The sequence below is a fragment of the Stegostoma tigrinum genome, chromosome 12, assembly GCF_030684315.1.
Source record: "Stegostoma tigrinum isolate sSteTig4 chromosome 12, sSteTig4.hap1, whole genome shotgun sequence".
NCBI lineage: Eukaryota > Metazoa > Chordata > Chondrichthyes > Orectolobiformes > Stegostomatidae > Stegostoma > Stegostoma tigrinum.
This window is the reverse complement of record NC_081365.1, coordinates 39,812,085-39,884,173: the sequence shown is the minus strand read 5'-3', so window position 1 is coordinate 39,884,173 and position 72,089 is coordinate 39,812,085. Positions and strand designations below refer to the sequence as shown.

At 40.9% G+C, this 72,089-nt stretch overlaps 1 long non-coding RNA gene across 1 annotated transcript; it reads left to right on the top strand.

Annotated features, from left to right (window-relative positions):
- Positions 1 to 25,188: 25,188 nt before the first annotated feature.
- LOC125457063 (uncharacterized) lies at positions 25,189 to 50,066 on the top strand. The gene is made up of 3 exons (XR_009446527.1): positions 25,189 to 25,284; positions 43,117 to 43,533; positions 49,765 to 50,066. It is a non-coding gene; the product is annotated as an uncharacterized LOC125457063 (long non-coding RNA).
- Positions 50,067 to 72,089: the final 22,023 nt, after the last annotated feature.

Genomic DNA, 72,089 nt, shown 5'->3' with positions numbered 1-72,089 from the left:
GTAGGGGGATCGTGACAGGGGAAACTTACAACAGTTCATAGATGAACTATGAATTTGCTAATAAAAACTGACTATACTTCAGAACATTTGTGTCCCCGATTTCTTTATTTTCCTTCCTTCTGATCTGCTGACTGTCCCCGAACTGAAAATTGTGTCTCTGCCACTACAAATTCTCCCAGCTTTACTGTTATCAGTTCGCCTCTTGCTGCTATTTCCTTTCCCATATACAGTGGACTACTGAACAATCTGTTCCTTTCTTGTCTCTGAGGCCGTTTCTCATGTTCCTCCCAACTTTTGAACATGGAAAGGAACATTTTATGTTTTAACTGTGTTATGTTTTTACACATTATGAAGTGTGTATTACACTGTGTTTATAGAATGAAGTATGACAAAATGAAGTGTAAGAAATTAAAATTGCTGGGTAAATATGTCCCAAGAGCTCTGTTAAAAAGGAAATATTTTGCATGATGTTTTGTATAATTACTTCTTAATATATCGTTATATCACTGGAAAGAAGATAAACACATCTTATATTGAAAGAAATAAAGAAAAAAATTTTTATATCGCCTTTTTCATTAATTTGTGACTTTACAGCTTCAAAAACAGTTGAAGTACTAACCTTTAAAGTACTTTGAAAGTCCTCCTTGATACCAGTCATTATGATTAAGTATGACTTGCTTGCGTTCCATTTCAATATATTCTGATATGGAGGTGCCAGTGTTGGACTGGAGTGGGCAAAGTCAGAAGCCAGGTGACAGCAGGTTATAGTCCGACAGTTTTTTTTGAAATCACAAACTTTTGGAGTGCTGCTTCTTCATCAGCTTCAGCTGATGAAGGAGCAGTGCTGTGAAAGCTTGGATTTCAGATAAACCTGTTGGACTATAACCTGGTCCTGCGTGACTTCTGACAATGAATTCTGAAATGATGATAAACCCAGTGTGTAATCTGTATACTCTTACTCATGCTCAACAAGTGATGCTTGAAGAGTCAGTAGGTGGGCTGTTTGGAGTTGCTATAACCAGGCCAGACCCTGTCGAAATATTTTAAGTAGGTAGCATAGAACCTAACTTTTTCTTATTTTATATGCAGATGTGAAGTGGGTGTTCCAGGTGTGATGCAACTCGTCAAACCACTCAGCTTTAAGTAAAACGAAATTTATTTAAACACTACAGCTGAAACAAGAACAAAAGAAAGTAGAATTTAGAGTAACTTAAGTATTGGAAAACCTAACTGACCCAATGCAGCAACTTAACTAATTAACTGTTCCAATATAATAACATCCCATAAACACGTCCCTTGGCAAAAAGGCAAATTCAAACACAAATTCTTACAGGCAGAAGGGAACAACATCAAGAGAGAGATTTCAGAGCAAGTCAGGTGAATCCTTTACTGAAGCTTGCGACACTTCTGGTGCCCAAAACATCTTGTGATTGCTACAGCTTAAAAAAAAACTATAAAAAACCTAAACTGGGAGAAATGGTCATTTCCCCTTCCATTGTTAAACTGTTACTCCCTAGTCTCTTCGGTACTGCTGTCCTTGCAACTGTCTTTAAAAAAAATCCCCATCTACATCACAGGAACTGTGGTTGAGACAATGAAGAGCATCAAGTTCCCTGGAATGATGATAACCAATAACCTATCATGGACTTCCGTGTAAATGCAACAGTCAAGAAGGCACTTTGCCTTCAACAATGCCAACATTGCCTCTTTTTCCTCAGGTAGTGCAGGAAATTTGTCAAGTCCATAAGGTCCCTCGCCAACTTCTACAGAGGTACCATTGAAAGCGTTGTGTTTGGATGCACAACGGCCTGATATGGCAACGGCTCTGCCCAGGGCTATAAGAAACTACAGAAGGTGGTGTGCACAGCCCAGAGCATCACGGAAGCCAACTTTCATCCATGGACACTACTTACACAGCTCACTGCGGCCAACATCATCAAAAACCCATTGCACCCCAGTAATGATCACTTACTATTTCTTCTGTCAGGCAGATAATACAGAAGAGTGGACACATGCACGAGCAGGTTCAATGGGCTGTAGCCTTAAAGAATGTAACCTGCAATGGAACCTGTATGCCTCCAAGTCTTTTGTACACCCTTTGCTTGCTGTGATCTGCCTGTACCGCTCATAAACAAAACTTTTCACTGTATTTTGGTACACACGACAATAAATCTATCTATCAATCAATTAATCAAGGACAAAATAACCTTCTCAAAGTGACAGCATTGTCACAGAGTATAGCTGCTGGTGCAATTACTCTGTCAGAACCACAAACACAATGGGATAAAGAACACTCGACCCATTAAGTGATATTGGGTATTGGATAAATTTTGAACTTAAAACTGAATTCTCCTTTGAACTGTGTTGTGGAAGCTGTTTATGACCAGCTGAGAGGGGCAGATAAAGTCTCTGTTAGTCTCATCTGAAAGAAGGTGCCTCTGACACTGTACTATTTCTTCAGTGCTGCATTTCAATGTCAGTCTAGCCTCGACTCAGAGGTGAGAAGACAGCAACTGTTGTCGCTAATCTTCCTAAAACCTCTTTAAAAGTCAATTTATACGTTAGTCCATTTTCCAGTGCTCCAGAGAAGAGCTTTAAAAATCTCCTGAGGAAACAAGCATGATAGACCGCCAGCACTTGAAATGAACCGCCTGATGCCATCTTAAGGCTCTCAGGTTTCAGTCTCCAATCTCCAGCTGGTACTAAATTGCTGATTGTTGGCAAGACAGTTTTGATCTTCTGAGCTGGAGTTCTCAACAAGCATGGCTTTCTGCTGGTGATCAACAGAAAATGATAACTCTTCGGATGTTGCTCATGAGGGATTCAGTGATGGTAACACTGTTGAATGCTAAGGGGCGGTGGTTAGGTTGTCTTTTATTGGTGACAGTTATGGATTGGCATTTGTGTGGTGCAAATGTTACTTGCTGCTTGATCTCCCAAGCCTGGATATTGCCCAGATCTTGTTACATTTGGACATGGGCTGCTTCAGTATCTGTGGAATCACAATATTGCAAAGATTATCTGGAAGAATTCTAAATATGAAACAAAACAAATGTCTGATAAGAATTCTCCCTGACTGTGTCAAACCTGTACTTTAAACTTGACTACCGACTTCACTGAATGGTTGGGACAATGGCATTCAATAATTTGTCTTAACCAAAGACCCCAAACCTTCAGGGAAGAATCTTATCCCCTTTCCTGTGGGATGTTCAGTTGCAGAGTTTTCACCATGATCTCCTGAACAGCACTGAACTTTGCAAATTTCATACCTTATGAGTTATAACTCTTCTTCAACTCGCCTTGCTTTTCCTTTACTTTGATGTTGACATCACGTTTATAAGCAGAAAAAGACAGTTAAAGAAAACAGTTAAACTTGGAGTTGGCATATATTGGTCATGATGAGGGTGCATTTTGAGCTTTACAAGATAAACTAGTCCTTTGTAACATGTCAGAACACAACTTGTAAAGTGAGCAGCATGTTGTAGACTACTGTGTGACTCTGTAAGAAAATAGAAAATTATCTAGTTATGTGTCAGAGGGAAGATGAAATTGACTGCCTGGCTTGACAGCTAGCAATGTCCCCTTGCTTCACAATCTCTACCCATCTTTCTACCGCCTGCTTCAACGCTGAGTGATACGATCATGTAAAAGATATGTTTGACTTGATTCTTTCTCAGCAATCTCTTTGGACGGATACTATGGACTGCTGTTTGAATCATCATCCAGCTACACATAAGTTGAAAAGACTTCAACAATAGTATTTGTTGTGGTGTTGGACACTTGCCACAGCTAGCAATCAAAACAAGATACTCGTTTCCTTCCACTTCATTGTGATTCTTGTGTTTGACTGTGTAACCAAGAAACATTGGTTGGATCAATTCTCATTCTGAGTTCACCAACTCTCATAACTTTACCTATGTTCCGGTACAAAAAAATAGCTTCTTACTTAGGGTTTCAATCCATTTGAATTACTGTCACCACACTACTGTTCCTCTCCATGCCACACTTCATACGTACTGGCTAAGAAGTGGCACAAAACTCTGGCTGACATCCATATCGCCACTAGAAGCAGTGTTAGACAATGGATTGCTGTGTTAATCCTGACGTCAGCACAGAATGGGATTCCTAGATAACATGTTCCATATATACACTTTGTTAGGTGTCCAAACACTGCTCAGGTGTTTAACGTTGCTCATTGCCAATATACATTCAAAGTGATATGCAGATCCATGCATGTTGTGATGAACGTGTCTTGTCTTCATCCACATTTGATCACATACCATTAGAGCAGAGAAGATTTGATAGGCGTGTACAAAGCTCTAAGGGGCTTGGACAGGGTAGATGGGGAGAACCATCTCCTTTTAGTAGAAGGGTCAATAACCAGGGGCACAGTTTTAAGGCACGGGGTAGGAGGTTTAGAGGAGATTTGAGAAAGAGAAATCACCCAGAAGTTTGTGGGTCTATGGAACTCGCTGATTGAAAGGGTAGTTGAGGCAGGAATCCTTTAAAAAAATTTAAAACTATTTAGATTCACGCTTGAAATGCCACACAATCCAAGACTACAGGCCAAGTGCTGGAAATATGATTAGACTACATAAATGTTTGATGAATGGTGTGAACGCAATGGGTCAACGGTCTTCTTTCTGTGCTGCAAAAACTCTATGACTCTATGTTCGGTCCTTGTCTGACCCACCAACACTAATAAACATGCCCTTGTCTGACCGCTCATTATGATTGAGCATGTCCTAGCCTGACTCAGACAGGTGAAAGAAACATGTCCCAGTATAACCTACATGCAAGTCACACATGCTGAACTCATGTCGCTGTTTAAGTTTCTTGTATCTGATGATAATGCTGCAATTGACAAAATAAGAAAAGTAATCTAATGCCCCCTTCTGTCGAGGTCTTTTATTACAGCACAGCCTCCTATTAGTATTCCAAAATCTTTAACATTAAAAATGAAATGTTTTTTCTTATATATAAGGAGAAAAAAACAAATACTGAGCAGAGGTTGGGAGACTATTTCTGGAAACAGACTGAAGCATTGGAGGAAGATTTTGAGGAGGTGGGAATAAGTATAGAAAACATATTCAGATACATAATGGTAGAAGGCTACACGTCATGGAACAGCAGAACTTGACAACTTCAAGCAAAGCAGTGACAGGCAAATAACAATAGCACAACTGAAATACAGAACTAGGGGAATCTGGCAATGCAGTAAGTTCATGATGGGATTTATATATGAAATGCTAGTTTTTTAAATCAATGTGGTATGATACCAGGGAGCCACTGCTACTTGTTGAAGATAGCAACTAAAGCTGAGGGAGTTTTAAAATGTGACCTTGTAACACATTGTGTTTTGTATAGAGTGGAGCACAGAAGGGTTATGAGAAGAACTTTTGGAGCAATTGAACCTGGAAGTGAAAAAGGCTGAATCAGGATTACAGCAGAAGATAGAATGAATACAAATGGTACTTTGAAGATGTTAATAGATTGTTTCAGTGCAGAACACACATCTTTGAGAGACCTATCTGTTTAATTCACCCCAAAACAGTCTGCACCTGAAGCATTAATCTGCTGAGGCTGAGGAAGGAAGTGATGTGAGAAAGCTGTCACAGAAACAAATTAAAGATTCAGGAAGCTTTAGTCCAGTTAAATGAAAAATCTTTGGAGTGCATTAAGTCAAGATCAAATTAATGATTGGGGATTGGTTTTGAAATGTCCTGATTTTTGTATTGAGCTCTCATTTATTAACAACTGGCAGCCTCTAGTTGGGAGTATAGTGCAACCAGCAATCCTTGGTACTACTCTTTCTAAGTAAACGTTAAACAAGTTAGACAGCCCCTGATATGGCACTGTAACAAAAACAAAAATTAAACAAAACCAGAAATTTGTAAAAACTTAGCAGACCTGGCAGCATCTGAGGAGAGAAATCAGAGTTAATAACTGTTCCAGCAATTTCTGTCTTTTTTTTCTGACTTCTAGCACCCACAGTTCTTTCAGCTTTTACAAGCAAAAATGAAACAGTCAATGGACATCCTCCTTTCTAGTCTTTTAAATGAATAATAACGCCTAGGAAGCTCATAATGTAGCACTGAACCCAAAACCTTCCTACATCAGAGACCAACAAGTTACCCACTGAAACACCGCTGACACATTAATGAGTTAGAACATACTTCTGGAGCAAGTGAATGGTGAACCCAGTCCTCCTGCCTCAGAAGCAAAAAAATAGCTTGTGACTAACACAAGTGCCACAATCTTCCTTGCTATGCTGGGTTCAGGGGCTAAAGTTGAATGTAAAAGATATGGTATGGCAAGGATAATGACATACACCACAACTAGCTTTCCTGCACTACCCAGAAGAAAAGATGGTTTAACTGGAATGGTTGAAACAACTGCCAACCAATAGGTCAGTCCAATTGGAAACAACTGATCTCAGTTGCCAACCAACTATGACTTTTTGATTAGAAATAGTTCACACTGCATGTAAAGCCAGGGTTTTCATAGAATCCCTAGCGTGTAGAAACAGGACCTTTGGCCCAACAAATCGGCACTGACCCTCAGAACATCCCACACATCCCCATCCCGTATAACCCACCTAGTTTTCCGGACTCGTTGATTCCATTTGTCACCCTAATGGGAACATGTTGTCCCTGAAGTCTTGCCGTTACATTTTGAATGACTCCCACTGCTCTGATGCAGATTATCTTGCAAGTAACTGCTCCCAGTCCCCTTTGAACAGTTGTTATGTTATAATGAAATCATCCTTCATCCCAGTCATAAACTTTACTTCTAGTTCAGCTTTGTCCTTTTCCATAACATCCTTATATCTTACTGAGTTATGGCCATTGTCACTGAAAGGAACCCCCACTTGACAATTCTACCACGTGCCTGGCTTTGTTTCCTAAAATTAGGCACAGCTTTTCTCTCCCCCCCACCCCCCCAATTTGTTGGACTTTCCATATGCTAGCTTAAAATACTCTCCTGGATACATTTTAAGAATCCTGTCTCTTCTAAGTCTTTGTCATGTCTCTATCCCAGTTAAAATTGGGGAAGTTGAAATCCCAACTGTTTTTACCTTTTATTTTACATTTTTCCCTATATTTTCCTAATATCTGCTTTCTAACTCCCCCTGACTGTTTAACATTCCATATTACACTCCTAGCAAAGTGACTACCCCCTTTTTGTTTTTAAGTTCTAACTATATGACCTGATTTGAAGTCCTCTAAGAGATTATCTTTCCCTGCTGCAGTAATTGACTCTTTTATCGATACTGTGACACCACCATCTAGTTTACACTCCTAACCCTAACCCCAAACTCTGTCTCATCTGAAGATTGTATACCCAGGAATATTGAGCCATCAGTCCTGCCCTCTTTCAACCATGTCTCTGTGATAGCAAAATATCTCATCTCCATATGTTAATCAAAACCCTTAACTCATGTGCATTACCTGCAAGGCTCTAGCATGAAAAGCAATGCCATCCAGCCTTGCCATGCTTCCTTGTGATTTAACATGACTATATTAGCAGTGCCATCTAGACTCACTTTGTTTTTCCTATACTTGCTTGCCCGACTGTACTCCATTCCACACTTCTGCAAAATTGGTTTTAACCCCCCAGTGAGGATGTTGATCATGTTCCAATTCAAATGCAACATGTTGGATGTGTCCTGAACATTCAACGCAGTGATCCAGAATCTAAAGCCCTCCCGCCCACACCATACTCTTGCACCACACATTTGTTTGTTCTCTCCACCTATTCTTATGCTCACTAGCATGTGGCAAAGAGTGTAATCAAGGAATTACAATCTTTGTGGTTCTGCTCTTCCATCTACTCCTTAGCTCCATAAATCCTTGTTGCAGGATCTCATCCTCTTTCTGCCTATATCGTTGATCCTAATGTGAACCATGAGTCCTCACTATTCACCTTTCCTCATCAGAATGCCCTGCAGCTCTCAGTGGCATCCTTCACCCTGGCTCCAGTGAGGCAATACGTCTCTGATCATATAATTGCCTCTCTGTACTCATCACTGTTGATTCTCTTACGAGTATTGCTCTTTCTCTCTTAATTTACCTAATTTGTGCAGCTAGGCTCTGGCTGCACACCTCAGAGGATATGTCATTGTTTTCCAACACAGAAAACATGCTTTTGAGTGAGGTGTGTTCTGAGTTTTCCTGAACTGTTTCCATAAGATCACCCCTCATTCTTCTAAACGCTAAAGGTTAAGGGTCTAAAAACACCATTCAGTCAATACGGATCCGAACTCCTGATCTGTTGCTCTTTTTCCCACTGGTATTATGGTCTCAAATCTCTCCCAAATAGCAAGCAGTGGGCACGATTAGTCCCTTTTCTTCTGATACCAATCAAAAGCAATATTGGTAATTGCTTTACCGACACTCACAGTAACGTATCATTCAATATCTGCATCATTGGTGTAATATTTTGTTTATCTTCAAACTTAATGAAGGATCAAAACATCAAATAAACAAGTTAAAAAAAAGACTTTCCGGGAACACTAAATATGAAAAATACCTCCAGCATGTAACTAAAGCATTATTATAGCAAACGTGCTGGTGAAAACCTTTGAACTTACACTTCTGAGTTCTCAAAACTCCTGTTTTCACTCACTGAAGGAAGTGTTTTTTTAGCTGAAATAGTACCAGGTAGAGAACTAGGTGAATCATTGGAAAAAGAAGGTTCTAAAAACAGCTTTGATAAATCAAGACTGATACTGTACATAATTGTTAACAAAAATATGGAAGTTTAAAAAAAAACAAGATTTGACATTTGTAGAAGTGCAATCTACTGAAAAAGGAAAGTAGCTTGTGATTTTTTTTTCTCACATCTTCTCCAGAAGCTTCTGCCTACTCCACACTATTTTCATCAGTTTCGAATCAGACTGGAAGGACTCTGAACCGAGTGGACAATTCTGATAGACTTCAAAAGGATACAAACAATCTGGTGTAATTGATGGACTCATGTTGAATTAAACTTAACACAGTGCAATGTCATATAATGCATGTCAGTTGGAAGGCCAAAGAAAAGCAATTTTAAAGGAAGGGTATGATTGTAAAGAGGAGCATTCAGGTTCATGATTACTCATTTTTGGCAGGACCAGAAGGTAGGTATGTACTAGTTAATGGTGGATATGTTATCTTATATGGAGATCAAGAGTTTATTTTTTAAAAGTTATGTCCAAGGGCTTCAGATTTTAATAGAAGTGATGAATGACTGGTTTAACAATTGCCTACAACATCTGGCTGGATCACATAATGACCGACTACTAACAGAGATAATGGGAACTGCAGATGCTGGAGAATCCGGTCTAGGCCCGAAACATCAGCTTTTGTGCTCTTAAGATGATGCTTGGCCTGCTGTGTTCATCCAGCTCTACACTTTGTTAACCCACTATTAACATCCCGCGACACATCCCTCACACCCCGTCCCAGCCACAACCGCCCCAAGAGGATCCCCCTCGTTCTCACACACCACCCTACCAACGTCCGGATACAACGCATTATCCTCCGACACTTCCGCCATTTACAATCCGACCCCACCACCCAAGACATTTTTCCATCCCCACCCCTGTCTGCTTTCCGGAGAGACCACTCTCTCCGTGACTCCCTTGTTCGCTCCACACTGCCCTCCAACCCCACCACACCCGGCACCTTCCCCTGCAACCGCAGGAAATGCTACACTTGTCCCCACACCTCCTCCCTCACCCCCATCCCAGGCCCCAAGATGACATTCCACATTAAGCAGAGGTTCACCTGCACATCTGCCAATGTGGTATACTGCATCCACTGTACCCGGTGCGGCTTTCTCTACATTGGGGAAACCAAGCGGAGGCTTGGGGACCGCTTTGCAGAACACCTCCGCTCAGTTCGCAACAAACAACTGCACCTCCCAGTCGCGAACCATTTCCACTCCCCCTCCCATTCTCTTGATGACATGTCCATCATGGGCCTCCTGCACTGCCACAATGATGCCACCCGAAGGTTGCAGGAACAGCAACTCATATTCCGCCTGGGAACCCTGCAGCCATATGGTATCAATGTGGACTTCACCAGTTTCAAAATCTCCCCTTCCCCCACTGCATCCCTAAACCAGCCCAGTTCATCCCCTCCCCCCACTGCACCACACAACCAGCCCAGCTCTTCCCCCCCACCCACTGCATCCCAAAACCAGTCCAACCTGTCTCTGCCTCCCTAACCGGTTCTTCCTCTCACCCATCCCTTCCTCCCACCCCAAGCCGCACCCCCAGCTACCTACTAACCTCATCCCACCTCCTTGACCTGTCCGTCTTCCCTGGACTGACCTATCCCCTCCCTACCTCCCCACCTACACCCTCTCCACCTATCTTCTTTACTCTCCATCTTCGGTCCGCCTCCCCCTCTCTCCCTATTTATTCCAGTTCCCTCCCCCCATCCCCCTCTCTGATGAAGGGTCTAGGCCCGAAACGTCAGCTTTTGTGCTCCTGAGATGCTGCTTGGCCTGCTGTGTTCATCCAGCCTCACATTTTATTATCTTGGAATCTCCAGCATCTGCAGTTCCCATTATCTCATTAACATCCTGTTACTACCATTGACCAGAAACTGAACTGGACCAGCCATATAAGTACTGCAACAGCAAGAGCAGAGACAGGGGAATACTGTGATGAGTAACTCACCTCCTGACTCACCATTGCCTGCCCACTACTGAAAAGGCACAAGTCAGGAGTGTGATGGCATACTGTCCAACTGGCTGGACAGCTTCAGCCAAAAACAGTCAAGAGGTTCAACAATATACAAGACAAAGCAGTCTGCTTGATTGGCAGCTCATCCACTACTTCAACGTTCACTCCTTTCACCACCAACACACAGTGGCAGCACTCAGTGCTATCCCAAAGATGTAGTAAGTCAATTCAGGAGGACTTTTTCAACTTCCAAACCTACAGCCACTGTCACCAAAGAGGAGAAGAGTAGCAGGTGAATGGAGGCATCACTGCCTGCAAGTTCCCCTTTAAGCCACTCACCGTCCTCACTTGTAAGTATATGTCTGTTCCTTTTCTGCAGCTGGTTCAAAATCCCAAAACTCCCTTCAAAACAGTACTGTGGCTGTACTTCATGGGCTGCAGCAGCTCACCATCACCTTTGCTGAGGTGATTGGGGAGATACAACTAATGTCAGTCTAGCCGGTGATGCCCACATCCATGAACAAATACAAAATGTAAAGATTAGATCTTTTCATTCTTCTGTGTTTTTGATTGTGGACTGAAATGGGAAAGGGGCTGGTTTAAAAAACAAGGATTGTTCTACTTCTAGTAAGTAAGTGGCTTGACATTCATTGTGAGTGTTGCTTAGACAGCTGTTAATTCAAGCTATGGGCAAAACCTAGTTAGGGATGAGCTGGAGCAAGATAGTTATGTTTGAATGGAAATTTAGCCTAAAACAAGTAGCTGACTGGTCTGCGTGTAATGGTGACCAGAGTTGGATGACAAAGGCCTCCTGCTCAGCAATAACAATACAACTAGCTCAAAGGTAGTACAGCTCTTGTGGGGGCGGGGTCTGAATGTTCAGGGTGGAAGCCGCTAGACCTCTGGAAGTGAAGGAGCTGTTTCTGCTCTGCTGTAAGAAGCATCTCAAGCTTAAGCTGCTAGCTTATTTTCCTTTATTAGTTGGTATAAGCTGTAAATTTTAATTGTAAGTCATAGACCTCTACAAGTATCAACCAGTGCCTCCTGCAACAAATGAAAGCACCTGATGGAGGTAAAATGAGAAAGAGTGTTCTGATCAGTTAAGGGATCATCTTGGCTAAGCCAGTGAATGGGCTTCACTGACCTGCCTTCCCAGTCCTTAACTCTGTCCATAACACCCTTTTGTTGTGTGTGTGGAGGGGGTAGTTTATACATCGAATACAGATTTAACTAGTAGAGTTGTGCGTTGACAGATTATACAATTGTATTATTATATTATTATTATATAATTATATATCTATAGATAGAGTCAATTCATTTGGAATAAATAATAATTTCTACCAAGTACAGAATCTTGGTCTAAGTATTCTGTCAGCCTTGGTTGTGAATTTGGTGTACTTTTTAAAATATTTAACTTTTGTGAAAATTCCAGGAATAGCAAGGCTGGATTTCCAGCACATTGTTACACTGAGGCATGACAAAAAGTCCCTGGAAGGCTCTAGTCTTGCCTGCTAAGACTACATACTATGCCGGTTTACATCAAAGGCAAAGATAACCTATAGCTTTGATCCTTTACTGCAAAGTATCCTTTTAAACATCTATTCTCTGTCTCCATTACCTCCAGTTCTACAGCCAAAGCATATTTATTTCATAATTAAGTTTCTTCCTAAGAATACTTATTAAATAACTTACTTACCACGGTGCATTCTACGTTTCAGTCTTTTGGACTCCCCTGCCGTTCCCTATTCTCTAAGTTAAAGAGTTCTGTAAATTCCAATTACTAACATTTCTGAATAATTCACTCAGCTACCTGTCAATTGACAGTATATTATATATTTAGCATTTGGAATCACTTGCGCACCATATATTATTAAACAAAAGCAAATTCACATCTCCTATGCAGTACTTTGCAGAATAACTCTGGATTGTGTATTCACTATCTATTTGCAAAGCTCCGGTGCTTTTGGGATAAACAATCAAGGGAAGCTAATAAAACACAAATGCTATAACCAGTTGACAAACAAGGTCAAAACACAGCCAACTCTCTAATAATTATGCATTCCAGGAATTTGGCCCAGTTACAGTGAAGGAACGGCAATATAAATCCAGGTCAGCGTGGTGAGTGGCTTGGAGCTTCTGCCCTTGTCCTTCTAGGTGGTAAAGCTCATGGGTTTGGAAGTTGCTGCCTATGGAGACTTTCGGTCTTTTCTAACTGGTACACACTGCTGTGACTAAGCATTGGGCTGCGTGGAATGGGTCTTTGTGGATATGATGTCAATCAAGCAGGATGCTTTGTCCTGGATGGGATGAAGTGTCTTGAGTGTTGTTCCAGCTGCACTCATCCAGGCAAGTGGGAAGCCTTCTATCATACTCCTGACCTTTGTCTTGTAGATGTTGGACAGGATTTGGGGAGTCAGGATCTAAATAACATGTTGCAGCACTCCTATCCTCTGACCTGCCTTTGTAGCTACAGTATTAATGTGGCTAGTCCAGTTCAGATTCTGGTCAATTGGTGCTGACAGTGGGGGTTTGATTGATGATAACACCAATGAATGTCAATGGGAAATGATTAGATTCTCTACATTTGGAGATGGTTATTGCCTGGCATTTATGCAATGTGGGTGTGTAGGTCACACTCTATTGAAATGAGTCAAGCCATTTAAGACTGAGATGAGGAGGAACTTGTTCACTCAGAGCCTGATGAGCCTGGTAAGCCTGAGGAATTCTCTGCCACTGAAATTGATGAAAGTTTTCAAGAAGGAGTAAACTATAATTCTTTTAGACAAAAGGGATGAAAGGGTATCAGGAAAAAGCAGGAACTGGACATGAAGTAGGACGATTACTCCATTTTCTACATTTCTATGACTGTTACCTTCCACTTGTCTGTCCAATACTGGATATTTTCCAAGTCTTGCTGCATTTGAACATGGATTGTGTTAGTGTCTGAGGAGTTACTAATCATATTGAACATTGTGCAAGCATCAGTATTTCCATCTTCTCACCTTATGAAGGACGGAAAGTGAATGATGAAGCAGCTGAAGATGGTTTGGCCAAGGACACTTCGCTGCGAAACTCTGTTAGAGATGTCCTGACGCTGAGATGACTGACTTCCAACAGCCATAATCATCTTCCAATGTGCCAGGTATGACTCCAATCAGCAGAGATATTGCCCTCTGTTTCCCATTGATTCCCAGTTTTGCTTGGGCTCCCAGATGCCACACTCAGTCAAATGTGGCCTTGATTTCAAAGACTGTCACTCTCACCTCACCTCTAGAATTAACCTCTTTTGTCCATGTTTGAACCAAGGCTGTAATGAGATCAGGAGCTGAGTGGCCCTGGTGGAATGCAAACTGGATGTCACTGAGCAGGTTGTTGCTGAGCAGGTGCTGCTTGGTAGCGCTGTTATTGACACCTTCCATCACTTTACTGATGATCAAGAGTAGGCTGTTGGGGCAGTAATTGTCTATATTGAAGTTGTCCTGTTTTTTTGTGTACATGACATACCTGGGGAATTTTTCATATTATCAGGTAGATGCCAGTGTTGTAGTTGAATGGGAAGAGCTGGCTAGGGCAGTGGCACATTCTTGAGCACAAGCCTTCAGTATTATTGCTGAAATGATGTCTGGGCCCGTATGTGCAATCCAAATGTTTCTTGATATCACATGGAGTGAATCAAATCAGCCAAAGACTGGGATCTATGATTCTGGGGACTACTAGAGGACACTGAGATGGATCACTTACATGGCATTTCTATCAGAAGGTCATAGAAAGTTCTCAGCTTAACGTTTTGTATTGATTCTTGAAGGCTCCCCAGACAGTGAACATTGGGATATTTGTAGAGCTTCCCTCTCCACTAATTGTCAATAAACTCAACAATTTGCACAAACTCTGTTAGATAGTCATTGGCCACCAAATCTTCACCTGTCAGCCATTTCAGGCAGACAATGGAATTTCAAAGGAGGTCCTTGGTGATAAAATAGCGAAGTAAATACTATCAGAGATAGTAGGAACTGCAAATGCTGGAGAATCTGAGATAATAAGGTGTAGAGCTGGATGAACACAGCAGGCCAAGCAGCATCAGAGGAGCAGGAAAACTGATGTTTTGGGCCTAGACCATTTCTGAACCAAGGATCTAGGCCCGAAACATCAGCCTTCCTGCTCCCCTGATGCTGCTTGACCTGCTGGGCTCATCTAGCTCTACACCTTGTTATCTAAGTAAATACTATCAGTGGGTGCTGGTGGTGTGGGCCGGGGATGGGTCATGGTTCACTTGTTGTAGTTTAATCCTCAGTCCTGCCATATCCTTCTGGTGAAACCCCTTCTTCCCTACACTTCCCAGTTGTATTTCAACCTCAGAAATTATAGCCAACTAAATTCTAGTTCTGTGCAAATCCATACAAGTAGTGATCCTAGGCTCATTATTGCATTTCATCTTGGACTTGACATTGTTCAAATTAAATCTTTTATGCCAGACATTTGACCTAGAATGCAATACCTAAGCTAGTTGAAACAGATCCAATCTCAGCTTTCAAAAGGGAAATTGGAATTATACTCACAGGGCTATAGAGAAAGGTAGAGGAATGGTACAATTTGGTTATCTCCTTGAATGAACTGACACAGCTTTGAAAGGCTCAATGACCTTCTTCTGTAGCGTTCTATGATTCGCTCTCTGGTTTGACACAGACTGACCGGACTATGCATAAAATCTACTGAAATATTATCCACAATAAAAGCCATTAGAAAGAAGTCATTTCCTTGCATTACCGCAAAGAGAGAAGTTATAGGGAAGAACTTCACTTTTTCTCCACTTCCCCCACCCCCTCCCACAAGATGTGTGAAGAAGATCCACAGGCTTCCTGGGATAAACCACATGAAGTGTAATTTTATGATCATTTACATTTTGCTGCATGCTGATTGGCAATGTTCTCAAGGTATGAATCCAAGAAGTTCACAAAGACCACACAGTTTCATTGCGACTGGAACTCTATAACAGAGAGTTACTGTGTTAAGAAAGACTCAACTCTAATGATTAAGCAATCAAATCCATCACGTCTCTTTAGTCAGTTACAAACCTGCTGCCATGCCAAACCCTGCCACTGCAATGCAATGTCAAATCAATAACTTTTCTTATATTATTAAAGGCAACAGCTCAGGAGATTGCCTGTATTTTAATACAATTTTTCATCATCCATAACTAATAGGAAGAACAAACTTTCATTTGCATGATACCTTCAATGCATTCTAACTAATGAAAGATTTTTGAAAGGTTATTGTTGATGAAATGTAGAAAAAATGAAATAATTTGTGACCAAGATTGGTTCAAATTGATACCAATAATGCATGATTAAATATTGAGTTCTACATTCTGAGGTTTTGTAGAATATTTAAACAAAAGTATTTTTCAATTGATCTATTCTTACATCATTGTGTTTATGTGAGTATTCAGAGATCTGTGGAGTTCAATTTGGATAGATCTTTGCAATAGGTGTAGGTGACAAGGAAGAGGAGATGGAATGCTTCTATTAACACAATGTAATTAGCCGGACACTTTGAAATAGGAATTGCAGATGCTGGAAAGAAAAACAGAAATTACTGGAGAAACTCAGCAGGTCTGTCAGCATCTGTGGAGAGAAAAAGTGAATTAATATCACTGGACCTAAGACATCACCTCTACTTTCTGCCCACAGATGCTGCCAGAATTGTTGAGTTTATTCAGCAATTTCTGTCTTTGTAATTAGCCAGATAGTTGTCTTCCTACATTTCTTAACAACTATGGGAGATGGAGTGAGTGGATAATTCAATACAATCTTAGGCACAACTTAGATGAGTGCTTCCCAAATTTTCCCACTATGATCTTGATTGAATGTTTGGAAGTTGACAGAGTCCAGAGTCAGAGAGGGGTGTCAGTTAATGAGTTTTTACAGGGTCAGGAATCAAGGGGAAGGCTGTAGGTAAGGTTGACGAAAGAGTTGTCGGAGGGGGGAGGTTTGTGAGGAGAGTTACCAAGGCATCTGAGGAGATAGGCTGCCATCATCTTCTCAATTTTTTCAGCTTTAATGGTGACACAGATGCCACTGCTTTAGGACATTATCCAAATGAGCATAGTTATGTAAAACTGAGCATCCATAGAAGAGTCTTGGACTTCAACACGAGACTGTTCCCGATGAACATCCACTCTACAGTCACTACTATTACCTTAGAATTTATGACCCTACTTGCTAAGCCCAGGACTCCACTGGGAGTTATAACCCACCAGTTGGGAATTCTTAGATTAGACAAAACTTGTCTAAGCAGATTTTGCATATTCCATTGAACACTCACTAAACCAACTCAATGCAGGTGACACATTCATTGTCCACGAAATAGTGAACAGTAAAAATGTGAACTTGGATTTTGCTGAAGTGCTTTATTGAAGTAGCCAATTATTTTTGTGGCTTTGACTTCTGAATCTTTAAATTGCATCTCAATTCTGATTCCGGTTTTGAGAAACTTCAAAAATTTCTTGTTACGGAGCTTACCAAGTTCTCTAAAACTAGCTTGCCTATGAAGGTCCCACAAACTAAACAATATTGCTGCAAGATCAGTCTTTGGAAACACGGTAATGAAGAGCAATTCTAAACTGCTTAACATGCTTCAACTCGCTTGGATTCTTCAGTGTGGAGTTTTTACACTATTCTGTGGTAGGTAGATTCCCATTTGCTCATCTGTCTTTAATAATATTTTAGCTGCCATTTCCATCATAATTCAATGGATATAAACAAATAGATTTGAATGAGCTCACTCCAGATTTTATTAATCTATAATTCTGTTTTAAACATCATGTTACATCTTTCTGAAATTCAGGGAAAAAAACACATACCTAACAAACAGTTCAAAAGGAAGTCACGGTTTTTAGATACAAATCTGAAAAAAATCACAGCACAGAGAAAATTTCAACTTTTATGGTGTAATGAGTGCTTGTGGACGTGCACTCTGGCTGGTAAAAGAAGGGTGAATGTCTTTGGAGCCACCACCAAAGTTAAATATATCTGTATGTTCTTCACCAAATATGCAAAAGTGAAATAGTACTGGTGTGATATTCACCGTGAATCTTAAAGTCTAAGGCAAATATCAGGATATATCTTAAGAACATTTGACTCGAGGTTTACAGAATTCAATGTTGATTTTTAAGGCTATAAAGTGCCTAATTGGAAAAGGAGGTGCTGTTCCTGCAGCTTGCATAGAGTTTTGTTGGAACACCACAGCAAGCCCAGGATGAAAATCAAGGGAACAAGATGGTTTATTGAAATGGGAAGCAATTGGAAGTTTGGGCCATTCTAATGGACAGAATGGAGGTTTTCTGCAAGCAAGCACCCAATCTGCATTTCATGTGACCAATATGAAAGGAGTAAACCCTTTCTTTTGCAAGAAGTATTCAAGTGAGATGAGACCAATTATAAGACAACAAACTCATTTATTTTCACATGATATGTATGAATGAATAGATCACAATGTTGAATGACGTTTAACAATTTCTGTGTTTCTTCTTATAAGGACAAGTTAGTAACAGTGCATCCTTTGTCATCTTGATATGTCACTTTGCTTCAGGTTGTAGTATGAGGGAAAATTAAGACTGAAAGATCCTCTTGCCTTTATCTGATTTCTAACCCCTGAACGTCTATCATTTTTATCACTACTTAAACTTTCAACTCAGATTTATTTCTTTACATTGGTCCTTTATTTAAAATAAAACAACATTTAGTGAACATTTTTTGAAATTGTATGTTTTGATTTCAATGGTGTAATATACTTGTTAGCATGAAATTTTGTTTAGGCTGAAGAAAGTGGGAGATTGAGATTCCTGACTTATTTTCCTTATTGGCCATATCATTGCTTTTTGATTTATACATTTCCTTTGCATTATTTTCACTTTACTTCACCCCAGACCTTGATCTTTTAGCAGGTATTTCACTTTGCTAATGTTCAACCAGCCATTTGGACAATCACAATTTGATTTTCCAATCGATTTTATTTCCTTTCTTATAGGGGCACATTCAAAATTATTTGCAACCTATTTCAAACAGTGTGATAATGATATGAAACTTCCTTTATGGATACTGTGAGTATAAACCAGGGTGCATCATATCAAAGAACACTGAATTAGCACACAGGTAGTCTACAACAACCTATCGTGGCCCTACCTTAGTTTCACAAGCAACCTAACGCTGCTCACTCAAAGGAATTGAGTTTTCTGCAACTTATTTTTCCATTCTTATGAGGTACATATAATGCAGGAAATGTTCAGACACAAAATAAAGTGTTTGTTCATATTTTGCAGATCCACGTGTTGCTCAGAGACAGGTGAAAGTACAGGGAGATTTGCTTGTCCGAGCTGAAGGGCACCATGTATTTATCCAATGTGATATGAGCGGGTATCAGGGATCACCAGTGCAGAACTTTGAGTGGTCCGTCTTTCGTCCAGATAAGCCGAAGCTGAAAATCCAGATTATCAGCACAAAAGATCCTGAGTTCCCTTATGCCGTGTTTGTGGAAAGAGTGCAGAAGAAGGAGATCTACATTGAGAGGATTAAAAGAGACTCCGTGCTATTACACTTTACAAAGCTGCAGAAAAGTGATGAAGGGATGTATGAGTGTGCCACTCCCAGCACAGACAATGTATACTGGGGATCCTACAGTGCCATGATGAACTTGACAGGCAAGTATATTTCATCAATAAAGCTATCTTATGCTTTTTATACACATTCAAATTCCCTCAACCCTTAGCAATCCCTAAGATAACCTAAAATTCACTGATATTTGTATCAATTACCACCTGGTATGTCAACCAACTGACAAGGAGAAAAAAAAATCAATTACTTACATAATGACAAATGACAGGATAAAAATCACTTCATTACTTTGTTACTATAGCAGATTTAGAACTAAAAGTACTTCCATGTCATACAGGAATTACTATGTTGGTAAAGGTAAAGATAAAGTCGACATTGTCCGACTGGACCACAGGACTGCTCTCTCAGAGAGAGAGAGAGAATGAGAAAGATAGAGAGAGAGAGATCCACATCTGGTTGTGATTTTATCCCATACCTCAGGTGATGGGAGGAATGAACATAACATGTGGAACTCTCCCAGACAATAAATGATGTAAGCATTGGCAGGAAAATCGCAAGATTGTTCTCAACATCAAGAGCAAAAATCCCCATTTTCCAACTAAGTGTTGAATGGCGAGATGAGATTGTCTCTAGTGAGCAGCGTGAGGCCTATTTGCATTCATTATCACACATAAACATCTCTTTATTCATTCATCTTACCTCATTTATGTGCAGTTTTCCATTCTCCCACTCACCTGATAGAAATTAGATTAGAAATTCCCAACTTAAAAGTCAGAGTGGTACCTGGTGACTCCAGCTCACCACTGGCTCCCTGAGCCTCCATCATGGTCACCAGGCACCAATATCTCAGGGGACATTCCTTAGGCAACAGCCACATCACTGTCCTGTTCACAAACATTGGCACCCAGCACTTGCCAGCTTCACTGCCCCCTCATGACACATCTCTAATTCACTTCTAAGATGGTTCTGTAGTTCTATGCTGCACCTTGGAGCACATCAGCTCCTTTCACTACAAAGCTGCTGTAAGGACATTGTGCACACAAGCATAATCATCTGTCTCATGGATTGGATGAGGTCGTAAATCAGGGATCCTTTCTTGTTAACCACTTGCATGAGGGAAGCGAACATACCCTGGCCAAAGTTTGTGGATGACATACAAATAGGTGGGGAGGAAAGTGGTGAGGATATTACAAAACGTCTACAGAGGGATATCAACAGGTTAAGTGAGTGGGAAAAAGCTTAGCAGATGGAATATAATATGGGAAAATGTCTCCGGGCTTCGTCGGAGGCTCACTGATGATGTTACCTAGAATGGTGATGAAACGTCTGAAAACTAACCTTCCAGCTCAGCGAGCAAACTCACATCCAGAACCTCAACCTGAGCTACAAATCTTCTCCAAACTCGCTAGGGAAAATGTCAGTTTATGCACGATGTCAGGACAATTAGTGGTGCTGACTATTATTTAAATGGAGAATTTGTGCAGACAGCCAAGACACAAAAAGCTAGCTAAAACACAAAAAGCCAGCATATATGTTCAGCAGCTAATAGAAAATACTAATGGTATATTGGCCTTTATTTCAAAGGGAATGGAGGCTAGAAGTAGGGAAGTCTTGCTAAAGCTATGAAAGTATACTCAAGGCTGAGATAAATTCATTTTTAGTCTGTAAGGGAATCAATGTTTATGGCAGAAAGGAGGCAAAATAGAGTTGAAGCTGCTTCATTATCTCATTGCATGTGAAACAGATTCGATAGGTTGAATAGTATCAGAGACAATGGGAACTGCAAATGCTGGAGAATTCCAAGATAATAAAATGTGAGGCTGGATGAACACAGCAGGCCAAGCAGCATCTCAGGAGCACAAAAGCTGACGTTTCGGGCCCGAAACGTCAGCTTTTGTGCTCCTGAGATGCTGCTTGGCCTGCTGTGTTCATCCAACCTCACATTTTATTATCTTCGATAGGTTGAATAGCCTACTCTGCCCCATGCCTTTTACTCTAATGGCTGTATGCACTATTATACCCCTCCATTTTTCATTTGTTTTGATAATCACCGCATCCCTACAATTGTTTTCCTTGCCTCATCTTATTATTTAGCTCCCTCAGCCAGAGAAGGTAAAATGTCAAGTTTTGCCTTCTAGCTCAAACACAAACCATCAGGTAAGGGGGTTGGCATGTTGCTGTATGGCACCCTATGACATCAATCTCAGCTTATGCACAAACACATTGCATGTGGAAAGGGTAGTTGTATGTGGTTCCTCCTTTGGCTGGGTGCTCACTGGCACCACTCTGTCTCCTTGTGAGGAAAAGGCACCTGAAGTGAGGTTCAAGTCCCTCACTCTCCCTTTCAGGGGTAGACTGACAGCATCCGATCTGGTGTGAACTGTGTTGTAAGTACATGCAGGTTCTGGAAAGGCCACAAGGTCTTGCACTGGCTAACATTTCTGTCTGCGGTGGCTGGGAGTAATGAGCAGGCTGCCAGCGGGGAACGGTGATAAGTAATGAGGCAAGATTTGGAGGACAATGGCCTCAAGGAGAGAAACCCTCCATGAAACTTGCCAAAATTGACATTACTGACGTCTACTAAAATTCAGCCTGTAATGTGTAATTTTTAATGGCAAATGATACTTAGTGAAGAACAAAACCACACTGATTCTTAGAAGATAATGAATAACAATTTTGGGGCGGTCCCTTTGGTAAGTCCAAAGTGCATTTGTGTAAAAGAAGGGGCAGCGATTAGAACATAGAACATAGAACAGTACAGCACAGAACAGGCCCTTCAGCCCACAATGTTGTGCCGACCATTGATCCTCATGGATGCACCCTCAAATTTCTGTGACCATATGCATGTCCAGCAGTCTCTTAAATGACCCCAATGACCTTGCTTCCACAACTGCTGCTGGCAACGCATTCCATGCTCTCACAACTCTCTGCGTAAAGAACCTGCCTCTGACATCCCCTCTATACTTTCCACCAACCAGCTTAAAACTATGACCCCTCGTGCTAGCCATTTCTGCCCTGGGAAATAGTCTCTGGCTATCGACTCTATCTATGCCTCTCATTATCTTGTATACCTCAATTAGGTCCCCTCTCCTCCTCCTTTTCTCCAATGAAAAGAGACCGAGCTCAGTCAACCTCTCTTCATAAGATAAGCCCTCCAGTCCAGGCAGCATCCTGGTAAACCTCCTCTGAACCCTCTCCAAAGCATCCACATCTTTCCTATAATAGGGCGCCCAGAACTGGACGCAGTATTCCAAGTGCGGTCTAACCAAAGTTTTATAGAGCTGCAACAAGATCTCACGACTCTTAAACTCAATCCCCCTGTTAATGAAAGCCAAAACACCATATGCTTTCTTAACAACCCTGTCCACTTGGGTGGCCATTTTAAGGGATCTATGTATCTGCACACCAAGATCCCTCTGTTCCTCCACGCTGCCAAGAATCCTATCCTTAATCCTGTACTCAGCTTTCAAATTCGACCTTCCAAAATGCATCACCTCGCATTTATCCAGGTTGAACTCCATCTGCCACCTCTCAGCCCATCTCTGCATCCTGTCAATGTCCCGCTGCAGCCTACAACAGCCCTCTACACTGTCAACGACACCTCCGACCTTTGTGTCGTCTGCAAACTTGCTGACCCATCCTTCAATTCCCTCATCCAAGTCATTAATAAAAATTACAAACAGTAGAGGCCCAAGGACAGAGCCCTGTGGAACCCCACTCACCACTGACTTCCAGGCAGAATATTTTCCTTCTACTACCACTCGCTGTCTTCTGTTGGCCAGCCAATTCTGTATCCAAGCAGCTAAGTTCCCCTGTATCCCATTCCTCCTGACCTTCTGAATGAGCCTTCCATGGGGAACCTTATCAAATGCCTTACTGAAGTCCATATACACCACATCCACAGCTTGACCCTCATCAACCTTACTAGTCACATCCTCAAAAAACTCGATAAGGTTTGTAAGGCATGACCTACCCCTCACAAAGCCGTGTTGACTGTATTTGATCAAGCCATGCTCTTCCAGATGGTCATAAATCTTATCCCTCAGAATCCTTTCTAACACCTTGCAGACGACAGACGTGAGACTTACCGGTCTATAATTGCCGGGGATTTCCCTATTTCCTTTCTTGAAGAGAGGAATTACATTTGCCTCTCTCCAGTCCTCAGGTACGACTCCAGTGGAGAGCGAGGATGCAAAGATCTTCGCAAGTGGCGAAGCAATTGCATTTCTCGCTTCCCAAAGCAGCCGAGGACAAATCTGATCCGGGCCTGGCGACTTGTCAATCTTAATGTTTGACAAAATTTTCAGTACATCAGCTTCCTCTATCTCTATCCATTCCAGCATGCACACCTGCTCTTCAAAGGTTTCATTCACTACACAGGTCGTTTCTTTCGTAAAGACAGAAGCAAAAAACTCATTTAGGGCTTCCCCTACCTCCTCAGGCTCCACACACAAGTTCCCTATGCTATCCCTGATCGGCCCTACTCTTTCTTTGACCATTCTCTTATTCCTCACGTAAGTGTAAAATGCCTTTGTGTTTTCCCGGATTCCTTCTGCCAAGCCTTTCTCGTGCCCCCTCCTGGCTCTCCTCAGACCATTTTTGAGCTCCTTCCTTGCCTGCATGTAATCCTCTCTAGCTGAACTTGACCCTAGCTTCCTCCACCTTATGTAAGCTACCTTCTTCCTTTTCACTAGAAGCTCCACCGCTCTCGTCATCCAAGGTTCCTTTATCTTACCCCGTCTTGCCTGTCTCAGAGGGACATATTTACTCATCACTCCCAACAACTGTTCCTTAAACCATCTCCACATGTCTATAGTTCCCTTACCATGGAACAACTGCTCCCAGTCCATGCTTCCTAACTCGTGTCTAATCGCATCATAGTTTCCTCTTCCCCAATTAAATATCCTCCCATTCTGCCTAATCCTCTCCTTCTCCATAGCTATGTAGAATGAGAGAGTGTTATGGTCACTATCACCAAAATGCTCTCCCACCACAAGATCTGATACCTGCCCCGGCTCGTTTCCGAGCACCAAGTCTAGAATGGCCTCTCCCCTCGTCGGCCTGTCAACGTACTGCGTTAGGAAACCCTCCTGAACACACCTTACAAAAACAGCTCCATTCAAATCCTCTGCTCGAAGGAGGTTCCAATCAATATTAGGAAAGTTAAAGTCACCCATTACAACAACCCTACTGCGTCCACACTTTTCCAAAATCTGTCGACCTATGCTTTCTACAATCTCCCTGCTGCTATTGGGGGGCCTGTAGTAAACCCCTAATGAGGTGACTACTCCCTTGCTGTTCCTAATTTCCACCCATACTGACTCAGTAGGCAGATCTTCCTCGACAATGGAAGCTTCTGTAGCTGTGATACCCTCTCTGATTAGTAGTGCTACACCCCCTCCTCTTTTTCCCCCCTCCCTATTCTTTTTAAACTATGATTGTGGAACCTTAAAACAACGCACATGGTTAATCTTCTAATTCAACCAGCCTCAGCCCCAGCTCCCTTGATTTCCTCTTTTTCCTCCCAAATCTGTCCCATTTTGTCTCTGAATGTACGCAAAGACTGAGTACCACAGTATTCTATGGTCGACAATTCAAAAGATTACTGTTCCTCTGGCTGAATGTGAATCATTGACAGTGAAGCAGTATAATTCTGTTGTGTGCAGACTGGATAGCTGGCTTGGTGACATTCTTATGTTTTTTTTTTCAAAAGTTAATTCTTCTTGAGGAGCTGATCCCCACCCTTAGCAAGGGCTCACTTCCCCAAGACAGTTTTCTGCAATGCCGAAAAAAAAGTTTTGTTTTCTCTCTCAAGGTTTTCTCCTTCCTCTGTAATGTCCTGATTTGTGGAATATATCACCATGATAACGTTGCGCTGTGATCTTCAAGCTCTGAATGTTTTTGTATCAATTGTGTAAAAACACTGGCTGCTGCTTGACAGGAATTTCAGAAATCTCCTGCAGACATTGTTTCTCAGCGTCTAAGAGCTGGACTGTAGCGGTATGTTGAAAGTGGTCAAACCACTCCAATTATTGGTGCCTTTTACGGTGTTTGAGTTCCTTTCACTGTGACATTAAACTATTTCTACAAGTTTAAAAGTATAAAGGTGGCAATGATCTACTTCTGAATTTAGGACTTGGATTTCCCTAGATAGCTTCTTACTTAATGCTTGTAAATGTTAAACTTCCTCTTTCTGTGCCTTTTCTGAGGTTTGGAACTTTCCCTCTAATATGTGCAGCGCCTGTTGACGCACTCTTTACATGATTGTAAAGATGTTTTATAGAGTCATAGAGGTCTATAGCACAGGAAATGGCCCATTGGCCCATGAAGTCTGTGCCAATCAAAAACAATTACCTAATTATTCTAATTCTGATTTCCAACACTTGGCCAATAGCCTTGTATGCCTTGGCATCACAAGTTCATATCTACATACTTCTTAAATGTTGATTGTGTGGTGTTGGCTTCTGCTGCTGCAGGTGGGGCATTCCCTACACTACCTGAAACTCCTCTGTATTACTTTGTAGCTTTTCAAAATATTTTGTTTGTAGGATATTCTTGCCACTGACTTGCCCTGAGTTTATTGTCCATCCATAGTTGACCAATGGTTAGGTAAGAGTCGACACCATTTCTGTGGACGTGGCATCAAATGTGGGCCATACCAATCTTTGGGCAACAGATTCCCTTTGCTAAAGGATGGTTATGAACTGGATGGGTTTTTACAACTGTGATCACATGGTCACCATTGGGTTGGCCTTCATTTGCAGATAGTATTGAATTCAAATTTCATCATCTGCTATGGTGGGATTTGATCCCAAATTCTCAGTACCTTGATGTGGGATTCCAGATTATTAGTTTAGTGATATTAGTGTTATACACAACTTGCCCTGAATTATTAAGTTTTGACTTCCATGATTGAAGATCTCTATCCAGCTCTGAAATTTAGACATTTCAGAAGTTGTGGTCACTTCAGTCAACTTAAAACTATTTTGCAGTTCCTTCAGCTTCCATTGTTCCTCAAATTGCTATCACGTTCTGTTCCTCTTCCCTGTATTGGTCCAGCGATCTACGTAGGGAGAAGTGACTTCATCTACCTGTGGTTTTAGCCACTGCATCTTTACCTTTTTTTTATATACAAAAGGGAAATGCTCCTCAAAGGACACAGCTGGGTTTTCCAAAAAAGTGGCACCTGACTGCCTGAGTATAGTTAAGTTCAAGTTTGCAATCTTGACAAAATGGGTAATCCAATTCTCAGTGAGTCCTGAGAAATCAAAGATAACAAAGTGTGGAGCTGGATGAACACTGCAGGCCAAGCAGCATCTCAGGAGCACAAAAACTGACGTTTCAGGCCTAGACCCTTCAGCGTGCTCTGATGAAGGGTCTAGGCCCGAAATGTCAGTTTTTGTGCTCCTGAGATGCTGCTTGGCCTGCTGTGTTCATCCAGCTCCACACTTTGTTATCTTGGATTCTCCAGCATCTGCAGTTCCCATTATCCCTGGGAAATCAAAGCAAGGTTCAGGATGTCCTGTAGTGGCTTGTCATTTCTTCTTGTGAATTTTAGCTCTTTTTGATAAACTTGAAAGGTGAGCCTTATGTTACTGCAGGACAAGGGATGTAGCACAGAGGGACTTGGGAGTCTTTATTTATAAATCACAAAAAGTCAGCATACATGTTCAGCAACTTAGCGAGAAAGCAAATGGAATGGAATATAAAATCAGGGAGACCTTGTTAAAACAAAACTACATGAAGAATCAGTTAGACTGCCCTGGAATACTGTGAACAGTTTTGGTCACCTTATCTAAGGAATAGTCTATTGGCATTGGAATCAGTCCAGAGAAGTTTCACCCAAGCATCGGGGTAGGTTTCTTATGAGGAGGGATTGAGTAGGTTGGGCTTGTACATATTGAGTTTAGGAGAAAGGAAGGAGACCTTGTTGAAACACATTAGATTCCCAAGGGATTTGACAGTGTAGATGGTCAGGAGTGTCTTGACCCAGAGGCCATAATATCAGAAGAAGGAGTTGCCCATTTAAGACAGAGAGAAAGAGGTCATTTTTATTCTCTTAGAGTAGAGTGAATCTATGGAATTCTCCACCAGAGGGAGCTGCAGAGACTGTATCATTCAATTCTTGAGATGGGCAGATTTTTAATCAGTGAGGGAATCATGGGTTACAGGGGAAAAGCAAGAAAGTGGAGTAGATGATTATCAGATCAGCAATGAGCTTTTTGAATGGCAGGGCAGACTCAATGGGTGAATGGCCTACTTCTGCTCCTATGTTTTATGGTCTGATGGAATATCAAGAACGAGGGGCAACTATTTAAAAGTCAGAGATTGCCCACTTTAATCAGAAGGGACTTGAACTTTTTTTAGTTAGGAGACGTTAGAGCTCTTTTCCTGAAAAGCAGTAGAAACAGAATCCTTGAATATTTTTAAGACAGAAGTGGGTAGCTTCTTGTTTATCAAAAGGGGAAGGTTATCAGAAATGGGTCAGGATGCAGATTTAAAGTTACAATCAGATCTGCCATGATCTTATTGAATGGTGGAACAGATTCCAGGGACAGAATGGCCTACACCTTCTCCTGGTTCAAGTATATGTTCATATCAATTTGAATAAAGGACAGCCTAAGAACATTTTTCCTGAACCATAACCTAGCCTCCAAAATAAATCCTGTGTCCAATTTGTAAATTTTCCTAATATTTACCACAATATTTGCATTTCAGAATGCATCCTATAGATTTGTGCAATCATGGGAGTCAAAATCTTGCAGTGAGCCTGCCACATGCCCCAGAAAGAGTTTATCTTGCCCCTCTATGTTCCCTACAGTTAGGATGCCTGCAGTCTTCTGTGGTTTGTGTTCTTTCTGTTGATGCTAAAGTTGTAACTGGTGTCTCTTTTCACACTCACAACTCTCTATAAGACTGATTGGTTCAACTTTTTTCACTAGAATGTAGGAGGTTAACGGGTGACCTTACAGACGTTATAAAATAACTAGAAGTTTTGATCAGTTGAAGTGGCAGATTTCAAGGCAAGGCATATTTATAAGGTGAGAGGGGAAAGATTTAAAATAAACATGAAGGGAAAATTTTTTTACACAAGGAATGAATTTCTAGAGAAAGTGGTAGTTGACAAATAATTAAATAAGAAACATTTAGAAGGATAATAGGAACTGTAGATGCTGGAGAATCGGAGATAACAAGGTGTAGAGCTGGATGAACACAGCAGGCCAAGCAGCATCTTAGGAGCAGAAAAGCTGACGTTTCAGGCCCAGACCCTTCTTCAGAAATGGGGGAGGTTAAGGGGATTCTGAAATAAATAGGGAGAGAGGGGGAGGTGGATTGAAGATGGATAGAGGAGAAGACAGGTGGACTGGAGACAAACAGGTCCAAGAGGCGGGGATGGAGCCAGTTAAGGTGAGTGTAGGTGGGGAGGTAGGGAGGGGATAGTCAGTCCAGGGAGGGTGGACAGGTGAAGAGGGAGGGATGAGGTTAGTAGGTAGGAAATGGGGATGTGGCTTGAGGTGGAAGGAGTGGATAGGTGAGAAGAAGAACAGGTTAGGGAGGTGGGGACAAGCTGGGCTGGTTTTCGGACATGGTAGTGGGAGGGGAGATTTTGAAGCTTGTGAAATCCACATGGATACTATTGAGCAGCAGGGTTCCTAAGCGGAATATGAGTTGCTGTTCCTGCAACCTTCGGGTGGCATCGTTGTGGCACTGCAGGAGGCCCAGGATGAACATGTCGTCTGAGGAATGGGAGGGGGAGTTGAAATGGTCCCTGCAGCCATGATCTTATTGAATGAAAGAGCAACCTCAGTGAGTCTAATTCAGTACCTATTTCATACAGTAGTGTCTGTCAAACTGCAGCACCATGCCTTGACACAATTGTCTTAATTAAGCTAGCTAAAGTTGAGTGGGGCTGAGCCAGATTCAAAGGAAACAGAGGTAAGTGGCAGTAAAAGCCTAAAGTGAAACACATTGGCAGTATTGTGTAACTGGTAAACCACAAGGCCAGCCCAATAATCCGAAACCAGAGGTATTTGGAAATGCCTGAAGAAACACCCAATGGTGTAAATGGTTAGTAAGTAATGGATTTCAACACCCACCAGGGACCAAAAGCTTAAGCTGAAACTGAAAAAAAGGGCATAAAGGAGATGATGGAAAACATGACAGACAACAAGAAACAGGAAGATCAATCAGCCACAATGAGTAAGACATTAGAAATTAGAAGTGTTTATGGTGATGTGGAGGAAGTGAGCACTCAGAAACTCAACAAGAGCAAATGTGTAAAAACAAGATACTGCCCACGCCATTAAGAAACCATTAAGTGGGCACTCATAGCGTCATAGAGTCATACGGCATGGAAACAGACCCTTTGGTCCCACTAAACATAATCCCATCATGAACTAGTCCCACCTGCCTGTGCTTGGCCCATATCCGATAGGGGGAGGTGGATTGAAGATGGATAGAGGAGAAGACAGGTGGAGAGGAGACAGACAAGTCAAAGAGGTGGAGTTGGTTCTGAGTTCCAACTGCGCTTATGACCAAGTCCATTTCAGTTATGCTTAATAGATATACTTGGAGTAAAGGCATTATTAACTTTATACTCCCGGCCTGTGTTTCGCATTCCTCAGCCAGGAAAACATTTAGTGATTACTTACCTTGTCAAGTATTCTATATTTAGTATATACTTCATTTTTCTAAAAGAAAGGAATAAAGGCCTCGTGTATTGAAAAATCCCCTCAATTCACGAACTGGTCTAGTGAACATTGTACAAACTACTTCCAACACAACAATACCATTCCTTAGATAGGACAGCAAAACTGCACACAGTCCTCTTAATGTTCACTAATGTTCTGTAGAATTGCAGAGAAACCTCTTTACCTTGACACTCCAATTTATTTGTAACAAAAACCAATGCACCATTTGGTTTCCTAATTGCTTGTTTTATGTGTACATTAAGTCTTCTACAATTTGGGAACAAAGACACCCAAGATGTTACTGAACGTAACAATTTCCAATCTCTCGCTATTCAAAATTGGTGTAATTGTTATCTTCCTATATGAAAAACTTCATACTTTGCCCTATTGTGTTCCATCTTTCCAATCACCATTCAATGTACCTCCTAAATAAACTTTTCACATCCTCCTCCTAGATTTGTAGTGGAGTTCCCCAGGGATTGGTTATAGTCACCCTTGCTTTCTTGATAAATATTGATGACCCAGATCTTAGTATGCAGAGGAGAATATCAAGGTTTGCAGATGATGTGAAACTTGGAAAAATTGTAATTTATGAGGAGGACAGTGGAGAAATCCAAAAAGACATTGACATGTTGGAGGAGTGGATGGATAAAATGGCAAATGGAGTTCAATGCCCAGAAGTGTGAGGTGGTGCATTTTGTTAGGATGGACACCGAAAGGCAATATAAAATAGGCTATGCAATTCTAAAGGGATTAAGGAGCAGAGAGAAACTTGGTGAACTTGCGCACAGATCACTGAAGATACAGGTCACGTTGAGACAGCAATTAACAAAGCATATTGTATCCTTGGCTTTATTAATAGGGACATGGAGTGCAAAAGCAAGGACATGAAGTTGAACTTATACAAGACATTTGTTAGACCTCAATTGGAATATAGTTTGATGTAACTCATTATAAGAAGAATGTGAACACGTTGAATTCTTATAAATGCAATTTACACAAACGAATCCAGGGATGAGAAATTTCAATTATGCGAATAAATTAAAGATATTGGGACACTCACCTTGGAGAGAAGGGAGCTAAGATCAGGTCGATGGAGGTCTTCAAAATTATGAAGGGATTGGATAGAGTAGAATAAGGAGAAACTTTTCCCATTCATAAAAGTATCAGGTAGCAGAGGACACAGATTTAGGGTGAATTGCAAAAGACGCAAATGTGAGGTGAGAAAAAGACTTTTTCACACAAAGTGTGATCAGAGTCTAGAATGCATTACATGCAGGTCTGGTTCAGGTAGATTCAGTTGAGGCATTCAAGAGAGTATTTGAACAGAAAGAATGTTCCAGTCATGGGAAAAATCAGGAGATTGGCATCTGGAAGTGAAGCTTGTTTTAAGAGCCAGAGCAGGCATGATCGGCCACATAGCTTCTCTTTGTTTTGCAACACTACACTGACTTTGCAATTCATCATTCACAGTCCCACCTAACTTTGCATAATCAACAAACCTGGATACTATACAATCAGTACCCTGATCTCAGTAAGACCAAAAACAGATAAAGACTAGACCAACAGGAGAAGTCAGACCACCATAAATCTGAGTTGGTTCCAGTATAGTAACAGACTATGGATGGAAACTTCTAGGCGTCTGACATGATGGATTATGGAATGTATAGTATCATAGAATTTTCCATTACATTCAGCCCATCATTTCTCTACTGGCTGCTGAAAGAGCTACCAAACTTGTCACATACTCAAGCCCTATCTCCATAGAATTAGCCCAATTTGCCAACCTTTCATTGTATCTAAAATCCCTCATTCCTAGTATCATTCAAGTAAATCCCCTTTACACTCTTTCCAAGGCTTTAACCTTCTTTCTTAAATCAGGTGATTGCAACACTCCAGATAAGGTCTAACCAATGACTTGTAGTGATTTTGCATTACTTTCATGCTTTCATACTCTATGCCATGTATAAACACAAGGATTATATATGCCTTCATAACATTACAGCCTTGGCTTAAACAAGGACAAAAGACCTGAATTCCGGAGGTGAGGTAGAGTGACAGTCCTTGACGTCCAGTCTGTATTCAACAGAGTGCGGCATCAAGGAGCCGTAGTGAAACTGGAAACAATGACTATTAGGCAAACTCTCCACTAGTTGGTGTCATACCTGGCATATAGTAAGATGGCTGTGGTTGTTGGAGGTCATTCATCTCAACTCCAGGACATCTCTTCAGGAGCACCGCAGGGCGATATCCTGGGCCGAATTATCTTCAGCTGCTTCATCAGTGACATTTCCTCCAACATAAGGTTTGAAGTGAGGATGTTCACTGATGATTGTACAGTGTTCAGTACAATTTGAAACTCCTCAGATATTGAAGCAGCCCATGTTTAAATACAACAAGATCTGGATGATATTCCAGGCATGGGCTGACAAGTAGGAAGTAATGTGCATGCCACACAAATTCCAGGCAATAAGAGACAATCTAACAACTGCTCCTTGACATCCAATGCTGTTACCATCAATTAATCTCCCACTATCATCATCCTTGGGGTTATCATTGACCAGAAACTCAACTCAACTCATCACATGCACAGAGTGGCTACAAGAGTATGTCAGAGGATAGGAATACTGAGGCAAGTAACTCACCTCCTGACTCCACAGAGCTTGTCCACAATCTACAAAGCACAAGTCAAGAATCTGATGCAATACTCCTCACTTGTCTGAATGGATCTGCTCCATCAACACGATCCAGGGCAAAGCAGTCACTTGATTCACAGCCACCCACATCCTTTACTACTGACACTCAGTAGCAGCGGTCTGTATAGTGTACTATAAGGTGCACTGCAGAATTTCACCAAGGGTCCTCAGACAGCAACTTCCAAATCCAAAACCACTTCCATCCAGACGGACAAGATACATGGGAACATCACCACCTGCAAGTTCCCCTCCAAGGTACTCAGCATCCTGACTTGGAAATATATTCCTGTTCTTTCACTGTCGCTCGGTCAAAATCTTGGAATTCTAAAAATAAGGATATTGTAGACCAACCCACAGCGTGTGGACTGCAGCAGTTCAAGAAGGCAGCTCACCACCACCTCCACAAGGACAGGCAATAAAATACTGACCAGCCAGCAATATCTGTGTCCCAAGAGTGAATTAAGAAAAACAACTGTTTCAACTTGCCCATCCACCTTCAAAGAATTATGCACTTGAATGTGTACTCCCTTCAAAATTATACAGTTGAACTTGTATTGTCTATCCATGTTTCTTCTACTGAAATGCATTAACTCACATTTCTCTGCATTGGAATTCATCTGCCAGCTGTCTGCCCATTTGACCAACTTGTCAATGTCTCCCTGAAGTTGTTCAATATCATCATCACAATTCATATTCTCCTTAACTTAGTATCATCTGCAAATTTAGAAATTTTACCTTAACATCCACTCACAAATCGATTTTATAAATCAGAAAAAGCAGGGATCCAACGCCAATCCTTGGCGAGCACTGCTTTCAACTTGTCTCCAATCTGGGAAATGCCCATCTATACCTACGCTCTGTTTCCTATCTTTTAGCCATCTTCTAATACCAGCTGCCAAGGGCAATCAATCACAAGCATTTCTAGTTTGCTAATCGACCTGCCATGTGGCACCATATCAAAAGTTTTATGGAGGTATAAATATACAATGTCTACAGCAATACCCTCATCCACTGCCTGAGTCAGCTCTTCCAAGAACTCAATAAAATCAGTCGTGACCTACCCTTGACAAAGCCATATGGATTATCCAGTATTAACTTATTTTTCCTAATGGGTATATTTAGCTCATCCAGTATCATGGTCCCTATCAGTTGTCCTACTACCGATTTCACGCTAACAGTCTATAGTTTCCTTGGTTATCCTCTGCCCTTTTCTTAAACAATGGTGCTACATTTGTGATCCTTCTCTCCCCCAAGATTAATTCTATGTTCAGAAAGGCCTAGAAAATTTCTGTCAATAGTCCCATGATTTGCTCCCTTAACTCTTTTATCAATCTAGAATCCCATTGTTTCCAGCAACTTCTCTACTTGAAGTGCTTCCAGCCTTTTTGGTACCTGTTCTTTATCTATCATTCTACTGCTTAGTTGCTTACCAACCACATTTTCAAAAGTGCCATTATCACCATCTTTTACAACAAAAACAGAAATTTCTGGAGAAACTCAGCAGGTTTGGCAGCATCTATGGGAAGAAAGCAGAATTAACATTTGAGCCTGGTGACTCTTCATCAGATGCAAACTATGAAATCATCTTAGAGAGTGAATATGGTGTGTAAGATTATGTCCATGTATTTATCATCCTGATGACAAAAAAAAAGACAATCCTGGATTGCTTTGCAAATAAAGTCACTTTTTTAGTTCAAAGAAAGCCTGCACTTGCCAAGTCTTTCTGCAAGGCAAAGGTATCTGGAATGTGTCTGATTTGTTGTGCTTGGTACAATGTTAGAAAGACAAGAATACTGCGATAGAAGATGCACCTCAAAAGAACCCGCACCAAATGACAAGGAGTAAAACCAACAATACAAATAAATATGGCTTCATCTTTTCTCAAATGTCTAGCTCCAAGTTCAATCTGCACACATCGTTAACCAATACTCCATGCTGGCACTCCCATCCTTCCTCATCCATGCTTGAATGTTATAATCTCTATCTTTATACTCATTAGGGAGTTGCAAAAGAATGCAGGTCATTTCTCATTTATTGCACTGCAGCAAGATGCTTTCAGTGGTTGTGCTCCAGAAATCAAACAATAAGATGCTAAATTGCTTCTGTATATCAGACAGCAAAACAACAGATTGCAACCTACAGAATTTTCACATGGACTCTTCTGCACAACTAACATTTCCAAAATCAAAATGAAAATATATTGAGTTTAAAGGTTTGTTTTGCGAATGTTCCAGATAGTTTGAGCTCTGACAGAATTGCATTGTTTACAGATGTTTGTTGCTAGTTCGTTTGAATCTCTTGTAGTTTTGTGACACACATGATTGAATTCTCATTGAGTAGGGTTCAAAGCACTCTGAAGAACCATAAATTTAAATATATAACAGTAAATCAAACTATGATTGAAATAGAAAGTTATGAAGATACCCTGATAGCTAGCTTCATTATAAATGGCTGATTGCTACAGATAAATTCCTTGGTATACTGTAGTTCAGCTATGTCATGCCAAGATAACTATTAGATAAGTATCAAAAATAGGAAGTGTTGGAGAAACTCAGCAGGTCTAACAGCATCTGTAGAAGAAAACAGAGTCAATACTTTGAGTTCAGTGATGCTCCATCAGATGAAGGATCACTGGATTAGAAATGTTAACTCTGCTTTTCTCTCCATGGATGCTGCCAGACCTGCTGATTTGCCTCAGCACTTCCTGTTTACTTTTCAGATTTCCAGCAGATGCAGTTCTTCACGTTTATATAAAGATAAGTATTGTGTGGGAAATATTGAGCCTTGATGCCAATGCTAAAGAAAGCATGAAATGAGAAAAAGTGTTACATACAACATTCAAAGCCATTTTTGGTACAGCTTGTCCGGCATCCCACGCTGAGAAATGTGTGAGTGTGGTCAAGCAGCGTGAAAACTTTGATAGCAGAGGTCGGGTTGTAGTATCACAGAGCCAGTAAAACTAATTTGGTGTATGTTCTGGACACGTGTGCTTACAGAAGATACTGTTGGCAGTGTGAGTTGTGAATACACTGTGGATACCATTCGTTGGCAGTTTGCAATGTCAGTTTTAGCTATAAACTAAATAATCTATGGTTTGGGCCTCAAAAAATAAAAAGGAAATGACTAAATTTCAAGTTTTGCAAAAGCAGTTGAAAAATAAAGGAGGCAGGGAAGAAAGGCTCTTTAAAATAGTCACTTTCATTCTAGTATGTCAAAAATATATTTTTATGATGATACAATTAAAGGGTTGCTTGGATATTAAACGCAATTAGCAAGTTTTCATTCACCCCTGGCTTCCATTCAAGAAACACTGCAGTCTCCCAGGATCTGAACACAATAGGGGTCAAAAATATCTTCGCAATATCACCTTTGTCGTTTGATCTCCGAAAGTTACACTGACCATTTAGACACTTTGACCACTAAATAAATGTGACTTCTGTGGCTTTTCCAAGATAATAAACAATGTAAAAGTAATTTCATAATTTCGAAATGTTTTACTTTTTAAACATAATTTTACTTTCTAAAAACTAATAAGGTATCAAAAGCATCACTCCCTTCTCTCCTCGATACACAAAGTCCAATGATTTGGTCTCTGAGTTGTCTTGACTCAGGACGATATTGTAGGTACATTTACAGAAGGGTTCCTCAGGGTGTCAACATTGGAGCAGTTCATTTGAGAAATCGGAGTGGTCATTCATAAACAAAATTCAATATTGTTCAAAGGCTTTATTGGTTCAATAGAAGTTAATTATAAAAAGAAAAATCAAGGGTAGTTAGTCTATCCAGCAACAGTTGCATTTACTGTTTTGACTACAAAATCTTTTAACCATCATTGGCAGCATTAACAAGTGATAGCAAAACCCTACTGGAATTCACAATCATGAGAATCTCTTACAGATCATAGATAAACTTTATTTGCATCCTTGATGAGGCAACATGGTTAATGCTGGATTTACACCTAAAGGAACAGATGAGAAAAGTACTGATGGCATGTACTTAAACACGTTATTGTAGTCGCATGCACATTGGCAGAATTTTGACTCACTTTTAAAGAGGCAATGGAAAGTATGGATCTTCACTTAATGGGAACCTCCTCGACATGATAGAACTCAATGCTAAGTTTGATCCATTTCTTGATGATCATATAAAACATGATGGTAGCGGTAGCTCTGAGAAGCCTTGATTATTATGTAAAACAATATGTGTTGAACGCATCCAGCGTATGGCTGAAAAAATAAGATCTATTTTGTATGACTTGAGAAAAGCAAAATACTTCAGCTTGTTGGCTGCCTAGATGCTGCAATTTTCTTTTGCCATTGTGCAACAGATGTTCAATTTCTTCTCTGCCTCTATGACATGCTGGACATACTTAATGTGGTCCTGGTTCCATAAGCATTTCCGTTGACACTGAGTGGGAAGCACATACAAAGACTATGTGATCCAAAAATTGAGAATTATGAATCAATTATTGATGCTTTTACTCATCTTTGAACAAATGACAGTTAAAAAAAGGGTCTTAAAAGGCCAGAAGCAAGCATTCTGCAAGGAAAATAGAGGAATTCAAGCATATGGTCATGTTATAAATAAGGAAATGTTTGTTGGTTCATTTACACAAAACCAGCAAAGCCCCACATGATGCACAGATTGTCCTTAGTTCACATGCAAAGCTTTATGTGTCACTCTACAGTGTATTGAAAGATGCCTGAGAATATTTTGGTGAAATTAAATTTAAAGCAAAGAAAATCTGCCTGATGTAGACTACAAGTTGCAAGGGCGCAAGTTGCAATGGTGGCTCAGTGGTTAGCACTGCTGCCTCATAACACCAGGAACCTGGGTTCAACCCAGCCTTTGGCAGCTGTCTGTGTGGAGTTTGTATATTTACCCTATGTCTGGGTGGGTTTTGTTTGGTTTCCTCCCACAGTCCAAAGATGTGCAGATTAGGTGGATTGGCTATGTTAAATTGCTCATAGTTCCAGGGATGTACAGGTTAGGTGGATTAGCTATGGGGGAAAAAAATGCAAAGTTACAAGGGATAGAGTAGGGGATGAGCCTGGATGGGATGCTTCTCAGAGAGTCAATGTGGACGTGTTGAGCTACATGGCCTATTTCCACCCTTCAAGGATTCTATGAAATGTACAAATAAAATAGAAAAGAATTTTTAAAACGTCAAAATGGTGATACTTCTAATGTTGATGAGCAGCCTTCTCCAAGAGACAGGTTTTAATTGAAAGTATTCCCATGGTGAATGCATTTGAAATGAATTTAAAGAAAAGTCAAACATCTACAAAAAAATGTGACAAACAATTTTTCATTTTTGTTTGGTTTAGCAGCATCAGAACACCAGCAGTGTGAAGGTTTAATGTTTCTGATGCAAGATTATCCTGACAATGTTGTTTTTAACTGCATTGGAAAGATAAAGCACATCTCAGTTTATATCAAGGAAAACTATTCAGAAATGCCACTAAGACCTGAATCAAATCTTAATTGAAGATACGATTCAGTTGGCGTTTCCAAATGCCAGAGCAATGATTGCCATTTATATAAATGATTTTGGATGAGAATGTAGGAAGCTTGGTTAGTACGTTTGCAGATGATACCAAAATTGGATGGAGAGTAGAAAGAGAGGAAGATTATCTAAGGTTGCAAAGGGACCTTGATCAATTGAGCCAGTGGGCTGAGGAGTGCAAGATGGAGTTTGATTTAGATAAATGCAAGGTGTTGCATTTTGGTAAGATGAACACAAGCAGGATTTACACAGTTAATGACAGGGCACTAAGAAGTGTTGTAGAACAGGGAGATCTAGGGGTTCAGTTCATAGTTCATTGAAAGTTGTGTCACAGGTATACAGGGTGGTCAGGTGTTTGGCATGCTTGCCTTCCTTACTCAGACCAGTGAGCATAGGAGTTGGGACATCATATTGCGCTTGTACATGTGTTGGTGAGGCCATTTTTGGAGTACTATATATAGTTCTGGTCTCCCTGCTGTAGGGAGGATATTATTAAATTGGAGCGGGTGCAGAAATAATTTACAAGGATGTTACTGGAACTGGAGGGTTTGATTTATAAGGAGAGGTTAGATAAGCTGGGACTTTTTTCACTGGAACATAAGAGATTGAGGGGTGATCTTATAGAAGTTTATAAAATCACAAGGGGCTTAGATAAGCTAAATAGCAAAAGTTTGTTTCCCTAGGGTTGGAGAGTTCGAAACTAGAGGATATAATTTGAAGGTGAGAGGAGAAAGATTTGTAAAGGACCTGAGTTCTCAAGAATATGAGCATTATGGTAGCCCCTGGGTACTGTGCTCCTAAGAAGGGGTAGTGATGATCATAGATAACTTGTACATTGGTGGAATGGGACTCTCTTTCTGTTGATGAATTCAGTTTAGGTATGATATGGGCCTCTCAGAGTGATATGTAGGGAGTCTATTGCACCCTACTCCTGGGTGAAATCAGTTATGTGCCTGAATCAGTCACCCAGGCTGCAGCACCGACATTATCACATGGGAATGAGATAAAGTGGTGTGATCTGAACAAGCAGCATCAGTAACTGTCTTGGCAAATGAGAGTGATAATGGGAACTGCAGATGCTGGAGAATCCAAGGTAATAAAATGTGAGGCTGGATGAACACAGCAGGCCCAGCAGCATCTCAGGAGCACAAAAGCTGATGTTTCGGGCCTAGACCCTTCATCAGAGCAAATGAGAGTTCAGGATTGTGAGAAACGACACATGTCCTCAATGGCTTCTTAGAAGGAGCCAGTTGCAGAAGGGTTTAGTGCAGATGAGACCTTGACTGTCATAAGGACACACTGGCGTCCCATTCTTTCCTAGAGGTCCCACTCCAGCATGTGGCATAGTTTTGAGGTAATGTCCAGGGACATCCTCAGCTTGCTGTGACACTGTGTCTTGCCTGTCTGGAGGAAATGGCAAAATGGCTTCCAGGGTGATAAATTTTGGCCTTCCTGTGCATCCTGGGGTCCTTCAGATGTGACCTCTTCATGTGGAAGCTTTACGGCATCAGGGCTTGCTGGTACATCTGTTGCTCTTCACTTTTTCTGAGCCTTCATTGCTTCACAACAAGAGCAATGGTAGCCCCTGGTCTGACTAGATCTATCAGTTATAGTTGCAATTAACTTGTGGGGAATATAAGAAACAGAACAGGCCCTTAGTAATGCAAGCAGTCAGCATTCACATCACACATATAATCCTCCGGAGCACCACTCGGGCATGGAATGTCTCCACATGTTTCTTTAACATTGCACCTTATTTCAATAACTGCATTTGCAGTCACCTTGCAATGCACCATTAGGAGATTGTCAGTACTCCATAAGATCTTATGCTCCCATCCCTACATCACCCAAAAAGCCATCACGCATATAAAAGGATGTTGCAGCATACTTCAGGTCTTAGAATCATAGAGTTAAAGAGATCTGCAGCACAGAAAAAGGCCCTTCAACCGTTCGCATCCACGCCGATCAAAAACAAGTACCTAACCATTCTCTTCCCATTTTTCAGCACTTGGCCCATAGCTTCATATATCTTAGCACCACAAATACAGATCTAAATACTTCTTAAATGTTAAGAGGGTTTCTGCCTCTATACTGTTAGAGGCAGTGAGTTCCAATTCCCACACCCACTGGGTGAAAAGGTTTTTCCTCCCATCCCATTTAAATCTCCTGCCTTTAACCTTAAATCTACGTCCCATGGTCATTGACCCCTCCACTGAGGGGAAACGTTTCTTCCTGTTTACCCCATCTATGCCACTCTATACTTTATACGTCACAATCATGTCCTCACTCAATCTTCTTTGTTTCTAGGAGGCAACCTTAGTTTGTCCAATCTTGCTTCATAACCGAAACTCTCCAGCCCAGATAACATTCTGGTAAATCTCCCCTGCGCCATCTCCGCTGTTATCACATCCCTTCTATAATGTGGATTCCAGAACTGTACACATTACGCTACCTGTGGCTTAACCAATGTCTAATGCAATTCCAGTATGACATCTCTGCTTTTAAATTCTATATCTCAACTAATAAAGGCAAATAGCGAGTTTTGAGAAGATTTGTAGCTCAGGTTGAGGTTCTGGATGTGAGTTTGCTCGCTGAGCTGGAAGGTTAGTTTTCAGACGTTTCGTCACCATTCTAGGTAACATCATCAGTGAGCCTCCGACGAAGCGCTGGTGTTATGTCCCGCTTTCTATTTTCTATTTCAAATAGAAAGCGGGACATAACACCAGCGCTTCGTCGGAGGCTCACTGATGATGTTACCTAGAATGGTGACGAAACGTCTGAAAACGAACCTTCCAGCTCAGCGAGCAAACTCACATTCAGAATAAAGGCAAATATACCATATGCCTTCCTAACCATTTTATCCATTTTTTAAAAAATTCATTCGCAGGATAAGGGCTTCACTGGCTGGGCAGCATTTATTGCCAATCCCTAATTGCCCCCAGGGAAGTTAAGAGTTAACCACATTGCTGGGTCTGAAGTCACATGTAAGCCAGACCAGGTAAGGATGGCAGTTTCCTTCCCTAAAGGGCATTAGTGAACCAGATGGGCTTTTCCCCAACAATTGACAATGGATTCACAGTGGTCATTAGACCCTTAATTTCAGATATTTATTGAATTCAAATTCCACCATCCACTGTGGCAGGATTTGAAGCCAGGTCCCCAGAATGTTATCTGGGTCACTAGATTAACAGTCCAGTGATAATACCACTAGGCCATCACCTCCCTCTACCCTGATACCGTAAGTCACTGGTTAACATGCTCACCAAGGTTCCTGTGACCCTTGTTGCTTCCCAGTGTCCCACCATTCATCATGCATTCCCTGGCCTTATTTAGTGAAAGGAATCAATTCCATGCCCAAATGTAGTCAATGAGATCTTGCATTATCTTTGTCTGCTTTGTGACCCACAGAAGTCACTTTTAAGGTCTCCTGTGATTACTTCTGCTTCACAGAGATGACAATCTTCAATTTGCAATGGCCACTGACATGGTTGATATTGCTATTGATCTGCTTTTGCCTCCCACGCAGTTATACAATGCATGTCAGAGATAGTAAGAACTGCAGATGCTGGAGTCAGAGGTAACGCAAAGTGGAGCTGGAAGAACATGGCAGGCCAGGCAGCATCAGAGAAGCAGGAAAACTGACATTTCGGGTCAGGACCCTTCTTCAGAAATACATTGCATGTATTTCCCACGCACATTGATATAATTGCAAATGACAGCAAGCTGTACTCAGCAATTGAACGACTGATGTTATTTGCTTTGAAGGGCCTCCTGTCCACAACGGTGAAGCCCATGTGTTGGGACTGAAAACAGGCAAACATCCACTAACTATAGAATCCCCTACCGCTACTACTTCTCTGTTTGCTTCCCCTGCTTGAATGTTTTCCTGTGCCATCATTTTCTGTTCATTGTTTACATTGATTTGCATTTAGAAGTTGAGAAAACATAAAAGACAATGCAGGTCATCTTTGGCATTATGAGTCACTGGCTCGGCCCGGTACTTAAGGCATCCCCATGAACCTTCACATCCCTTTCTACCTGTGAGTTCTTAGACAGTTCATCACTTCTTGTTCCCATATGTTCTCACCCACTACCTTGAATTACAACTCCAAATCTCATCCTTACCCGTGAGCCTCTGCCCAATAGTTTAGTCCTTCCCACCACAATGATGTACCCTTCCCCTGTTGAGGCCACAATGGTGGTTAATTGCCAGTAGCACCCCCTTCTGCATCAATCCATATCCTCCCACACACTCCTATTTCTCCCTGATATGTCAAATGCCTCTCCTTCTATCTTTGTCCCTTCTGCACGTAAGGTTGCTGCCTCCAAACCTCAGCATGAGTTTCTCCACTTCCCTACAATTGTCTATTAGCAAGTCCCTTTGACTTTCATTCCTCTCACCCACAGGGACTGACATGGTTAAACTCTGAATGACTTGGACAGAAAGCTCCAACTGATAACTGACCAAACCCTTGAGGAGTCTGCATGCAGCTCACCTACTGACAAACTGCAAATTTGCTTCCGGCTTCCATTGGGCCTGTAGGATTGACCATGGCTCACTTCCTGAACTGTAGTGAGACAGTGAAATTGAGCAAAATGCATACAAATATTTCCCTTTCTGCTCACTGTCAACACTTGGCTGAAAAATTGGACTTTTTGATTTTAACACTGGGAAGGTCCTCACTGGTGATCTCACACAATTTTCCAAACTTTCTCACCATGATCCACATTGTGCAGGGGCTTGGAAGAATCTGCCCACAATTCTTTATGATTAACAATATCTCATGGCATATTATTTATAATAATGAAACTTCATCAAATACTTCTAATTCTTCTTTACTTTAAATATGTTATAGTAAATTAATTGCATGTGGTTTTGCTGTTTACAGCAGTTTGCTATTATATTTAAATAAAATGCATCACTTCTTATTTATGTTAGTCATTCCAGACACGCTCAGTGCAACATTGGTACCCCAGACCCTGGATAAAGTTGAAGGCGACTCTCTGGAACTGGTCTGTGAAGTGTCTAAACAAACATCACAGCACACACATGTAGCTGTCACATGGTTCATACGGAAGGGAAATCAGAGTCTCAAAATCATCTATCTCACACGAGATTTTGTTCTGGGTTCTGAAGCAAGATATAAACAAAGGCAGGAATCAGGAGATGTACGGCTGGACAAGATTGGGGTGACTTCATTCAAACTCACCATCTCCAAACTACAGGTGTTTGATCAGGGAGAGTTCTACTGTGAGGGTACAGAATGGATCCAAGACCCAGATATGTCCTGGTATAACATTACCCATAAAACCACTGAACATACTACAGTTCATATACAAGCAGCAGGAATACAGGGTATGTATTTGGATAAATATTATTCTGGCAATAGCCGGTGACGTCAATTGTATTGTTGTTCCAATATTTGAAAAGAGGTGTGTTTTTAAAGTACTTACAGATATCAGAATATATATGTATATATGCCCTATGGTTAGTAATAGTGTAAAATTCATAACCATACTGTTTAAGCCATCCCATTTAATAATGTAATCTGTACCAAAGATGCCAACTCTACTGTGACTAAATTTGATTTTGACCAAGTGCAAGCTTTAGTTCACAGAAGCGTTGAGGACAAACAGTTTTTCAGAGTTCACTTTATATTACAACATTGCCCATGCATCTTGTTTTACTTTTATCTAACTCTGCTTCAGTAAGTGATTTTCCTTTGGAAATCAGATCTTAATTAACTTGAACTGATCAATGTTTCAAGGCCTCTGTTAAATTAGGTCAAATCTGAAATGTAAGTTATTCAAACCTGTGGAGATTGGAACCAGCTGGATCTTGTTGACTATGAGATCCTTAGTTGGGGTTGTTAACCTGACCAATCAGGAAACCCTTGCTGGCCAATATAACCAGGAGATCTAGAATCTCCTCAGTTCAGAGGACTGATGTTGAGTTGATTGGTCACAGCCAGTGTACTGTGCACAAGTAAATAAAGAGTGACTGCAGTTATTTCAAGTACAAATATAGCCATGTTTAATTTTTAAATCTCAACTGTACATATAGGAGATTCACGCAACCAGCAAGCCACACCTATTTGGTTACAACATTTTCTTCACTGCATATGGTTGAGATGAATGGTTTTACATCTGAAAAATATACTTAACTTCTAAAATGTCATTGATGCTTTAAGGTATTAATACCTAATATTTCAAATCTGTTGACCTATTTAAAGGGCTGCCAAGCAAAAATATTTCAAAGCCAGATGAAAATTGGAATAATATTGAACTGGCTGCAGCCAGTGTAGGTTTGTGTTGTGCTATAACTGATCTACTGAATTGTCACCCTTCCAGAAATGGAAAGTTGACTTTTCGAAGCTCAGCTTTAAGATCCGAATAAGCCAACTAATCTCCTTCAAATTCTGGCTCCAACAGAACACTCACTTTGATCATTTGATGGCATTGAAAGATGAGAAGATTGCTCTTATAAACCCAATGCAGTAACTTTATCTTCGATTCATCCTCATTGCCTTCCCTCTGAAAAATCACAATTGTACTTATGTTCTGACCAGAGCACAAAATTATTTCTGAAAGGAATATGAAAAAGAAAACCAGATTACAATATTTTAGAAAGAAAACCAGATTACACTGTTTTAGTAAGAAACTAACTGCTGCTGGCATAGTTTGAGAAATCTAAATTTGCATTTTATATAATCCATTGATAATGAGTTCAGAAAAGGCAGAAATGGACATAAGTTTAGTTGCTGAATTAGGTTTTAACTGGAAAATTTACCAATTAATAAAATATAGGAATTATATTTTTTAAACAGTCCATGCATTCATCTGTGTGATATATAATTTCAGAAAACTTATTTCTTGCATCTGTTTTCTACAAGCCACTAGTCTTTTGTACATATTCAGGCCAAGTATATAACTGACCCTAGTTCACACATTATTTTGAGATATTATCTTCAGCTTTATTTCAATGTTTGTTGTGGACAAAGAAAAAGTCATGATTCTGAGGTTTATGCAGGCTATGATTATTCCCATGTGCAAGTCTGGCACAACTTCACTATCCTATCATCCATTTAAAGAAAACAATCCTGCTAATATTTCCGTTCTTTCTTCACACAGTGGTGCAGTTCCATAGCTGATGAATGCGCTTCAGCATCTTGCCCAAATGACCTATGTTCACACACAAGTCTTGTTCATTAGCACAGAATTGAACTAGAGAGAATCCCATCTTTATCTAATATCTATGTTCTTGCCCTTCCAGCAGAAATTATAGATCATAACAATAGGAGTAGACCATTCAGCCCCCTCAAGCTTGCTCAACTATTTGATTAGATCCAGGCTAACTTTAGCTATATTTACCTGATTTGGTACCATACCAAAGTCTCTCCAACTCTATTTTTATGTTTCCATTAGGCCCAGCCCCAACAGCTTCTTGAAGTAGAGAGCTGCAGGTTTGCACTTTTTTTTATAGAAACAACTTCTGATGGTGTAGTGCAAAGTTTGATTTTACCCTTCCCTTGTCTTATCCATTTTTTAAAAATAACAAATGATTTTGGTAAAGCAGCACCTGGTAGAGAGTATACTAACAGAATATCAAAAAGTCAAAGGACCCTTCTCATATTTAATGTAGAATGTAGTTTCTGGGAGAATGGTTTACCCCAGACCTTACTAAGTCCACTCCTTGTTCCAAGCTTCCAAGGAAATACATTCTATCTGCCCAATCAAATCCTTTAAGCTCTTGCAATACCTCAGTTACATTGCCTGTTAATTTTCAAATTAGATGGCATGGAAAAATTGTCTAAAGGGCTGTCATGGTGTGGCGGTATATCCATTCCTCTGAGCCAAGAGATCAGGGCAGCATGGTGGCTCAATGGCCCCATGGTTAGCACTGCTGCCTTGTAGCACCAGGGACTTGGGTTTGATTCGGCCCTTGGGTGACTGTCTGTGTGGAGTTTGCACATTCTCCCTGTGTCTATGTGGGCTTCCTCCAGATTCCACCCACAGTCCAAAGATGTGCAGGTTAGGTGGATTAGCCATGGGAAATTCAGGGATAAGGTGGGTGGTGGAATGCTCTTTGGAAGGGCAGTGTGAACATGATGGGCTGAATGGCTAGCTTCCTCACTGTAGATTTTTTATGATCTATGAGTCAATCTGGGTTTACAAATGCTCCAGAGATGCGTAAGCATCTCTGAGCAGGCTAAGTAGAAAATAGAGAAATGTTCTCTGAGCCAGGAAGCTTGGGTTCAGATCCCACCTGCTCCAGAGGTATGTAATAACATCTCTGAACAGGGTGGTTAGGAAACATTTAGAAAGCTTGTGTATGTGATTAAACAAATGATTTGATTTAAACTGTACTCAATTAGACAGCCATTAAAGACTTCCTGAGACATAGGCTACTGTGGTGAAATGGTAGTGCCCCTAACAGTGGCCAGCTTCTAGCCCTGGACATATACATAACATGCCTGAATAGTTTGAGTAAAATTTGATCATTTGGCCCAAGCAGACAAGAGGGTCAGTAGAACTCGAGTAAAATGACAGCATATATCCGACCAGATTTGTCTGGCTGTATCCTATACGATCTTAATTGGCAATGGTGGAGGGAGGGTATGCAAAATTAATTCAGAAAATGAACAAATGTGAAATAGGAATTGAAATAAGACTACTTAGTTCATCTTCTACTCATGAAAATCTTTCCATCTTAGATGTGCAGTCCAGAACGATTATAACTCTGATCCTAAAATAACATGTATTTGTGGAGTTGATGTGTCATCTTGATGAATTGGCTTGTCAGTGATCTTAAATTTGATCTAAGGCTATATATCACTGCAATTAGCTTTCTGTCTAATTTCAAAAAAGAAGTGAAACTGATCATTTCAACTGCTTCTTCTTTGTATTAATAAGGCAAATCGCAACATGTCATTTCCAAACATTAGCTCAGTATGAGAGAGAAATTAATAAGATTAGTCAATTTATTCATCCCAAAGTCAGATTCTTCCAAGAAGTACTTTAATATGGATATTTGAAATGGTTGTTTCTTCACAGTATTTAATTTTAGACGTAATAGTAATTCTATCCAATTCATGTCCAAAGCATTTTTTAAAATTTAGAGTTTTAATATCTTTATGTACATTAGTATAACATATCAATGTTGAAAAAATGATCTTTCATATTTGTCACCTTGAGGTAAACAGTGCTAAGTAAGTGCACATTCCCTAAATAATGCTGTCCAGAAGAATTCCCAATTTCAGCACGCTATATTTAATATTTCCACACCTGCAATAGAGATAGTCCAATTTAGTGTCTATTGCATCAAATTACAGGCAAAACTGAAACTTTCCAAATTTGTTATTTTTAAAATTAACCTGTTTTAATTGACATCTACAGGAGGTGCCCCAAAGGCAGTAACACCAGAAACACATCATAATGGCTTTTCTTCCTAATTTAATTTGGGCAGAAATCATAAAGCCATAAAGAGCTTGGTGTCAGATTTGCACCCAACTCTTCCAGATGAAAAGGCTGTGTACTCATTCACCACACCTTTATTGAAGCATTTATATTAAGAAAAGTGCAGAGCTTCTTTGTCTTTGGGAACAGGCTAAGACCTAATTCCACAATAAGCATCACCTCCTCTCACTTGGAGCTGATAACGTGCTAATACCTCCTTCATCATATGAGTTTCCCGCAAGATTAGAACTAAGAATAGACTGCAACTTACTTCATTGTGCAAAGATATTTAACAAATATCAATAGTACTTTAAATGCTCTGTGCACTCTGACTATTGTGTGTATCTGGGTGGCCTGAAAGGGTGGACTTGGAAACTTTTCCGACAGATCTGCCGACTGAGATCTGAGTGGTCTCTGGTAGGAGCTGGTATTTGTTCTAGTTTGTTAGTAATTAGTCATTTCTACAGGTGACATATATGTAGCATAGACCTCATTTAAAAATAAACAATTTCTCTGACTTAGTGTTAATGTAGGTAAACAGTCTTAAGGTAATGTCGTCCATTATTTTGCGATTAAGTATTCAAAGAATCATAGAATCCCTACAATGTGGAAACAGGCCTTTCAGCCCAACAAGTCCAAAGTGACCCTTGGAGCATCCCACCCAGACCCACACCCCTATAACCCACCAAATTTACGCATCCCTGAACACTATGGGCAATTTGGCATGGCTGATCACCTAACCTGCACATCTTTGGACTGTGGGAAGAAACCAGAGCACCTGGAAGAATTGTTTCTCAATTCAAGCCTCTTCTGCCTGAGATGATGGCCTAGTGATAGTGTAGTTAGATTATCAATCCAGAAATTTAAGTAATATTCCAGGGACCCCTGTTTGAATCCAGCCATGGCAGGCTTTGGAGTTAAGAGTAGGATGGTGACACTGTTTGGTTCACTAATGCCCTGTAGGGAAGGAAATCTGCTGTCTTTACCTGGTCTAGTCTACATGTGGCTCCAGATTCACAGCACTGTAACTGAATCACCACTGCTCTTTGAAATTACCAGAAAGCTTAAAAATAGCAAAGAATCTGGATGGACCACCTGGCTTCAACCTTGGCACAAGGAAATACAATAGCAGGATCTGTCCTGTTGTCCCTGCAGAATCCTTGTTACTAACATCTGAGGAATCATGCCTAATTTGAGACAACTATCTTACAGACTAGTCAAACAATAGCCTGACAAGCTCATACTCACATACCTGACAAGATATTGTCTCAGACAGCACCATCATTATTCCTGGATGTGCATGTCTCACAGTGAAATTCCATGGCTTCAGGATAAACATGGGCAAGGAAACCTCCTGTTGATTACTACTTACCACCCTCCCTCAGCTGATGAATCAGTGTTCCTTCATGTTGAACAACACTTGGAGGAAGCACTGAGGATGGTCAGGGTGCAGAATATACTCCATCTCCACCACTGATACTCTGTACACACTGTTGCTACCATTAACAAGATGCAGTGCAGAAATTCACAACAGATCCTTAGACAGCACCTTCCAAACCCAACACTGCTTTCATCTAGAAGGACAGAGCAGGGATCACCACCACCTACAAGTTCCCCTCGCAGCCACTCACCATCCTGACTTGGAAATATGTCACTAGGTTAAAATCCTTGAGCCTGAACCTTCTTGACCAGGGACAGAGACAGGGACTCTATCACCATGCCAAAATAATCTTCCTTTTTTTTGCAACACTTGGTTAGAGATATTGGGGATATGAGATTGACCTGAGTTATCTGGTTATGAGGTAAGACAGGAACAAGCAGAAATAAATAAGTAGAACTGATTATCTCTACTCAGAGACTGTCTAATAAATATCAATGGGTGCAGCTATACAAGAGATTCAGAATAACCCTTTTGGACTAATTGCATTCTACAACAGTTTTGTGGCAGTATACCTATCCAAAGAAAATTCTATCATAACAATGTGCCAGTTGCAGACGATTCTTGCAACAATATTTACTGAGTGTTTTACAGATATTTCAATCAACTTACATTGTCAATTCAAAGTCTTCAGTTCTCAAAAGGTTCATTTAACACAAAGTGTTCTCATGGGAGTACATTTTTCTGTTGCAGGCCGTAAAACAAGAGCAGATTCAAAGGGATCACAGATGCACATGCAAGCCTGGAATATGTTCTCCTTTCTCATTATAATCCTTCTGCTCAACTGAACAAAAAATGTGCTGTTGCTACACTGAGCCAAGAATGCACTTAACAGTTTCCTTCATATTTACCAATTTTATTGAGCATTGAAGAACTACATCGGTCAAAGAAATTCAAGCCACCACATTCTGTCTGGCAAAATTGTTTGTGGTTGGGGAGGGATGTATACAGTAAGCATATTCATTTTAAGCCAGAAATGTGGCAACCTTCTAGAGGGCATTTTCCTGTAATGGCATGTAGGATTCTTGCAAAAGCCATGGAGACCATTGAATAATAAATTTTAATGCTGCAGAATCAAGTTCCAGATCCTTCTTCCGTGATAGCATACTGTATTCACAGCACTGAAAGTTTCATGATGTTAATTGAAATTACAGATATATTCCTTAATATCATAGTGTTCCTTTTACAAGCAGTGTTCTTACTGGGCTGAGCTGTGTTCTAGGAATAAAACATTACTGTCTTTACCTCAGTGTTGCCTGATCACTGCAAGGTCTCCTCATATGAAACTCTATGTATAAAACCTCAAGTACAGATTAGTATTCAGTTGACTCCTATTCTGTCTGAAAGGGTGAACCAACTATCAAGGTGCCATGAGAAATGTAACTTCACTACGAATAACTGTTCTGACCTCTCCATCTTTGATCGTCTAGGCTGTTTTAACGGAAAACAACACAAATTTCGGGAACACATTTTTTTAGCAGAAATGCTACAGCCGACTGGTCAAAACATCAGTTAATCTCCTCACACGTTATTTCAAAACAGATGGGTCTGTGAATACAAAGTGAGCCTTTTGGCATTCAGGCAGCAATGGGGTAATGCTCTAGTGATGGAACAATCGCTTTGCCAGGATGGTGTCAAGTTTGCTTGACTGTCATTTTGGGGCCAAAGCACGTTCTTCCTACCTTGTTTTTTGTTTCTTTTTGTTTTTCACATTTCACCTTTTATTATTGTATCTTCTAATAACTTCCTCAGTTTCATGCAAAGTGATGCCTCTCAAGCTACGTAGCTAATTATCTCTTCCAAGTGGGGATAAATGTTTAAAGTCATGCATAGGCTATGGCTAACAAAAACAAAGTTGCTGGAAAAGTTCAGCAGGTCTGGCAGCATCTGTGAAGGAGAAAACAGAGATAACAAAGTGTGGAGCTGAATGATCACAGCAGGCCAAGCAGCATCTTAGGAGCACAAAAGCTGATGTTTCGGGCCTAGACCGATGGTGAAGGGTCTAGGCCCGAAACATCAGCTTTTGTGCTCCGAAGATGCTGCTTGGCCTGCTGTGTTTATCCAGCTCCACACTCTGTTATCTTGGATTCTCCAGCATCTGCAGTTCCCATTATCTCAGGAGAAAACAGAGTTAATGTTTTGGGTCTGGTGACTCCTCCTCAGAACTGATGTTGTTGTGCATAGGCTATGGCTAGTTATCAAAATTACCAATGCAATGTTTCACTGAGATGATCTTTCCACAATTCAACCCTTGGTGGTTTCTCCCAAAGCCTGCTTCCCGGCTATTAACTGAAACATCTCTCAACAAAAGGAGTTGGTAGTTCTATTTTCTGATTCATTCCTGCAGTTTTCTTCCTCTCCCTTTTGTTTTGCCGTGATCTGTCCTGTTAGGAAATTCACTGGCCTTTTAATTCTGACAGTCAAACGCTTGAAATCGGTGTGTTTTTACTCTTCACAAGTGCTGCCAATACTGCTGCATGTTCTTCAGGGTTTCAGTACCCATTGAATGTAGAATGTGGTGGTGCAGTGCTATTGTGACTGGACAAGTATGACAGTAGCTTCACATTCCATGCTGACAGATGGTAGAATTAGAATTCAATAAAATCTAGAATTAAATGTTTATTGATTTTCACAAAACCATTGCTGTAACAGACCAATTAGATAATTAGCGCCCTTTAGGGTGAGGAAAACTATCAGACTTTTCTAAAAACCAAAAGAACTGCGGATGCTGTAAATCAGGAACAAAAACAGAAGTTGCTAGAAAAGCTCAGCAGGTCTGGCAGCATCTGTGGAGGAGAAAACAGAGGTAACGTTTCGGGTCCGGTGACCCTTCCTTGGAACTGATGGTGGCTGGGAAAATGTCAGTTTATTTGCAGAAAATAGCGAGGTGGGTGGGGTAGGGAGTAAACGATAGTATAGAGCCCAAAGAGAGAGGAAGACAGTTGGACACACAAAGGAGTTGCTAACAATCAGGCTGGGAGGGTGAATAGTTGTTAATGGGGACTGTTAGTGACTAATAACAGGGGAACTGTAGTGGCAAGCTATACGGTTACAAATGCCTGGTGTGTGGGGTGGGGAGGTTGGGACATGGGAGAGTTTAGGCCCTAAAGTTATTGAACTCAATATTGAGTCCTGAAGGCTGTAGCGTCCCCAAGCGGAAAATGAGGTGTTCTTCCTTCAGCTTGCGCTGGGCTTCATTGGAATACTGTAGCAAGCCGGGGTCAGAGATGTTGGCCAGGGAGCAAGGTGGTGCATCGAAGTGGCAGGCAACAGGTAGTTCAGGGTCTTTAATAATGCTTTAATGATGATCAAGAGTAGATTAATAGGGCAGTAATTGGCTGGGTTGGATTTTTCATCCTTTTTGTACACTTGAAATGCATGGGGAGCTTTCCGCTTGTTGGGTAAATGCCAGTGTAGCAGTTATACCGGAATACCGGAACAGTTTGGTTAGGGGCAGGACAAGATCTGGAGTCAGTGATAATGGGAACTGCAGATGCTGGAGAATCCAAGATAGAAGGGTCCAGGCCCGAAGCGTCAGCTTTTGTGCTCCTGAGATGCTGCTGGGCCTGTTGTGTTCATCCAGCCTCACATTTTATTATCCAAGATCTGGAGTCTCCAGGTCTTCCACTAGAACGAAGTCAGGCTCCATAGCTTTTACAATGTCCAGTGTCCTGAGCCATTTCTTGACATCATGAGGAAATAATCAACTTGGAAATACATTTCTGTTCTCTTACGGCTGTTGAGCCAGAAACCTGGAACTCCCTCATTAACATCCTGGATATATCTACACTAAATGAACTATGGTAGCTCAAGAAGGCACTATTCACCAAAGTCTCAACTAGGGACGAGCAATTAATTATGGCAATTAATAACATCACATAAAGGAAGATATAATAAAAACTTTAAAAGATTTGTTGTATAATAAGAGTCAAGTGAATTGACAGGTCAATTCTACATGATTAAAGGTCATGAAAAAATAATTATAGTGCTTATGAAGTCTGCAAATGTAATTTAAAGATTCTGTAACTAGTAGTTCTCATTTAAAGTTATTTTAGCCAATACAATGTAAGTTCCACTGACTTTGTATATTTTCTGACGAGATTGTAAATCAATTAGATAGATTATATTTATTGTCACTATTACTGAGTACAGTAGTACAGTGAAAAGCGTACAGAGTCACCATTCTCCAGCACCATCTTAGGATACAGTAGTTAAAAACAAGAACCAAAATTAAAGAAACAAAGGGAAAAAAAAATGTCCAGATCACCCTTGCCACTGCTGTCATTGTTCTGAGCCGAGCTCACCGATGCTGCCTGTGCTGGGCCCACTGTGGTGCTGCCATTACCACTTTGCTGCCTCCGACGTAACCACCTCAAGACTTGAAACATGCTGGCACCTGCACTGGCCACAGCAACACTGAAGTTGCCACATATCGGTGCCATCATTCACCGCTGGGCCCATCTCACTGACACGCTGGCATCTCAGAATTAATTGACGTATCAGAGTCTATAGCCTTCCAGAATAAATGCACGAGGGTGGCCCTTTTGAACCAGTGCTGGCATCAGAGACACTGTTGAAACCAGTGCCACTGCCACTGCCTCGAGTCCTACATTGGGCCCACAAATACTGAAGTTGTCACTTTCCAGCACCATCTCTCGCCACTGGGACCACACTCAATCCCAGTGCCAGTGCTGCCAGTTCTGCCACAGCTGAGGTCCCAAGGGCCAAAGGTAAGTGAGAACTGTAGAGAAAAGAAAAGTAGGAAGCAAAGAAGAGAAAAAAGAAAAAGAGAAAGGGGCAGTAGGAAGCACAGATGAGTAGGAACCCAAATGATGCTACTCTTCTGCTGCCATCTTGTATTTAGTTAGATTGTCATTGACATCAAAGGAACTAGAGGGCCAAGAATTAAACATCATGCCTTAACTATATGCTTCACTAATACTTGAAAATATATTTCCATATCTAATTTTGATTAATCAAGCAGCACCTGCTTAGCAATAACCTGCTCGCCAATGCTCAGTTTGGGTTTGATTAATGTGATATACAAGAACATAACATGTATCTAACATTTTAAGAGTCCATATTACTATGGCATTATCAATTACCCTTGAGTTCACAGGCTATTTTGTCGCATAGAAAATTGAAAAATAGGAGCAGGAGTAGGCCATTCAGCCCTTTGAGCCTGCTCCATCATTCAATATGATCATGGCTGGTCATCCAACTCAATACCCTGTTTCTGCTTTCTCCCCATGCTCTTTGATCCATTTAGCCCTAAGAACTATATCTAACTCTTCCTCAAAAGCATTTAATGTTTTGGTCTCAACTGCTTTCTGTAGAAGAGATTTCCATAGATTCATCACCCTCTCGGTGAAGAAATTTCTCCTTATCTCAGTTCTAAATGGCCTATCCCATATACTTAAACTGCGACCCTTACTTCTGGAATCTCAGGTTTCAGGAACATTCTTTCTGTATTTCCCCTGCCAGGTTCTGTTAGAATTTTACAGGTTTCTGTGAGAGCCCTTTCATTTTTCTAAACTGCAGTCAATATTGTCCAAACTGCTCCATCTCTCTACGTACATCAGTCCAACTATCCCCAGGAATCAGTCTAGTAAACCAGAATATCCTTCCTCAGAAAAGGGCACCAAAACTGCACACAGTATTCCAGGTGTGGCCTTACCAAGGCCCTGTACTGTTGCAGCAAAAAAATCCTGATCCTATACTTGAATTCAGAGACTCATCTGAATCTTTACTCAGAGTGGTAAGGGTGTGGAACGCCCTGCCTGCCAATGTGGTTAACTCAGCCACATTAGGGGTATTTAAATAGTCCTTGGATAAGCATATGGATAATGATGGGTTAGTGTAGGGGAGGGGCTTAGATTAGTTCACAGGTCGGCGCAACGTCGAGGGCCGAAGGGCCTGTTCTGCGCTGTATTGTTCTATGTTCTATGAATCCTATCATGACAAAGGTCAATATACCGTTTGCTTTCTTCAACACCTACTGCACCTGCATGCTTAATTGTAGTGACTGGTGTACAAGGGCAGCTTGTTGCATCTCCTCCTTTTCTAACATAGTACTATTTAGATAATAATCTGATTTCTTGTTTTTTCCATAAAGTGCATAATGTCACATTTATCCACATTACACTTCATCCGCCATGCATTTTCCCACTCCCTCACCTTGTTCAAATCACACTGAAGCATCTCTGAATTCTCCTCATAGCTTACCCTCCTGCTCAGCTTTGCATTGTCTGAAAATCTGGAGATATTATGTTTAGTTCCCTCATCTAAATCTTTAATTAAACCACAAACAGCTATAAGATGAAACTCCAATCCATCTGGCCCCACTGCTAAATTAAAATATTACTTTGTGCAATTACTCACAGAAGTACTCCCAAAACGACAGGCTTAAATAAAAAAAAACACTGAATTTGCACAATTAACACCATATATGTTTCCCTGAATTTTCATAGACCAGTTCCAAGTTTTTATTGGCTATATATAGTTAATGGTCTATAATTTTGACATTTCTGTTTGTAGATTATTCACCACGATTTGTGCTTATTTTTGATAATTTTTCCAATAATTAGTATATTGTAGGTGAAGTGCTAAACTGTCTAATTTGCCTGAATAAAAATAAGATTTATTTGTTCTTCAACATTGAGCTACTGTCAGTTATTTTTAACTTAACATACTAACAGATAAACACACAATATTTATATTGAATTTCTCTTGTTCTAATCTTCCAGCTGCTTTTGGTAATGAAGTCCTATGTTTTCCTATTTGACAGCAATGAATGAAAGGAATGGACTAATTGCAAAGAAACCTACCACTTACTGAAATGAAAATCAAACCCACTGGCACTAGTCTGCAAATCAGACTTGTTAAAATGATTTTCAATTGTTGGAAATCAGATAACAAACTAGGAATGTATTTGTGTGTAATGCTGTCTCTCTGTCAAGTGGAGTAGTTACAATATCCACCAGTGAGGTATGCTGGCATACGCATTAATGATCTATTAATGGTATAAGAGCAAATGTTCCTGGACAGAAGTCAAGATTCCACAAACTGCTGATATTTGGCATTGCTTTAGATGAAAATGATCTTTACAGTTTCAGCATGTGGGATTTAATGAGGAGGTAGGCTGAATGGATGAATTGCTTCATTAATTCCAACTACTTGATTTTTATACATTTACCTTACAAATTAACATATTTTTCCCAAGTATGATGGCAAAGAATAAGATTAGTGTCTGCCTGTGCTGTTGTTAATGATGCATTTGCATAGCAAGTACTACCAATTACCACATCATATCTGTGGTGCCCTGGCTTAATGGAAAGGCAAGGGAAAGGTGGTAATATTTAAAGCAGCATGACTCATGATACTTGGTTCATCAGTGCCAAAAGTGGCAGCTCAAAACACAGTCAGTGTAAGCAGGTAGGATCAGGAATCACCATTATGTTTAAAAAGGGTAGCAAAGCAAACTCAAGTATCAAGAGACCAATAAGTTTGATGTCTATTGTGAATAAACTTGTGAAACTCCTTATTAAGATAAGATTAAGACAGATTGTCATGAAGGAAAATGTCTAGCTGTAATTTACTGGTCTTCTTTACAAGTGTGACAGGGAAATAGATGGGTGTAAGTCAGCAGGGGGTGCTGTTCTTGGATTTCAATAACATCTGCGACACAGTTCACCTGAAAAGGCTGACATGGAAAATAAAGATCAGAATAAACATTAGCACCTCTGTGAAAGCCAATGAATGGGTTGGAGTGTTGACTTGTGATTTTAGTACACTTAGCAGAGTCTATCTGCCAATGAGCCAGAACAGGTTAGATGTCCTGAGTATAGCAGAAATATTTTGCTACCAAAATGCTGTAGGAGAATAATTAACAGTCGGATAACGCAACTAATGTGAATAAATTATCATTATTTACAGCACTGAGGCCATCGGGCATGACTGATTGAGAAACTAAACAATCAAGTGCATCCCAGCTAATGGGAAAAGCAGCAATCAATTGCAACATTGTAAAATGGGAATATAATTGGTTTACCAATATAATCTATGAGGTGGTAGTCCTGTAATTTTCATCAGTACAGGAGACCATTACCACTGAGATGTCAGGGGCATTTTCGAAGTTCTTCTGCTTTATATTGTTAATAATCTGGAAATAGAGATCACAACCAATGCATCAGATCTAAGTGCTGAAGTCCTGCCAGATCAGTTGTGAACAGTGGTGGACAATCAAACAACTCACTGGAAGAGGAGTTTTCACCAATATTTCCACTCTCTCAATGATGGAAAAGTCCAACACATTAGTGCAAAATATAAAGTTGAAGCGTTTGCAACAATCTTCAGCCAGAAACACCGAATGGAGATCCATCTCGGCTTCCTCCAGTGGTCCCCAGCGTCACGGATATCAACCTTCTGCCAATTTATTTCACTCTATGTGACGATGAGAAACGGTTGGAGGCACTGGATAATACAAATTCTATGGGTCCTAACAACATTCCAGCAATAGTACTGAAGACTTGTGCTCCAGAACTTGCTGCTCCCATACCCAAGCTTTTCCAGTACAGTTACAAAACTCTATCTACCCGACAATGTGCCAAGTTGCCTGGGTGTGTTCTCTACACAAAAGACAGGACATCTCCAACCCAGCCAATTACCCACCCATCAGTCTGCTCTTGAACATCAGTAAAGTGAAGGTGTCACCAACAGTGCTGTCAATACCTGCTTCCTGATGCCCCATTTGGTTCCTGCCAGGGCCACACAGCTCCTGATCTCATTACAGCCTTTAGTTCAAATATGGTAAAAGAGCTGAATTCCAAAGGTGAGGTGAGAAGGACAGTCCTTGACATCAAGGCCATGTTCAAACAAATGTGGCATCAAGGAGATCTGGCAAAAGAGTAATCAACTGGAATCGGGGGCAAACTTTCTGATGATTGAAATAGTTTCTGGACGTCAGTCATCTCAGCTCCAGGACATCTCAATAGAAGTTCCTCAGAGTAGAGTCCTAGGGCCAACCATCTTCAACTGCTTCATCATTGATCCTTCCTCCATAATAAGGTCATAAGTGGGGATATTAACCAATGATTGCAGAATGTTCACCATTACTTGTGACTCCAGAGATACTGAAGCAGTCTGTGTGCAAAGGGAACAAGATCTGGATAATAGCCAGGCTTTGGCTGACAGGTGGCAAGTAATATTGTCATCACACAAATGTGTGGCATTATTCACCTCCTATGAGAAACAATCTAACCACCGCTCCGTGATATTCAATAATGTTACCATGACTGAATCCCTCACTACAAACATTCTGGAGGTTACCATTGATCAGAAACTCAACTGGACTTGCCACATAAACAGAGTGGCAACAGGAGCAGGCCTGAAGTTTAGAATACTGCAGTAAGTAACTCATCTCTTGACTCCCCAAAACCTATCTACAGGATAGTGTTGTAGAACAAAGTGACCTAAGGGTGGAGGTACATAATTCTTAAAATTACATACAGACAGGATGGTTAAAAAGGCATTTGGCATGCTTGCCTTCATTGGTCAGTCCTTTGAGTATAGGAGTTGGAATGTTATGTTGAGGTTGCACAGGACATTGGTGAGACCTTCTCCGGAATACTGTTTCCAGTTCTGGCCGCCCAGTTATAGGAAGGATATTATCATGCTGAAGAGGATTCAGAAGAGATTTACCAGGATGTTGCTGGGTATGGAAGGTTTGAGTTTGGAAAGGTTGGATAGCCTGGGATTTTTTTTCACTGGAATATAGGAGATTGAGAGGTGACCCAACAGAGGTTTATGAAATAATGAGGTATAAATGGAGTTGAGAGTTGTTGTCTTTCCCCTGAGATGGGGAATTTCAATACTAGGGGGCATATCTTTAAGGTGAGAAGAGAGAGATTTAAAAAATATATCTGATGTAAATTTGTTACATGGAGAGTGGTTTTCGTGTGGAATGAACTTCCTGATGAAGTGGTGGAAGTGAGTACAATTACGATGTTTAAAAGACATTTGGATGGATATATGAGCAGGAAAAGTTTGGAAGGATATGGGCCAGGAGTATGAGTTTCGGATTATGTTCGACACGGACTGGTTGGACCCAAGGGTCTGTTTACGAACGATATAATGCTATGACTCTTTGAGTGTGGTGGAATACACTGCATTTGCCAGGATGATTGCACCTCTAACACAATTCAAGAAACATGACACTGTCCTGGACAAAGCAGCTCATTTGTTCGGCATCCACAAGCATCCGCTCCCTCTAATGTTAATGTTCAGTAGTAGTAATATGTGCTATCTACAAGATGCACTGCAGAAACTCACCAAAGCTCCTGTGATGGCACCTTCCAAACCGATGACCAATTCCATGTAGAAGGACAAAGGGAGAAGATACATGGAACACCAACTGCAAGTTCTTCTCCAAGCCACTCACCATTCTGACCTGAAAATGTATCACTTTTCCTTCACCGTCACCGAGTCAAAATCCTGGAACTCCTTCCCTAATGGAATTGTGGGTCAATCTACAGCACATGGAGTGGTTCAAGAGATCAGCTCACCATCACCTTCTCAAGGGCAAATATCGATGGCAATAAATGTCGGCCAGCCAGACATGCCCATGTCCCACAAGTGAATAAAAACAACAAATGCAGAAGGCACTAAACTAATGAAATTTATAAACTGTAAAGCTGAGGAAGATTAAGACAAAGGATGATTTGAATATACTTGAGAATTGGGCAAATCGGTGGCAGTTGAAATTGACTGTCAAAAAATGCCTGGCTTTTTCACATTGGGAGAAGAAATCAAAATGAGACTATTGCTTAATGGGAAACAACATGCATGGAAAATAATTGATAATAAATGGATGTTATGGCAACAGTACTCGGTGGCAGAAGTGAAAACAAGTTTTGGGGGACAGTTAAATATCAACATTGCACTGAAAAGGTGAGGTAGTCCTGCCGCTTTATAGATCTGTCACTCAAAGTTAAGTCAACAGCACCTACTGATACTTCGGACAGTTCTGGTTTCCACAGCGTAAAAATATATGACTGCTTTTGAGACAATATAGAAAGGAGCCAATCAGATGACGAGCATACGATGTGCAATTGGATGAACTGATCACTGGAAATGAGAAGGTTGTGCAGTGATGTGAGTGCTTTTTCAATTTCTAAAAGTACTAGGTAACATGGAATAACAGAATAATGTCAGGGAAACAGTGGCCTAGCGTTATTATGACTAGACTATTAATCCAGGGACCCAGGTTTGAGACCCGCCACGGTAAACAGTGGAATTTGAATTCAATAAATATCTAGAATTAAGAGTCTAATGATGGCCAAGATTGCTGGGGGAAAGCCCATCCGGTTCACTAATGTCCTTTAGGGAAGGAAACTGCCATCCTTACCTGGTCTGGCCTACATGTGACTCCAGGCCCACAGCAATGAGATTGACTCATAATTGCCCTGTGAGCAAAAAGGGTGGGCAATAAATGCTGGCCTAGCCAGCAATGCCCTCATCTGCTGAATGAATAAATTAGCATTTTGATTCCAATATATCTCTTCTTTTGACATGCTGCGGACATGAGTAAAGTGATAAGGGCAAAAGATTTTTTTTATCACAGCAAGTGGTTAGGGTTTTGAATGCACTTCCTGACCATGTGGTTGAAGCAGATACAGTTAGAGCATTAGCAGTGATTTCAACTGTTCTTTGAAAAGGAACCATGTGCAGGTTTACAGTAAAAAGGCAGCAGAATAGCACTATATAAATTGCTTATTCAGGGCTCTGGTGCAGACAAGAGAGACTGAATGGCCCCCTTCCATATTGCAATAATTGTCATTTATCTCTGAAGAAGACATATTGCACTAAAAATGCTAATTCTCTTTCTCCCTACACAGATGCTGCCAGACCTGATGAACTTTTCCAATGTTGTTTCAGATCTCCAGCATCTGCAGTTTTTGCAATTATATGTAGAACATTGACAAGCTTATTCATCTTGCTCAGAACAGAACTTGTTTTCGATCAAGATAAGTGGGACACTATGAGGGGAGATTGAAGGTGGAGTTAACATTATTTAGTTCAGGCATTCTGATACCATTCCTACCTTCTTCGAATTTTACACTGTGGAAACCAGACCATGGACAAGATTGCCACAAAGGGCAACCCGCGGGTTTAGTATCCTCACCAGTATTGTAATCGAATGGCTTGGTGCCACAAGGGAAGGTCAAAGCTGCAGCTGTTTTGAAGCAGGAGCTAAAGGCTCACGAAGAAAATAGTTCTTTTTGTGGCTACGAGGAGCAGAGGTGTTTTCTCCATGCCAGGCAAGGAAGCCTTCACCACCCCACAGCCCTGACATCCCATTTCTTCCCCAATTCCTCTCGACTGCCAACCTCCTCCCATTACAAATCCAGCTGATGTTCCCTCTCCTGTGTCATGAAGAAGGAGCCCCTAGATATGGCCACTTGCTGCTGATATTCCTTCCTCCATCATCCCTACATCTACAGTATATTAGATGTAAAACAGGTGGGAGAAGTAGGGTAAAACAGAAGGTGCTTGAGAAACCCAGTTGGCCTGGCAGCATTAATGGACAAAGTTAACGTTTCAGGTGAGGTATGACTTTTCTTTGGCTGTGGGAGTCAGATGCAGGTTTGGCAGAGGAGGTCCAAGGTTTCCTAAAGGTACCTCATCCAAGTTTAAGGGGAAACCAGAAATATCTTCATTTCATTTCTCTGATCTTTGTAACCCAGATAAAGTTTATTGCTGGGTCTCAGTAGCAGCTATGGTACTCAACAGCAAATACTCAATTCTAAATTACAGTGTGGTTGAGGTTCTATTTGCATTCTAGGAAAATTACTCCTGCATATCTCTGAGGCAATGACTTGCCAAGGAAGCCATTACAACAGCTTTAGATCAGGGCAGTAGGGTATACTGCCAGTGAGCGTGAAGATGATGTGGCCATAATCATGCATGTGTTAAACTTCTTCCAGTTTGGAGCTGGGCTGTTGCAACAACTCTCAGTTTACCATCTGCTCCTCCACTAGGGAAGTTTCTGAGGTTCTTTATCAAAAATAGCTCACATTTCAATTGTACTCTCACCTTTTTGACTCCTGCTAGAGTGCAGCAGGTACAGCAAGCATATTGTTTTGCAATATTTACAAGATTCCCCATGGCTCAGAGTGAAACAGTATCATAAGCACCCCATTTTAACTCTGGGCCTCATTTCAATGCAACTGAAAGGGGTGCCATTCTGTCCACTGATACGCACGGTGAAACTTGCAGGCCAACATCTGGTATCTTGGCAACAGTTATGATAACTTTATTCTGTGCAGTCCAATGCAACATCTGCATTTAGCCACCATAAAAAACTAAACAGGTAGCTGCTTGACACTGGGGACTACCCACTGACAACATGGCTAATGACTTCAGTGGCTGCATACACTTTTACATGCATTTTACAGCCTGGAACAATAGATAATGATAGTATCGGCTCTAATTTACCTCCATAACAGAGCTTACGAGGAATGCCTCCTACTTTGACTGCTTGCCATTAGTATGTGGTGGAAGCATTTATAAGTTGATCTCTGAATTGTTTAATAATATTATGAATGAACGATTTTTGCCATCAAGTCTTGACTTAGACCTGGAGCTTTTAACTCAGAGGTAGGGATATTACCTACTGTGCCACAACGCCACATATGCTGATTCTTGTAGCACAGATATTAAACACCTGAAAAGTTGTCTTACTGTTTGTTCTATGTAAGCCAAAACATGTGAAGACAAACACACGCATACACACACACAAACGCACACAATGACTCTTGTATTGTATACATGCATTTAAATCAAGTTAGTGCATTTTTATTTCTTTCCTATTAATAAAGGTAAACTGGTTGTGATGACATTCTGTGCGCTGAGTGTGTCTCTTAGCAAATCTCATGGATGGGCATCAAACGAGAAATTGATATAATGGCCAAAAAATTGCATCATGAGTAGATCAACAGGAAGGCAGGATGGGAAGAACCATTCAAGATTTGCAAAGTAGTTTCAAAAACACTGTGTTGGGGAACAATGCCTCCATTGTTCTAAAACATAAAGGTAAGGGACTTGGAGATAACAACCCAGGCATCCACCCATGTTTCTTCATGTGTAATAGTGAAGAGAAGCCCACAGGCTAATGGCTTCAAACAGGACAATGACGTAGTTGAAAACCACTTAAATGGTCCAAAAACAGGCATCACCTAAAGTGTCATGCAATCATTACAAAGAAAAAGTATAAACTACAGATGTTGTAAACTACTTGCCGCAGCCAGGTACAGCAGCTTGGTCAGCTGCTCTGGAATCATGTTAGGAGACCTGTCAAAGGATTGACCAACTGTGGCTAACCTTAGCTTATGGAGTCTCCAAGCAACCAGTGTCACGGTGAGTATGTATCATTGTTTTGTAGTCCAACAAAAGAGTACCACATTAAGTGGAACTGTGTCTAAGTTATTGTACATCATCGATGTCTGAGACAGGACCATAAGACCAAAGGATTTTTTTAAAAATTACATTCTCCAATTAATAAAGTTGGACTGTTTTGTCCCAGAAGTACCATTTCATGATTCCTGTTGTTTACTGTGAAACTTCTAAAGGGTGAACAACAAATATATATAATCTCTGAATAGTGAACAGTGGCTCGGTAATCAAAGCAAATGTTGTAAATTGTGACAAGCAAATCAACTCAATTTTTCTGGGCCCAAAAATCATGTTCTTGCATTTATTCAATGTCACTGCCCCTTTCCAACCATAACCCATTATGTGAGCATTAGCAATCAGCCTCAAACTTTAACCCAATAAATGAAGTTGTACTTACTGGTAGCTTATAATTAGGCACAAGGAATCAAACAGGAAACATGCAATGCGTTGCCAAGATGTGCAGGACTTTAGAAAGGCTCTCTGTTTGCATCAGATGCTGATGGCATTTCAAGGTACCATCCATGCTAGGAATTCAATTTTGTATTCAACATTTTTGGAGGTAAATCTTTGAGGTTTCAGATGCTTACTTACAAATTGACATCTACATTAATTATAACAGCATTTTCTGTACCAATATCACATTGCTGTGTATTACAAATCATATCGTAGGAAGGAAAGAAGTAATTAAACCATATAATTTAGCATCTAGACACAAACAGCCAAATCAAAACAGGGCGACAAATATGCCTGATGATTGCTTACCATTTAAAACAATCACGTTTATAGTACCAAGTTAAAGGTTATTGGTCTAAACTCTGTGCTGATATGTTGCTAATCATAACACGTAGTGCTGTGATTAACATTGCCGTGCACTACAATCATGACTCAAGCTTGAGCTAAAACTTGAGCATAGTACTTCACGACAAAACTTCAGGACTGTGTGCTCAATGATGATGTTTGAAAAATTCTGGCTGAAATTATTCATCAAGGCCACAAATCATCGTGTGGTGGAGAAAGTTGGCAAAGTTACATCATGGCAACGATCCTCCAGCTGGAACTCCTTATCTTAAAAACAGTGTGACTATGTCCAATTTTTTTCTCACTACATCAGTGGGGAAGGAGGTGGCTCTCAATAGAGGCTGTGAACTTCACTGTCTGTGGAGCACGATATTAACTGAGAATTCATGGTATCAAAATGCAAACAGAAACACCAAAGGAGGGTATAATTTTCATTTTCCTAAAACTTTTGACCATCAATATTATTTCACCACTTAAAAGGCTAAGTTCTTTTGAACAATCTGATGACATAACTGAGAAATATAATTAGTGCTGAGAACTGCCTGGATTCTTCACTGGCTGACCATAGTAGCATTTTGGGGTTAGTTTAAATATGATCATCTGCCTGATAATGAACACATCAATTTACCAAACTGTAGACTTTTTAAAAATGTTTTCTTCTCTAGTTGCGTTGAAACAGATGAATAATATAGAACTAATAGGGCTGAAAGTAGAAGTAACTCAGATTATGATATGCCTTCCAGTTGTCTACATTAGTGAAATTTAAATATGACTATTCTTTCCAAATAATTTCCTAAACTGCCAAATCTAACTGACAGGCTTCTTTTAACTTCGTTCCCAGGATATTATTGCCAATTCCAGGACATCACTGCATGGGTTCCTTAGGGCAGTAAAAAAAAACCCCACAATCTTTAGCTGCTTCATCAATAACGTTCACCCCACTGAAGGCTAGAAATGGGGATTACAATCATCAGTGACCAATGCTCAACACCATTTGTGATTCCTTAGATTCTGAAGTAGAATGTCTCTAGGTCATAAAGATCTGGTTAACATCCAGGGTTAGTCTGATAAGTGGCAAGTAACATTCATGCCACACAAGTGCCAGTCATGGCCATTTCTAATATGAGACACTCTGACCATTGACTCTTGATGTTCAATGGCCGACTTATTATCATCCATCCCATTGGCCAGAAACTGAACTGGGCCAATCATATAAATACTATACCATAGCTTCAAGAGTAGATCAAAAGCTGAAAATTCTGTGTCAAACAATTCACCACCTAACTCCCCAAAGCCACTCTATCAAGTACAAAGTACAGCATGATTATGGTGGAGTACATTCGCCTTGCCTGGATGAGTGCAGCTCTAAAAACACTAAGGAAACCTGACACCATTTAAGACAACAAGGTGTAGAGCTACTTGTACACAGCAGGCCAAGCAGCATCAGAGGAGCAGGAAGGCTGATGTTTTGGGCCTAGACCCTTTGTCTGCCTTCCTGCTCCTCTGATGCTGCTTGGCCTGCTGCGTTCATCCAGCCCTACACCTTGTTTTCTCAGATTCTCCAGCATCTGCAGTTCCTGCTATCTCTGAAACCATCTAAAACAAAGCAGTTCAATTATTTTGTAATCCATCTACGACTTTCAAACATTCACTCCCTCCACCACTGACAGATACAGAAATGGATATAATCTACAATGTGCACTGCAGCAATTTACCAAGACTCCTTGGATAGAACAAAGGCAGCAAATACATGGGACAAACACCACCTACAAGATCTTTTTCAAAGCACGTGCTATCCAGACCTGGAAATATATCACGGCTCCCTCAATATTACTGGGTCAGAAACCTGGAAATCCCTTCCTACCGGCACTGTGAGCATACCTAAAAGCGCATGGGCTACAGTAGTCGAGTAGACAACTGACCATCACTGACTCAAAGACAATTAAGGATGGGCAATAACTACTGGCCTTGCCAGTGATATCCTCATCCCATAACTGAAAAAAAAGTCACAGGATTCCAAGAAAAAGTACCTATTTGCATGCTTTTATCTCAGATCTAGCATGGCATTCCTTCTTCATATTTATTATTGTACAGGAACACAAAAGCAGCTGGTTCCCTGTCTGCTTTGGGATTTCTGTGCAGATGAATGTGAAGATGTTCCTCACTACATGGCATTCCACTTTCACATAATTTCCAGGCTTTACAGAACAATATTGGCAATTGGACAGGAGTTGTATGTTTTCTCTTGTCTCAGTTGGGAGTATGTAGACTCCCCCTGTGCAAATGCTGAAAATCTTCACTTTTAAAGCTGCTCATGACAGAATCTAATGATGTTGCAACTGTTTTGTTTTTCCTGCGTTAACTCTTACTTGCAGGCTGTCCCATTAGGAGATGAATCCTACATCCAGCCATACCACTGTCTTTTGGGACGGGCTTACAGCCTAACCAGTTCTTCCAAGTCCCTTTCCAGTTATCTCCCCCTGTTCCTCCTCACATATGACTTGAAATTTATCAGGAGCAATTCCTTTAAACTCTTCAAGTTGTTTTTATTTGTTCTGGTTCTTGAGCAGGCGGAATGTTTCAATGAAATATGCTATGAAGTGCTTATGGCCAACATCCAACTCCCTCTGACATTCCCTGTGTCAAAAGAGCCCAAGAAAGTAGAAAGAAGTATGACTTACAACATATTAAAAGAATAAATGTTTCCAAAATAGGTAGCATCATGAATGTGCAACTTTTGAATTTTTACAATAGATTCCTGCCTTACGTAAAGAGTACATACATAAAGACAGACCAATGCCAATAGCTTGGTAACTCTCATGATATGACTGAAACTTTTGTAAAGTTTGTAGTCATTAGACAGCAATCCCATCAATGTAACTTGTGCTTAAGATTTTGCAAAGTTACCTTTTGTCACTACTCTGGGCTAATCTCGTTAGTACTTGCTACAGCACAATTTCAATCAGCTGTAACTTTGACCTTCCAGATCTCTTGCTCCATTTCTTTTTATACCTGAATTTACCTGGGATATTTTCCTCTGCTAAGGGATTGCATAATTGCGAGTGAGAGGGAAGAGTTGAAGTCCCACAGCATATTGCAACAAGACATGCATGATAGATCAGCTGGTCTTTCTCTTTTCAACTATTTCATATGTCCAGCAGTATAAAAGGGTTTTTTTTGATGGGAGATATTGAAGGAACAGTGATATATTTCCAAGTCAGGACGGTGAGTGAGTTGGAGGGGAACTTGTAGTTTGTGGTGTTCCCGTATATCTGCTGCCCTTGTCCTTCCAGATGGAAGTGGTCATGGGCTTGGAAGGTGCTGTCTGAGGATCTTTGGTGAATTTCTGCACTGCATCTTGCAAATAGTACACACTGCCGCTACTGAAAGTCAGATGTGGAGTGACTTAATGTTGTGGATGTGATGGCTTCCGGAGTGCTGTTTGACACAAGTGAGGAATATTCCATCATGCTTCTAACTTGTGCCTTGTAAATAGTGGGCAAGCTTTGAGGAGAGAAAATATGGGGTCCTGCAGTATTCTTAACCTGGGACGATACTTATTGGAGTTTAGAAGGATGAGGGGGTATCTAATTGAAACTTACAGAATACTGATTGGCCTGGACAGAGTGGATGTTGGGAAGATGCTTCCATTGGTACGACAGTCTGGGACCCAAGGGCACAACCTTAGAATAAAGGGAAGACTTTTTAGAGCGGAGAGAAAGAGAAACTTCTCCAGCCTGAGAGTGGTGAATCTATGGAATTCACTGCCACAAAAGGCTGTGGAGGCCAGGACATTGAGTACATTTAAGACTGAGATAGATCGGTTCTTGATTATCAAGGGGAGCTTGCAGCCCCTATACTTATGTGGTGAGTTCAGTTCCTTTTCTGGTCATTGTTATTCTCAAAGATGTTGATAGTGGAATTCAGTGATGTCAGTGCCATTGAATGTCAAGGAGCAATGGTTAGCTGATCTCTTACTGATGATAGTTATAACCTGGCATTTGTGTGGTGCGAATCTTAGTTGCCACAGTTCAGACCAAGCCTGGATATTGTCCAGATCTGGCTGCATTTAGACATGGACTGTTTCAGGCCTGAGGAGTGCCAGATGGTGCTTTGGCCTTATCATTTGTACCGATGTGCTGTGCTCTTCTATCCTTAAGGACTGGAATATTTGTGAAGCCTCCTCCTCCAGTGAGTTGTTTAATTATCTACCACCATTTACAATTGAATGCAGCAAACCTGCTGCTTTTTGATCTGATCCTTTGGTTGTGGGATCATTTAGCTCTGTCTGTCACTTCTGTTTATGCTAGCTGGCACACAGGTAGTTCCGTGCAGCAGATTCACCAAGTTGACACCTAATGTGTTGCTCCTGGCATGCCCTCCTGAAGACTTCATTGAATGAGTAACTTGTTGTCATATCTCCATATTCAGCTGCTTTGTGGTGTGAAATATGCTCTTTCTTTGTATTTGACACTTTAAAGGGGTCTGATTTTAACTGTTAGGCAGGAATTCAAGAGTTAGTTGATTCTGGGGCAGTACTTGAGAAGTTCAGGTGATTCTGATAGCTGGGCTTCAGTGACAACCACGTGCTGACAGATGAATCAATAAAGCTAATCTCAATAAGAACTGGGTGCCCAGCCATTAGAACCAGGCAGCAGGAGATTCCTGACATGGACTTAGGGAACAGACCTTCACAAATATAAGAACATAAAAATTGTGATTATTGGAAACAGGACGGTTAAGCTATTTCAAGTCATGAACTGCTCCTCCATTCTATTATATCATTGCTGGTCTTCTACTTAGCAATTCACTATTTCCTCACTCATTAATCTTCTACAAAACCAAAAATCAGTCAATCTCTGTCTTGTTTTTGAAGGCTCTGAAACAACTTGAGTGAAGACATTTGTCTGCATTTCAGTGCTATATGGCTGCCTCCGCAAACAATGACCCTTATTTTTGAACTTCTCAACCAATGGCAACAACTTATCTCTATCTACCCCTTAATGAGTCAAGGATTTGCATGTTTCAATGAGATTACTTGTCATGTTACTGCTCAGACATGACCTGATAGAGGTGTATAAGGTTATGAAGGCTATGGAGAAGATGAATAGAAAGCAGCTATTTCCCTTAGGAAAAGGATCAATAACAAGGGGGCATAATTTCAAAGTGAAAAGCAGAGATTTTAGAGGGGATATGATAAAGTTTTTTTTCACCCAGAGGGTGATGGGTGTCTGGAACTCACTGTCTGGAAGGCTAGTTGAGGTGGGTAATCTCAACCTTTGAGAAGTACTAGGATGAGCACTTGAAATTTCATAACATTCAAGGCTGTGAGCTTAGTGCTGGAAGGTGGGATAATATAGATTTTATGTAGCTTTGGCAGTAGAGACTTGAGGGCTGAAGGGGTCTGTAAGTGTAAGGGTGAAAAAGCACATCTGGTCAGTCAGCATCTGAGGACCAGAAAAGTCAATGTTTCAGGCTGAAACCCTTCATCAGGACTAGCTTAGGCCCAAAATATGGACTTTCCTGCTCCTCAGATGCTGTCTGACCTGCTGTGCTTTCCCAGCCTTACAGCTATACACTCTGGCTTCCAGCATCTGCAGTTCTTATTGTCCCTGACTCACTGATGGGCTGAAAGGCCACTTCTGTACTCTATGATTTCAAGATTCCATATTTCTAAACTCTCAGCAGTATAGCCCCGGTTTACTCAATGTATGTCAAAAGGACAAAAACTCCCTCAGTTCAGCCATTACTCTATTGAATATTCTCTCCACTATCCCTGAAGGAAGTATATTTTTTCTCAGGTTGGAAGGCCAAAACTGTACACAACCTTCCAGTTACAGTTAGGCCCGATTAAATTACAGTAAGGCTTCTCCATTCCTATCCTGCACCCTCTTTGTAATTAATAAACTCTATACTTTCCTATTGCTTGCTACCTTGAATTTGTGTAATGCATTTAAAAGAAAATCCATTTTCCTCTGATGGCCAACATTTCCTACACTCCAGGAACAAATTTCTCAGTTTCTCATCATTTTAAAAAAAGTTCTACTTTCTTTGTTTTTCTTACCAAAATGAGTAATTTTACATTCCTCCTTATTCCATTTGCCCTGTACAAGGAAAATCCTCAAGGAAGGATATCTTAGCCTGGCATGCAGATAGATGAAGAGCTTGCATGGGTGAGAGGGAGAGCAAGGACTGGTTTGTGAAACATATTAAGCTGAGGCCAAGGCTTAATGTGCAGAAATACCATGTTATTGAGCCTTATCAGTCGTTCACAATTGATCTTGTTTAGGTCTCGTACTAAAATGGCAGATGCACCCCCAGTGATATTATTGGAGATTGATGCACATATTTAGTGATAATCCGATCTGGTTTATGGCTGCTGACTATTCCAAGCAAGGAAGTGCTGACTGTCTGATGGTTCATCTTTGGATTGTTGAGTTAAACAAATATTAAAGTTTGCCTTCCGCTCTCTCCGCGACTCCCTTGTCCGCTCCACACTCCCCTCCAACCCCACCACAGCCGGCACCTTCCCCTGCAACCTCAGGAAGTGCTACACTTGCCTGTACACCTCCTCCCTCACCCCTATCCCAGGCCCCAAGATGACCTTCCACATCAAGCAGAGGTTCACCTGCACATCAGCCAATGTGGTATATTGTATCCATTGCACCCGGTGTGGCTTTCTCTACATTGGGGAAACCAAGCGGAGGCTTGGGGACCGCTTTGCAGAACAACTCCGCTCGGTTCGCAACAAACAACTGCACCTCCCAGTCGCGAACCATTTCAACTCCCACTCCCATTCCTCAGGTGACATGTCCATCATGGGCCTCCTGCAGTGCCACAATGATGCCACCCGAAGGTTGCAGGAACAGCAACTCATATTCCGCTTGGGAACTCTGCAGCCCAATGGTATCAATGTGGACTTCACCAGCTTCAAAATCTCCCCTTCCCCCACTGCATCCCAAAACGAGCCCAGTTTTTACCCTCCCCCCACTGCATCATAAAACCAGCCCAGCTCGTCCCCTCCCCCCACTGCATCCCAAAACCAGTCCAGCCTGTCTCTGCTTCCCTAACCTGTTCTTCCCTTCCTCCCACCTCAAGCCGCACCTCCATTTCCTACCTACCACCTCATCCCGTCTCCTTGACTTGTCCATCTTCCCTGCAGTGACCTATCCCCTCCTACCTCCTCACCTATACTCTCCTCTCTACCTATCTTGTTTTCTCTCCATCTTCGGTCCGCCTCCCCCTCTCTTCCTATTTATTCCAGTTCCCTCTCCCCATCCCCCTCTATGATGAAGGGTCTCTGCCCGAAACGTCAGCTTTTGGGCTCCTGAGATGCTGCTTGGCCTGCTGTGTTCATCCAGCTCCACACTTTGTTATCTTGGATTCTCCAGCATCTGCAGTTCCCATTATCACAAGTATTAAAGTCTGTCATGCTGGGAGCTAACAAGATTAAGTTATGAAGGTTACTGAAACAATCTTGTATCCCCTTGCACATAGAAGATTAAGGTAGATTTGCAGGTAATTGAATCACTCAGATAATCAAAGGAGTTGTTAGAATGGAATATGGGAATAGCATCCTCTGAATGGCATGAGGGTGTAAGTTTAAAATTAGACATCATATCAGAATATGCTTTGTTAGTGGGGATCTTCCCAAAAACCTGCCAAGGCTTGCTCAATTGAAAATGACAAAACAGAGATGGATGAATTTTTGCTGGTCATGAACATTATGCATTTTGGAAACAAGGTGGGTAGCTGCAATGCAGATGCAA